This window comes from Vulpes lagopus, chromosome 2, assembly GCF_018345385.1.
Source record: "Vulpes lagopus strain Blue_001 chromosome 2, ASM1834538v1, whole genome shotgun sequence".
Taxonomy (NCBI): Eukaryota; Metazoa; Chordata; class Mammalia; order Carnivora; family Canidae; genus Vulpes; species Vulpes lagopus.
The window spans coordinates 162,390,025-162,457,198 of record NC_054825.1 but is presented as its reverse complement, the minus strand read 5'-3'; the positions used below and the strand labels follow the sequence as shown (position 1 = coordinate 162,457,198).

The window sequence follows — 67,174 nt, the reverse complement described above, 5'->3', positions numbered from 1 at the left end:
GGGATTTAAAGCACAGCGTGATGCCTACAGTCAACACTGCTGTGGGATAACCAGGAGTGTTGTTAAGACAGGATATCCTAAGAGCTTGGGGATCCCTGGGTGACTCAGTGGTTTAGCGCCTGCCTTTGGCTCAGGTCGTGATTCTGGGGTCCTGAGATCAAGCTCCGCATCCGGCTCCCTGTATGGAGCCTGCCTCTCCCTCTGCCTGTATCTCTGCCTCTCTCTCTCTCTCTCTCTCTCTGCCTCTCACGAATAAATAAATAAAATACTTTTTTAAAAAAAGATTTTATTTAAAAAATAAATAAAGGCAGAGACATAGATAAAAAAGGATATCCTAAGGGCTCTTATCGCAAAGGACAAAAATCTTTCTTTTCTGTTTCTTTTAAGATTTTGTTTGTTTATTTATTTATTTATTTATTTATTTATTTATTTATTTATTTAAGAGAGAGTGAGAGAGCATGCACACAAGTAGAGCTAGCAGCAGAGGGAGAAGGAGAAGCAGGCTCCCCACTGAGTAGAGAACCCGACATGGGACCCAATCCCAGGACCCTGGAATCGTGACCTGAGCCAAAGGCAGATGCTTAAACAACTGAGCGATCCAGAAGCACCTTTGCTTTGCTTTGCTTTGCTCTGCATGATGGGTGCTAACTGACCATGGCAATCATTCCACAGGACATGGAACATCACATTGTACACCTGAAACTTCTACACCGATGTATGTATGCTGACTGCATCTCAACAAAACTGGGGAGAGAAAAGACAGCTTAGGTATTGGGGCTTGTCTACTAGCCCTTTTGTCATGTCTGACTTGCTGTGTATCACTGTCCCTAGCTCTGTCTCTTCAGAGACCTCAAAGCCCTGGAGTAAATTTTGGCATAAATAGGAGAGACCCAGTGGATGATGGGGAACAACAACAACAAAAACTTCAAGTTACAGGAGGCATCTGGGAGTGGGGACGGAGCCCTGTCTCTCCCCAGCTGTGATCCACCGGCCTCCAGAGGTTGGCCATGTCCAAACAGGACAGTCCTCTGTTTGAGGAAGGACAGACCCCTCACACCACCTGCTTCCTTACTGCGTCTCTCTGGTTCTTGATCTCTATCTCCATCCTTGTCTCTGTGTTTCCTGTCTCTGCTGGCTGCCTTTATACCTCTGCCTGTTCCTGGCTGTGTCTCTGAGTGTCCAACTGAGACTCTCTCCCTGGAATCCTCTCCCAGCATGTCTCCGAAAAACTCCATTTCGGTCTGTCTCTGTCGGCTCTGTAACTGGAAGGTCCCGGTGACCTGACCTGGCAGGAGTCCTTCCCGTACTTCTCATCTCCCGCACACACCATGTTCTGGGTGATCTGGCTAGGGTAGGCACGCTCACACTCCTCACGGGGCACCAGGTGGATGTATGCACACTGGATGGTGTTAGGGAAATCACCTGCAGAGAGAGATGAGCCAGGCTTACTTCACAGCCTGTCCTCTGCAAGTCCACCCCAGTGAGCTCTCTCCCCTATTGGTCCCTATATCCCATTGGTTTCCTTCTTCCTATTTGTCTTTCATTCATAAAAATCCATTTCCATTGGCCCTGGCTCCCAATTGGTCCCTCTTTACATCATTCTTTCCTCCCATTGGCCTGTCTTCCTCATTAATTGCCCCATTTCCACTAGTCCTCATTTCTTACTGCTTTTCCCTTTCTCTTAGGACCTGCCTCTACTTGTGTCTTTCACTGGTCCCACCTTCTTCAGTACTTCCAGCTCACCTCTAGACTCTCTTCTGTTAGTCCCTCCTCCACCCTTTCATCCATGGTTGGACCCTTCTTTCCCACTGGCTCATCCTGATTGGCTAACACACGACCATTGGTCCTCTCCTAACTGGTCCCTTTTCCCCTTCATTGGCTTTCCCTTCTTACTGGCCCTTAAGCCAGAGGTGCACCCCCCACATTGGTCCTTTCCTAAATGAACTGCCCTCCCCCCTAGGTTCTCTCTTCCTATTGGCCATTCATTCAATGGCCCACCTTCCTTTTTTGGCCCTTCACTCACCGGCCCAATTACCTTCCAGGGTTCCTGCTGACCTATGGGACTCGTTCCTCCCCCAGTCCTTCCTTTAGTGCCTCCCCTTGACCACTGACCCTTCCCTTAGTTGGTTCTTCCCCATTATCACTCTCTACTCCCAATTGCACTTTCATTTCATATCTTTCAGGGGGCTGTCCTGCTTTATTGATCTCTCTTCTTCCATTAGTCCCTCCTCCACTATCTCTTCTTGATCATTTTTGCATCCTGATTGGTCCCTTTCCATCATTGGCCTCCTTCTGGATTAGAATCTCCCCACTGACCCTCCCCCTTCATCAATCCTTCATCTCACAGCCTCTCTCTCCATACCATTCACTCGTGGGTTTATTTTCTCCACTGGCTGTTCACTCATTCACACAACTCCCATACTTGCCTCCCCTCCCCATTGACACACTGCCCCATTGGTCCTCACCATTAGCCCACCTCCTGCATAGCCTATCACCCATTGGCCTGCTTCCTTGTCACCCTCCCACTACTGACCATCTGCTGTCTTGCCCCATCCTAGGATGTGGCAGCTCGAGTGGTTGGCTGAGCAGTCTTGCTCCAGGGAGAGAGGCTGGATGCGTTCAGAGAATTTGGCAGGTCGAGCCAGGCGCAACAGCATGATGTCCTGGTCGTGAGTGGCAGCATTGTAGCCAGGGTGGGCCACAGCCCGGACAACAGAGCTCTGCTCCTGGAAACTCTCCCTTTGCTGAAGGTTGTGCTTCCCCAGGTAGACTTGAAGATTCCTGAGAAAGAGGAAGGCTCGGTCTTACCTGGGGTCCATGGCTGCAGCCAAGACTTCAGAAGGGGCTGTGATGGGAGATGGCAGTGGCCTGGTGCACCATGAACCATCTGGCCTGTCCCCTCACAATCTTCCCAGCTCAGAAAAGGACAATTTCGTCCTTTCAGAATAACCTTGGAGACTATTGTTGACTCTCTTTATTTCATGCCTCACATCCAAGCAGCCCAGAAATCCTTTTAGCTCTCCAAAGTATATCCAGGATATGATCGTTTCTCACCTCCCCCACCGCCATCATCTCTTACTGGAACAATGGCAGTAGCTATCCCACTTGACTTCTTGTTTCTGTGTTTGCCCCTCCACAAAACAGCCAGAGAAATTTTAACAACATAATATATCTCACCTCCTCTTGTCCCTTCTCTGCTCAGAATCCTCCCATGACTCCCATCTCATTCAGAGTAAAGGCTGAAGTTTTCACCCTGGCCCACAGAGTCCTGCATATTCTGCCCCCATCACTTCTCAAATATCACCTCCTCCCACTCTCTCCCTCTCTCCTTCTGCTCCAGCCACACTGGCTTCCCTGCCTTTCTTTGAACACAGCAGTCATCCTCTCACCCCACAGCCTTTGCACTGGCTCTTCCTGCTGCCAGCAACCCTTTCCCCTACATATCCGCATGGCTTCCTCCCTCACCTCCTTCAGATGTCACCTTCTCAGTGAGGCCTTCCCTGATGATCCAATTAAAATGCAAATAGCTATCCTGACAGGCAAGTCCTATCTCTCTTTCCTGCTTTCTTTGCCACCCAGAACCTACCATCACCATCTGATATACTATATATGTATTGTTAAATATTTACTTTATTGTCTCTCCTCCTACCATAGCAGCACTGTCCAGTAGAACTTCTTCAGTCATGCTGCAGTTTGATATGGTGGCCACTAGACATAGGCCTCTACTGAGCACTTGACACGTGCTCCTAGATTTGTCATCTCATTGCATTTTTCTTATTGTGAATTTAATTGGCCATTTGTGGCTATCATATGGGTGGCACAGCTCTAGAATATCAAGATGGGAATTTTGTTTTGTTCAGATACAGCGTCCTCACTGCCTATACCTGTGTCTATCGTATTTATGATAGATATCCAACAAATATTTGTGAAATGGATCAAAAGAGTCACTCTCTCGTTAAAAATTCTCCCATGGCTCCCCATTACTTTTGAATGAAACTCATTCCACCATCTTCTGCCCCACTGTAACTTTCTTAGAACACTCCAGACTATTTCAAACTCAGGGACTTTGTCCTTGCATTTCTTCTGCTCTCAACGCTCATCCCCCTTCTTCATTTGTCTACTCTTTCTCATTTTCAATGCCTCAGCTTGAACTTCATCTCATCAGAAGGTCTTTCCTGATACCCTCTTCCATCTAAAGTAGGTACTTCTCTGTTCTTTTCTCTCAGGGAGCCATCCCTCTTCTTTTCCTTCACTGGACTTAGGGTAATTTGTAATTACGTGATTTTTCAAGGGCTTGTTAGTTAAATAACTATCATTCTGTGCCTTTCTGCTTCTGTGTTCCTAAGGGCATAGACTTTGCATTTCTCTCATCCACTGCTGAATCCCCACTGCCCAGCTCAAATCTGGCACTTAGCTGGTGCTTTGATCAATGTGCGCCAATGGATGAATGAGAATGGTGGGAGCAATGCCGGGTCTCCCTGAGGGTGGGGGAGACCATCCTGAGGGTACTTGTTGAGTCCATAACCTTGTGTGATTAGACCCCTCTCCTCCCCCCACAGTAGGGAGTGGCACCTGTTAGTTTCCAAAGACCTGAGTTGCCACTTACTACTTCTCTGAGCCTCAATGTCCTCATCTGCAAAATGGGGCAAGGAGTCTCTTATTGTGGAGTTTCCAGGAAACATATATAAACTGCTTAACTCAGCACCTGACTGGTAGTTAGTGTTGAATAAAATGGCAACTGTTAATTGAACTAGTGATCATTAGTGCCCTGAGGATTTGTCCTGGTCCCTCTATGCTTTTCTACCTATGCCCACTTTTTGGATGATCTCATCCCGTCCTGTGTTTAAATACCACTTATTTGTGGATGATCCCTTCGTGTTTACCTCCAGGTCTGACTTCTCTCCTGAGCACCAGCAGCCTACCCTCATGCTTCTTGGACACCTCCCTGGTATTTCAGGCTCACCTTGGCTAGAGCAAAATGTCTGACACTCCTCTGCCCATATCCAAACTGGTTCTATTTCCCTCTCCCACCATCTCAGAGAGACACAACAGAACATCCACTTGTTCGAGTCCTATACCTGCAGGTCAGCCCTGCCTCTTCCATCCCATACCATCAAGTCCAGCTGGCCTCAAAATACCTCCAAAAGTTTTCAACTATCCTCTACCCCCTGATCCAAGCCATCATCCCGTCATTCCAGGTCATTCATTCCCCCTTGCCCAGCCCACTTTCCACATGGTGGCCAGGGTGCTCTTAAAAATGTAAATCAGATCTGCTGCTTCCCTGACTGAAATTCTCCAGTGTCTTCCTCCTTCACTTAGAATGAGATCCATTGCTGCATCGCTGCCTGCAGGACCTGCACCATCTGATTCCCCAGTTAGAAGGTCAGTTCATAAAAGCAGCAGCAGTTTTGCTTTTGTTCACTGCTATATCCTCCGGGCCCCAGACAATGCCTGACACTTATTTAGTGTTCATTTAAATACTGCCCAGATGAACCTGGTTATCAGATGGCCTTGTGCTGGGACAGGGGGTTGTATGTATCACTTCCTGCCTGAAATCTGCAAGACGCCCCCCAGGGGTCTCATTGCAACCACTCCTCACTCATGTGGCATGGAGACTCACGGTTTTTTGCAATGGGCAGCGGTAAGGACCCACAGTGGGTGAATGAGGACCCCTCCACAGAGCAAGTGGCCTGACGTGTAGAGGGCAGCTTGGTAGGGGTGAGACGTCTGCTCACAGGGTCCACCATGCAGCACCTTATTCTGCTCCTCCGCCCAGGCTGAGAAAGGAAGGGTCTGAGTCAGGGACGAGCTTTGGAGACACCAGGAGGATTCCCCCACGGTGGACCCCAATGCTGTCCCAGTGGTCCAGGTCATCTCCATCCCACCCTCACCCTCAAATTCTTCCCCACCTTCCAGACCAACTTCTACCTCCTTCCTGTCTGCACCCCCATCGCTAACCCAGCCCCTCACTTTTGCCTCACTCCAAGCACCCCCTGCCTCCATACGTGTGTGAATCCCCATCCCCAATTCCAAACTCTCCCACCAGCAGCGCCCCCCCAAACCACCCAATCCCATCCTCTTTCTTCCCACCTGCAGCCATCAGGATCACTGCCACAATTAGCGTCTTCATGCCCATTCCTGAGAAGGGAAACCAAATGCTCCTCAGTCCCTGTCTCAGACCCCCTCAAGGCCCCTCCTTCATCCCTCCTTCCCCAGCCTCCATGATCTCCTGACCCCTAACCTCTATCTCTCCCCTGGCCTCTTGTCACTCTAACCTTATCTTCCATCCTCAGGTCCCATGAAGGCAGGCTGAGTAAGAACCCAAAACCACATGTGGTGGTCTGCAGCTCACAGTGCAATTCTCAATAAGTCTCTTATTTCTCTGGGCTCTAGTGTGCCTGCCTGCCAGCAGGAGGGGGTGGCCCAGGAGGGACTCTGAGCTTCTTCCCTACCCATGGGGTTTTTCTTCTGCACCTTGGCTCTGAGCTCACTCTGTCACTCACCTCATACCTGGAGGTTCTAGGGTGCAGTGTGATCTTACCTGCTGGGAGCTGGCTGCCTGGGGGCCCAGAGGACTCCTGGACGAGGGGTTCTTGGGTTGAGGCAGGCACAGCACGTGTCACAGGCAGACTGACAGAGAAGCACAGAGTCAGAAATGCAGGGAGTTATGGGGAGAGATGGGACCCAGAAAGCAGAGAGGATGCCCAGGAGCCAGAGCCAGAGACACAGACAGCAGAGGATGTATGGGCTGTGGGGCCCAGGCCAGACCGACACCTGGGCTTCCTGGCCTCCTTGGAAGAGGCTGTTCCTGCCCCCAGACACTCCTGGTGCTTCCTTTTAACCCCTGTCTCCCCAGGTTCCTGAGGCAGGAGGCTGCCCCACCCTTTCCTCCTCACCCAGACCTCCCACACACATTCCTTGCATCCCCATGTCCCCGTGGCTCTGCTCCTGATGACCCCTGACCAGGCTTCCCAGGAGGTGAGCACCAGGCCCTGAGAGCATTGGGGGCCTGGACTCCAAAGTCTGAGGGAGGAGGGGGCTAGGGGGCCTGGACTCCAGGGTCTGAGGCAGGAGGGGAGAGGGCCTAAAATTCTAGACCTTCAGCAAAAGGACCTGGGCATCTGCACTTTCGAGTCTAAATGAGGAAAGATGGGTGCTAGTTCTCAGTCAGTAGGCTTCTCTAGGTCCTTGAGCAAGAAGGTGTCTGAGAACCCAAAAGCCAACACCCAGGCGAGTAAATAGTTCCCCCGGCCTGCAGGAATCCCCCCACCTCTGTCTGTGACCACTCTAGCCCTGCAGACCCTCACTCCTGGGTCTGCTGCCTGCAGGCACTAAGAACCTGGCCGCTTGGGTCAGTGGAGTTGGGGTGATTCACGCACCTGCCCGTAAGTCCCTCTGTGGGCGCTGACGACCTCCGTGTCCCCACTGTAGACAGCAGCCAGTGAGAAAGCATGTGTCACCCAGCTGGCACCCGCCCCTGCCCTGGGCTGGGGCTCTGTGGGGAAAGGGGCCCAAACAATCGGGCTTTGTCCGCCCCCAGCAGCCAGTGCCATGCTCCCAGCAGCTCCATTTCTCAACCTCTCTTCCGGGCAGGCGGGCGCCTGCGTCAATAGCTTTCCTTTGTCCCTGTATGACAGTCCTGCTGCTGTCCTTTGATGGCCCACCCACATCTGCCCGGATATCAGGACGTTTGACCTTCCTGGTTTCCCTGCTCCAAGCCTGCCCACCTCTGCGGTCTCGCTGTCCACCTGTCTTCCGGGCCATGGTGGGGGTATCTCCACGCCCATCTCTCTCTCTCTCTCTCTCTCTCTCTCTCTCTCTCTCTTTCTCATGTTTTCTTGTGTTCTTCTCAGGCTCTACTTGTGTCTCTGTCCCTCTGTCTCTTTCCCTATCTTTTTCTCTGTATCTCTCTCCCTGTCTTTCTCCCAAATCTCTGAATCTCTGTGGACATTCTCTACATTTTGGTCTGCTTATCCTCCCCTGGCCTCCCCTTCATTTTCAGAAGAGGAGCGTGCGTCTGCTCAGAAGTGAATTAGCTCCCTGGGGAGCTGGGGAGGATGATGTGGGGGAGCAGTGGGGAAGCCAGTGGGACATGGACGGGTTTCCGATGAGATTCAGCATGTAGGGAGAGACTTGGAAATAAGCAGGAATGCAAGAAAACTTGAGAGCGATCTAGAAGTGTGAAATGGGGGCTCCAGCAGCTCTGGAGGGACCCAGGGGGATTTGAGAAGGTGCCTGTAAGGTTGGGCCCAGTGTTGGGTGTCAATCAGGAGAAGCAGGGCAAGAAGGTCTGGTGTATGGTGGCCAGGTGTATGGAGGGAGATGAGGATGGATGTGATGGTTGTGGGGCATGAGGAAAATGCAAGGAAGTCACTGGACAGAAGGACAATTGATATTGGTAATGTCCACCTCAGCACCAGCTTGGGCCTGGCACTGGGGGATGCAAATCAGTATTTTGCATTCCACATGCTCTTGGGCTGCTGTCCTGCCCCCAACTCCTCCCAGGCCCTTCACACTCACTGCCCTACTGAACTAGGCACCTTCTTAGAACTCATCATCTTCCCAGACACCAGGCTGGGTCTCTTGCAGCCCGGCCCATGACCTCCTTTCTCTGTAGGTCCCCTCCTCTCTGTCCCCATGACCCTAAACGCGGCTCAGACCCACTCCTCTCCCACATGACCATCATCCTGGGCTCTTCTCCCTCCTCTGTAGCCCTCACCTGACCCCAGAGGGGTCTTCCCGCACCTGGAGCTGCTCTTCTCTTGCTCATAGCCCTGCACTGGCTACCCTCTCACCCCTGAGACAAAGTCCCAGCCCTCAGCCAGCTGTTGGAAGACTTTCAGCATCCGCAGCATCACTGGTCAAAAGAAATATATTGCCAAGTACACATGCACTGTTAAATTTCTAGTAGCCACAATTTTTTTTTTTAATAGTAAAAAGATGGGATGCCCGGGTGGCTCAGTCAGTCAAGCATCTGACTTGTGATCTCAGCTCAGGTCTCGATCTCAGGGTTGTGAGTTCAAGCTCCATGTTGAGCCTCCATGCTGGGTATGGAGCCTACTTAAAAAAAATAATAATAGGGGCACTTGGGTGCCTCAGTGGTTGAGCATCTGCCTTCGGCTCAGGTCGTGATCTTGGGGTCCTGGGATAGAGTCCGCCTCGGGCTCCCGGCAGGGAACCTGCTTCTCCTTCTGCCTGTGTCTCTGCCTCTCTCTCTCTCTCTCTCTGTGTGCCTCTCATGAATAAATAAATAAAATCTTTTAAAAATAACAAAAATAGCAAAAAGAGTTAGGAGTTCATTTTAGTATTTCATGTAGTCCAATATATCCAAAATTGCAATGTGAAATTAAAATAAGAACATTTCATTTACTTTTAAATTATTATTATTATTTAAAGATTTTATTTATTAATCTGAAAGAGAGAAAAACACGAGCAGTTAGAACTGCAGAGGGAGAGGGAGAAGCAGGCTCGCAATGGAGCAGGGAGCCTGATGCAGGGCTCGATCTCAGGACTCTGGACTCATCACCTGAGTCACCCAGGCGCCCTAAGATAAGAACGTTTTAAAGATACTTTGTCTTCTTATTTTTTGCATAGTGTTTAGAGCCCGATGTGTCTTCCACTTACAGCACATCTCACTTGGAACTTGCCACATTTCACAAATCAGGAGCCACCATGGTGAGCGGCTGCCACATTGCATGCCCCGCTCTGCCCATGGGTCTTGTGCTCCAGCCGTGAAGATTCCTCTCTCTCATCTCTAAGCCTCATCCATGCTATTCCCCCTTTTCAAATGCTCTTCTCACCTTCTCCTGACCACAACGTGTCCTTCGAGTCTTTGCTTAGACATTGTCTCCTTCTGGAAGCCTTCCCTTGAACACCATCAAACTTTTTACCCCCTGCAGTTGGGTTAGTCACTCTCTCATCTAGGTTCCCAGAGCAGGTGCATCCCTGAAGTCACCCTGGATCGTGAACATTTGGATCCACATTTGTCTTGGCCGCTGGACCGTGAGCTCCTTGAGGGCAGGCACTGAAGCTGACTCACCCCTGTGTGCCCTCACGGGACCTAACCTAGAGGAAGCCTTAGGAAATGTTGACCAAATGACTAAATGTCTTCATTACACCCACTCCCATTTTACGAAAAAGAAAACTGAGACTCAGAGAAGGAAGTTAATTGCTCAACATCCAACACCCAGGAAATGGTGGGACCTTTTGGATTGGAAGTCAGCTTCCAACATGGAGGTGGACATGGCCCATCTTTCGGTGCTCCCACCAGATGTCCCTTAGCACAACAGATGATTGGAGAGTCTGGGAGGAGTTGAGAACCTGGTAGGAAAAGAAGGATGTGATAGGTGGTGGAGAACTCCACCTCTAAGAACCTCTAAGAGAGAGAATGAAGTCCCCATCTGCAGATATTTGCCAGTGACCTTTATGGTTTTGCCCTCCTATGTGCCACACATTATTATTTCTGAAATATTTTCCCCCAAATTGACATGTTCCACAAAAGTCTTCAATAAAGAAAATGTATCATAAGAAAACTTTGTGAGGGATGCCTGGTTGCTCAGTGGTTGATCATCTGCGTTCGGCTCAGGGAATGATCCCAGGATCCTGGGACTGAGTACCACATAGGGGTCCCTGCAGGGAGCCTGCTTCTCTCTCTGCCTCTCTGTGTCTCTCATAAATAAATAAATAAATGCATAAATAAATAAATAAAATCTTTAGGGACGCGTGGGTGGCTCAGCAGTTGAGCACCTGCCTTTGGCTCAGGGAGTGATCCCAGATTCCCCGGTTCAAGTCCCACATCGGGCTCCTTGCATGGAGCCTGCTTCTCTGCCTGTGTCTCTGCCTCTCTCTGTGTGTCTCTCTCATGAATAAATGAATAAAATCTTTAAAATAAATAAATAATAAATAAAATCTTTAAAAAAGAAAACTTTGTGAGGGGTGCCTGGGTGGCTCAATCAGTAGTGTCTGCTTTCAGCTCAGGTCATGCTTTTGGGGTCTTAGGGTCAAGCCCTGTGTCAGGCTCCCTGCTCAGTGAGGGGAGTCTGGAGTCTGCTTCTCCCTCTCCCTCTGCGCCTCCTCCTGTTCATAATCTCTCTCTCAAGTAAATAAATAAATAAAATCTTAATAAAAAGAAAACATTTTGTGAGAGTGTTAAGTGGGCCAAAGTACCGGAAATCACAGACAATAAAAACATACGCTCACTGAAGGCTTATCCTGTGTCAGGCAATGTTCTAGCACTTTCTGAGTATTAAATTTATTTAATCCTCATAACAGACTTGGGAAGTAGTTGTTATTTCTCTCACTTCAAGGATGGAGGAAGGGAGATGGGGAAGTAATGTGCAAATAGCTTACAAGCACCTGAACTGGGGCAGAAATCTAAAAATAAGTGCCTTTGATACTATGTTGTGTTGTCTGCCCAAAGAGAAAGGAAGTTATTTTTAAAAATCCAACAAAAGTGCTATCTCAGGGCGCCTGGATGGCTCAGTTGGCTGAGCATCCGACTTTTGGTTTTGGCTCAGGTCATGATCTCAGGATCATCAGCCTCTGTGCTCAGTGGGGAGTTTGCCTGAGATTCTCTCTCCTCTCCCTCTGTCCCTCCCCCTCCCTCAAATAAATAAGTAAGTCTTAAAAAATAAAAAAGAGTACTATCTCAAGTCATTGCAAACCAACCCAGCTCCAGACTTTATACAGGAACTGCCAAGAGGCAGGGCCAAGTATCTCCAGACTTAGCATGGCTAAGTCTGACTTAGTACAACTGCAATGTTTCATTCCTTTTTCAAACTTTAGATTGAATATTGAGGGGGAAGATTGGATTTTCCAGGGATTTTCATGGAGATGGGTGGCCAAAAACCCTTAACATACCTGAAGCTTGACACTGATCCAGAGGTACGAGGGGCCAGGGGTCTGGACATCTGAGTCTGAGAGGGGAGGTGCTGGAGGCAGGGGTGGCTTAGGTCTGAGGGAGGAGGAGCTGGGGGTCTAGACCTCTGTGTTTTGTACTAGGAAGAGGCTTAGCCTCCTGTGAGCAGGAAGTTGATGGCTGCATGATTTTTGCAATATGGGGAAGGGTGGAGGTGTAAGGGGGAGGCAGCGGCTAGGAGAGACTTGCTAGGGAGATGAGATGGGGAGAGGAAGGATCTGGAGGACATTAGCTGAGAATTCTAGGGGAGAAACTGGAAAGACAGGCAGGAGGTTGAGCCCTGGGCTGGAGAGGAACCCTCTGTCAGCAGCGTCTGAGGTGTGACTGCCCAGGGAGTCTTTGATGGCAGAAGGCCAAGGGCATGGTCAGACTTTGAGTCACAGGGACTCCTCCCTCCTCCCTTCCAGATGTCCCTTCTCTGCCTTTTTTGAGAATAGGAGCCCACCAACCCAGATTCCCATCTCCCTCTTCCTCTGGCACACAGGATGCTGGTTGCTCACTCTGGGTGGGCTCCCCTGGGACCCTGGTGTCCTATCTACCTGCCAGCCCTATCTTTTCTGAAAACATTCCTCTTTCCTGATTTTCCATCTTTGAAATACTCAGGAATACTTTCACACCCTTTTTCACTGCCAGTGAAGCAGGCTTATTCTCTCCTCCCTCCATCCTTCCTTATTCTTCTTCTATACCTTCTCTTCCTCTCTCCAACTCATTTTACAGATAAAGAAAACTGAAATCTGCGAAATGGATAGAAACAGGTCACTAAGCAGGGGGGCAGGGCCAGGGCTCAAAATCAGATGTCTCTCCCTCTCTTAAGGGTTCCTCCTCTGAAGTCTTAGATCTTCAGAGCTTTTCCACCTTTGTTTTAAAGTTACAAAAGTGCACATCTAAAGAAATATAAATGAAAGAGGTACCCATGACTACCACTGCATGCAGTTATACATGGCTTTTCATACTTTATTCTGCAAATGTTTCATTTTACACAGCTAGAGTCAAACATATGTTTGTATCTTTCTTTTGTCATGTTCCATCATATAGCACATTCTTGCATAACGCTAACAATTCTGCAAGGTTATTATCCTTAATAGCTTCCTAATATCCTTGTCCCCAAACAAGCCTATTGTTATGTAAACAATCCACTAATTTGGGACATGTTCAGTGTTTCCACTGTTTTGCTATGATAAATAATGTGATGAATTCAAACCTTGCTCCGCACTTTGGATTGTGTGTGTGTGTGTGTGTGTGTGTGTGTGAGTAATATCTTCCTCAACTAGAATCACAGAGTCAACAGCAGTAAATAAGGATCTCAATCCACCTTGCCAAACTGCCTTCCATAAAAATGGCATGATTCAGTTCCACTGGTTGAGAGTGCTGGTCTCACTGTGTCTACCAGCACTGAGACTTTTGTGTTTCATGTCAGTTTTAGGTCTTTGCTTACTTGATAGGTTTACACATGTGGCCTATTGTCGAGGCTTTAATATGTCTTTGAGGAAAAGGTAAAGTCAAATTGACTACAGTTCATAACATCCTTATTTCTGTGAATTTCTTGTTGAGGGTGTATGGATGGAAAGATGGGAGGTATGCAGAGATTAGCGATGCTTTCTCATGGTCTCTTTTATCCAGTTGGTGTACTTGCAGACTTGGGTATAGACACCTGGGTCATTGGGTTGGCCACAAGGGAAAGTTCCCCAGGACACCAGGCCTTGCAGGGCACCTTTGCACATCAGTGGTCCCCCTGAGTCACCCTGGAGAAGAAAGAGCAGATTAGCTTTAGTTTCAGAGAAACCACCACTGACATGTCCACGGTTTGCAGTTCCCACATCTTTGTTCTGTCCAACCATGGACTTCAATCCTGGTCAATGTGAAGAGACTCATGGTCTCTGAGGACCAATGGGAGAGCAGGAATTAGTGCTATCATGGAGAGAACAAATCGATTCTCTGAAGGCATTGGCTTGAGCCCCAGCCAGTGGGACCAATCACTGGGAAGGGTTGGAGCTTCCAGGGGGTCCGAGCCCCATTTACTTTCTGCCTTTGAGGACCTGCACCATGCCAGAGGAAGAAGGAGTGTTACCTCCAGAGAATGGGTACATGCCCCTTGAGCAAGAAAGGGGGACAGAGTGGCCCTGGAAAGCAGAGGCAGGACCAGTGACATAATTCAAAGACTTCAGTGCAAAATAAATATGTGGCCTCCTTGTTCAAAACTTATTAAGAGATTCAAGATAGCAAAAGAAGTGTGTTAAACCAAGTGTGAGACTCTCCCGACTGTGTGAAGCCCTGTGCCGTTGCACAGTTTGCATACTCATGAAGCCAGCCCTCACTAGGGAACAAGGGGACCCCCTCCACCCATTCTCTAGGACATACATCTCTGTCCCACCCACCCCATCTCTAACACACACCATCTCACTTCCCCTGAAAGCTGAAGGTGCAGATGTGAGCAAAGAGAGTGGGGTACTGAAAGAAGGATGGAGAGAAGAAGGCAGAAGGAGGAAGGGGACAGAGAAGCAGAAATGTAGAGGATGGGGAAGGAGCAGAGATGGACACAGGTAGAGACAGGGGCAAATAGAGAGAGAGAGAGAGATCCCACAGAGAGAGAGGAAGACCATGTCATTCAGATACAGAGAGGAGGTTAAAGAGATGGGGAAGGGATAATAAAGAGGAAGGGCAGAGATAGTTTCTTCCCAAAATCAGGACTGGGATAAGGTGGAGGGGACATTAGCTCCAGGCACAAAGTCTCAAAAATGGCAATAAATAGTATTCTAATGTAGTGCTTGAAAAAAATAAAATTTAGTACGAAAAAGTTCATGATGAGCATGTATCCCAACTTTAGATAAAGACAGCATCAGTAGAACACTGTGCTGCACCATTACTGTAGCCCAAGGCAAATGAACAATTCAGTAAGGCTGATGGCTCTTTGTTGAAAATTCTGATATTTTGTTCATCATGGACTTTTTGCATGGGCCTTAATTTTTTAAAATGTTGCATTAATAGAATATGATTTATCTTGGCACCCACTTGAAGTTTGGGCTTGAAGCCAGTGCCTTACTCACCTTCTGCCTGTCCCAACCCCATCTTTCCCACTGCCATTCTGCCCCATTGCCAGGGCCGTGCTGCCTCCTGGGCTCCCACTAGTGTCCCAGGCAGAGGACAGGGTAGAGAGAGCTTAGGAGAACAGGACTTGGAGGTGAGATGGGTTACAAGGCAATGCTCAGCAACAGGGTCAGGTGCACAGACACTGGATGGAGGGAAAGACAGGGGTACTCAGTTGGGGATGGGTGGAATCTCACATTGCAGGCGTTGGTCTTGGAGTTGGGGATGCCAGCACACAACATGGATTTTCCCAGAAGGTCCTTGTAAACCTTCTTGCAGTCCTGGGAGGAGATGAGCTTGACATCCGTGCACATGAGCTTTGATGGAAAGGTCACTGGTGGGGAGAAGGGTGGTCAGTCAGAGGCCTGGGCCTGCGGCCCCCTGAGTGCTGATGGAGAGAGGAAAAGCCTTGAACCCCTAAGGAAGAGGGGGCTGGAGGCTCTCAAGTCATGAAATGGGGTCTGACTCCCGGACTCCTGGTTTCCGGGGGCTGAGGGAGGAGTCGGGAGCCAGGGCTCTTGGGTCCTGGAGGCAGCTCACCATCAGGGCTGGTGGTGGTACCCCAGCCAGAAACGGTGCATGTGGTCCCAGGGGGTTCACAGCGGGAGGGCAGGTTGACTTTCTTCACTCTCGATGATAACCTGGCTTGTTTACTTAGCTTCACAAGCATGAGGTCATTAACGTGGGTCTGAGTGGAATAGCCAGGGTGACGGAATGACCTTGTGGCCCGGATCTTCTGGGCTCTCTTATCACTCAACTGATCGCTGCCCATGTGCACATTGTATTCACTGGGGGAAGAGCATGACACTCAGAGAGAAACGCTATGATTGGGAGAAAGGACAGGGACTCCAGGGAGGGGGACAGAGTCCCAGAGAGGGGGGAATAGAGACCAGAGAGAGAGGGGACAGAGACCCCGAAAGAGAGCTGCAGTGTCCCTGCCACATACCTCATCATGCAGTGGGCGGCAGTGAGCACCCACTGCTCATTGAGCAGCACACCTCCACAGTGGAGTTGAGTGCCCTTGAGCAGGGCCACCTGCCAGGGGTGGGAGCCTCTTGTACATGGGACTCCTTCAATAATCTTCTCTCCACTCTTGTCACCTTGGGCTGGATAGAGAGACAGAGAGGAAAACATGGGTAATACGCATTAAGGGATTAAGGGAGCTGAAGAAGAAGTCGATGGATTTAGAGGGAAAGATGGAAAGAGAGAGAGACTGAGAAATGCAGAGGCAGAAACAGGGAACAGTGCAGAGAAAGCAGGACATGGAGGTGAAGAGAGATGGAGGGAGCCTGCTCATAAATCGGGGAAGAACATCTTGTCTGGAGGCAAGCTGATAGGAGCAACACTGAGTGTTGGAGATGGCCCGGAGGGCACAGAGACCCCAGGAGTCAGAAAGAAGCAGGAAGATAGGGAGCAGGAGGTACAAGAGTCTTGTCCTCCATGGGAGGAAGCTGCTGCAGGAGGAAGGTCCTGACCCAGGATGTCCTTGGAGAATGGGGGCTCTGGCAAGGGTCAGTGGAGACAGAAGGCCCCAGGGTGAGGTCAGATCTCCCAGTCCAGCCCTCACCTTCTTGTCCAGCAGATCCCAGGACTAAGGACAGTAGTAGGATCTGCAGGGGCAAGAGAAGGGATCCTGCCATGGTGGCCACTCTGAGCCTCTCCCGGGGCTGCCAGGCAGAGCAAGGGTCTCTTCTGCTGAGCTGAGAAGGACAAAGAGTTCGAGAAACAGGAGTCCAAGCCCCCAGATTCCTCCAGCACACCCAGGGATCTGGGCCCCAGCCCTTCCTACCTCATACCCAAGGAGTCCAAATCCCAGCTCCTCCCCAACTCATACCCAGGAGGCCAAGCCTCCAAACCTCCCTTCCCCTTGGGACTCAGGAATCTAGTTCCCATCCCTCCTCATCAGCAAGTCTAGATCCTCGGTTCCTTTTTTTCCCTAACAGATCCCAAATTCCAGACCTCCAATCCCTTATCTCTCAGAACCAGGATTCTAAGCACCCCCTCCCCTTAGAAGCAGGAGTCAGCTGTCCAGCCAGCCTCATCCCCCTACCCGAAATGAGGCCTCTTCTGACCTCCGGAGGGTCTGATGAGATCTCGGCTTCAGTCTCGGTTGGGATACTAACGTGTCCAGCCCTGTGCAGGGCGGCCCTCTTATACCACCCCCGCCCCCGCGCCCGCCCCCAGGGCCCTGGGGTGCAGGCGGAGCCGGCTCTGGGACGCCCCCATCCTGTGTTCGCACTTATCTCAAGCCCTGAGGCCCCTAAAGCAATTGGCCGCACTCAATTCTTTCTCCACCCTCCCTCTCCAGGCCAGGGTCGGGCGGTACCCAGCTAGTTCGCCCCGCCCATTCTGGCCCTAAGTCCTGGGTGGCTCCTGCAGGAGAGACCAGGTGTTGGCTCTGAGGGGGGCGGCTGGAGCAGGAGTCAAGGAACTGCCCAGCTCAGGGAATGGCCTCCTCTGGGGCAATTTTCTTGTCCTCATTCTAATTCTGACCAGCTTGTGGAAATTTGTCCAGGCTGGATCCTGATGATGTCTTTGAACCTGAACCCACTCCCAGCTCTGATATAGGGATATAAATTAAAAAGAGAGTGCTTTCTCTAATCCCACTCTACTAAATGCTCACTGTTACCAATTCAGCCGGAGTTCTCATATTATACACAGATTTCTATCATATTATGTATTTGTAACAAAATACTCTGTACTTAAGCATTATGTGATATAACTTCTTTTTTCTCTGTAAAATACCTTGAACAATTTTTCCTCTTAGTATATTTAGATAATTTCCTTCTCCTTCCTAAGGGTCGCATAGTACTCTATTCTGTGGTTGAACCATGATTTACATAATGCGTTTCAAATTTGGTGTATATTTGGATAGTTTTCATTGTAATAATGCAGGAATGAACTTCTTTGTACATTCATCTTTGCTCCTGTGTTCGTTCAAATATTCACTGAGCATCTACTCTGCCAGAAACTGTTTTGCTCCTGGGGACACAGTGGTCAACAAAGTAGACAAAAATTCCTTCACAGAGGCTCTCTTAGTGAGTGAAGACAATGAATACAAAAATAAGTACATAAAATATATTGTCTGTTAGGTGGTGGTAAGTGCCATGGAGAATAATAAAAGTGGAAAGAGGGATAGGGAATTATTGGTTCCCTCCACTCTCAGAGATCCCTGGGATTATTATACTCTGGAACGATGATTGGAAAGGCTCCACGTGAAGGTGACATTTGAGCAAAATCTTGAAGGATGTGATGAATGGATCCATGTAGCTACTTGTTGGTTGTGGGTTCCAGGCAGAGCAAATGGGGAGGTGAATTAGGCAAGGGGTGTGACTAGAATTTTCAGGGAAAGACAGGGAAGACATTTTGAGTGGAGCTGAATGAGCAAGAGAGACAAGATTAGATCCATAACAGGACTCAAATGATATAGAATCTTGAAGACCAATGTAGGATTTTGGCTTTCACTTTGAGTAAAATGTGACATTGTCTGATTTTTACTTGAAGGCAAATTCCTAAAAGTGGAATTAACCTAACTTCTAAATCAGACCTCCAAAATGTAATTGGTTCTTCAGCTATCAGCCCAAATCTTATCTCAAAGCTGACCCTAGTCAGTTCTACCTTTGTCCCCTAATATGACCCATAATAGGCATTATTGTTACCTACCCAAGCATTCACTATTTCTGCCTTTCTATGAGAACCCTGATTTCTCTTGGATAATCTTTTGTCCTTATCATGACTATAAGCTTTACTGCACCAAATGTGAAACCTTTATTCTGCTTGCCAGTGACTGGTATAGAAATGGACATGAGGGGCAGCCCAGGTGGCTCAGTGGTTTAGCACCACCTTCACCCCAGGGTGTGATCCTGGAGACCGGGGATGGAGCCCCACGTCGGGCTCCCTGCATGGAGCCTGCTTCTCCCTCTGCCTGTGTCTCTGCTTCTCTCTCTCTCTCTCTCTCTGTGTGTGTGTGTGTGTCTCATGAATAAATAAAAATCTTAAAAAAAAAAAAAAAAGGAAATGGACATGAGAGGCCATCCTGGCCAATAAGGAGAGAGAGATAGATCATTGGGTCACTTCTTTTTTTTTTTTTTAATTTTTATTTATTTATGATAGTCACACACAGAGAGAGAGAGAGAGAGAGAGGCAGAGACACAGGCAGAGGGAGAAGCAGGATCCATGCACCAGGAGCCCAATGTGGGACTCGATCCTGGGTCTCCAGGATCGCGCCCTGGGCCAAAGGCAGGTGCTAAACCACTGCGCCACCCAGGGATCCCCCACTGGGTCACTTCTGGGAAACATTCTTGTCTTGTTTTCAAAAGACACCTGAAGAGTTCTCTTTTATTCTGCCAGATGATGTCCCTGATATAAATTATGGAACTGTGGCAGCCCTCCTGGAACCATGGAGCAAAGTGGCTGATAGGTCACGCCAGAACAGTGAGGAAGGCCAAACAGAGAGATGGAGATAACTGGGGTCTTTGGTAATGTCTTTGAGCCAGTGAATTAACCAACTATGGTGCCTCTTCATCTTGTGACTTCTTCGGGTTTCCTACGTGATTTGGAGTGTTTGGTTCCTAGAGCCAAAATCTTCCTTACTCAGATTTCAACATTAAATTCAAATCTGATCCTAAACCATGAATCCAAACCCAATTCTTTTTTTTTTTTTAAGATTTTACTCATTTGACTGCGAGAGAGACAGAGAGAGAGAGAGAGAGAGAGAGAGAGAGAGAGAGAGAACACAAACAGGGGGAGGGGCAGGCAGAGGGAGAGAGAGAAACTGGCTCCCTGCTCAGCAGAGAGCCTAATGTGGGACTCCATCCCAGGGCTCTGGGACCATGACCCAAGCTGAAGGCAGACACTTAACCCTTTAATCAATTGAGCCACCCACGTGCCCCTCCTAACTTGAATCTGTCTCTTGAAGCCTCAGTAATCAACAAATCACTCCTGCCTCCAATCCAACTAGAGAAGTACTCTTTCCAGCCCTCCTCCCACAGTCTTTCTGATCCAATCCTTTATACACTTAAGAAATACATATTGAACACCAGCTATATACCAAGCTGAGCTAGACGCTGAGAATACAATGGTGCACAGACCTGGACAGAGTCCCTTCTCTCAAAGAGCTGATAGTCTGGTGTAAAAGAAATATAACTAATTCATAAACAAATGTAAAATTACAAGTATAATGTGTGCTCTTAAGGATAGGCACTGGGAATTATGAAAACACTTCCTAGAGATTTTGACCCAGGAAGTGGCAATAAGTTAAGAGTTGAAAAAGCAGTAAACATTAACTAGAATAAAATTGGAGGAGACTGGAGAGCACATCATTTAGAGGAAACTGCATGTGCAAAGATCCTGGAATGGGGATTATGGATGGAGCTCAGGGACCGGGGGTTGGTTGGAACCAGTCATGGTGAGTTTGACTTTATCCCGTGGACGATTGTGAACCACTTAGACTCTAGTCAGAAGAATGACATAACAAGATTTGTATTTGCAAAATATGACTCTAGCTGCTATATGAAGGATGGATTTTAAGGGGATGTGGACCCATAGGAAGACCATTGCTAAGGTCCAGATGAGAGATGATAGTAACTTAGATAAGGTCATTTAGAAGGTGGAAATGGCAGTAAGTGGATGGATTCAATATGTGCTTAGGAAAGAGAATCAACAGAACTTGGGGCTGGATTAAATGGAGGATGTGGTGAGGGAGTTAGATGTTAAGACTTCAGGGTCTCAGAACGCCTGGGTGGCTCAGCAGTTGGGCGCCTGCCTTCAGCTCGGGGCATGATCCCAGGGTCCAGGATTGAGTCCTGCATCGAGCTCCTTGCAAGGATCCTTATTCTCCCTCTGCCTGTGTCTCTGCCTCTCTCTCTCTCTGTCTCTCATGAAAAAATAAATAAAAATCTAAAAAAAAAAAAAAAAAAGACTTCAGCGTCTCTTGCTCAATGGATGGTGGTGCCATTCATTGAGAAGGTCTGGTCTGATATGATCAAGTGCTCATAAGAAGGTGAGAAAGACCTCAGTCTCTGGCTTCAAGCATAATTCTAACTCCAGTTATCACTGTGACACTGTTCTCAACACCAATCTTGACACAAACCTGAATCTTAACCTGAAACCTCAACTCATACCCAAACTCATACCCTCAACTATGCTTTAACCCTTGTCCAATTCTAATTTATACCTCAACTTGGAACCTAGTTCCTGACAAGTCCCTGATTCCAAATGCCAACTTGAAGTATGACTCACACCTCAACCAACCTTAAACTTTGACCCAAACCCTGAATCCCTAACCATAAACCAAACTTAATCTTGACCAAAAGTGAATGTCACCATAGTCTCAGTCCCAAGTCTGAACCATACACAACTCAAACTCTAGTGTTCATCTCAAACTGTAGTAATCTTCTAGGAAGTCCACACTGGCATCCTTCCTATGAACTCATCCCCAACTCGCATCAATCCTAACACTCTTACTCCAATTCTAGCCCTATCTTGCCTCCAACCCAATTTATTTTTTTAAATATTTTATTTATTTATTCATGAGAGACACACACAGAGAGAGAGAGAGAAAGAGAGGCAGAGACACAGGCAGAGGGCGAAGCAGGCTCCATGCAGGGAGCCCGATGTGGGACTCAATCCCAGGACTCCAGGATCACGCCCTGGGCCGAAGGCAGGTGCTAAACCACTGAGCCACCCAGGGATCCCCTCCAACCCAATTTCTACTTGAAATTCCATATTCACTTCCATGTTGGACTCTTTCCCTATCCCATCTTCATTTTCCCAACTCCACACACCACCTTGACCCTTTGTTTCACACAAACTATAAAATAAAAGTCTACCAACTGACACCATACTAACATTAACCCCATACCGACTAAATTCAAGTAAGTCTCCAAAATTTCTGAGACACTCTCATCAAATCCAAAATGAGACCACAGAACTTGGACTTCTGACCCCACCAAGTCCACAGGAGGACTCTGGCCTTGAGAGGTGTCAACTTTCCTGACTTGGGCTCCCAAATCAAGTAGGGGTAGACCCCAGGCCACTTGACTTCATAGCCCTGTGAGTCAGTAATCTGTATCTTTCCCTCCCAGCCTCCTTAGGAGAGGAATTTTGGCAAGACTTCCAATTTATTATCTACTGCCCAAATCTTTATCCCTGGATTCTTTCTTCAGCCCCCTGCCTCATCAGCATTCTGTCAGAAAGAGGAAGGGAACTATGCTCCTCCGGAGCCCTGATGCTCATTCTTACAACCCCAGAACTTCTCCTCTGCTGTGCTCTGCGTATCTGTTTTTCTGTGTTCTTAATTATTTAATCTGATTTTGTTGCTAAACACTGGTCTTCATGAGCAGAAAGAATGAGTCTGGTGTTCATTGGTGTTTTCTTTAACACCCAGCCCAGACCAGGGAACGTAGGGAGGTACTTAAATAAATACTAGTTTGCAAACCACTGTCATTCACAGATTTGCCAACTCTAGACTCAGCCTTTCCTTGATCCCTGCACCAATCAGCCATGGGGTGTGAGAGAAAAAACTTGGCCTCACAAGTCAGACCAATCCAGGTGTGAATCCTAATTGCTTGCCCTGTGATTTCAGGTAATTGACTTAATTTTTCTGAGGCTCACTTTGCCCATCTTTATTTTTTTTTAAAGATTTTATTTATTTATTCATGAGAACACAGAGAGAGAGAGGCAGAGAGAGAAGCAGGCTCCATGCAGGAAGCCCGACGTGGGACTCAACCCTGGGTCTCCAGGATCACGCCCTGGGCTGAAGACGGCGCTAAACTGCTGAGCCACCCAGGCTGCCCTTTGCCCATCTTTAAAGTGGGGGAGTGAAAAATTTACTTCTTGGGCAGCCTGAGTGGTTCAGTGGTTTAGTGCCTACTTCAGCCCAGGGCCTGATCCTGGGGACTCGGGATCGAGTCCCACATCAGGCTCCCTACATGGAGCCTGCTTTTCCCCCTACCTTTCTCTCTCTCTCTGTGTATCTCGTGAATAAATAAAATAAAATCTTAAGAAAATACAAAAATAAAAATTTACTTCTTAAAGTAAATGGGAGAATAAGATAAAATTATGAAAAGAAAGGGGATGTGCACATAATATTAGCTCCCTTACCCCATCATCCAGAATGACACAGCTTCCATTTCTTGTATACGTGCTGTGTGATGTGTCAGGCGTTTCTCAGAACTCATCTCTATTCTTCACATGAGTCTGAGTGAGGACTGTCTTCCCCATTATATAGATGAAGGTTATAAAATGGAGGTTTAAAAGAGGTTAGATTACTGGAGCAAAGTCATATAGCTAAGGAGTCGGAAGAGGCAGAATTCAGATGCTGAGTATTGCCCATGGTATCACGGTTATACAGATTCCCACTCTCAGAAGAAAAGTTTCCTGAGACCCTGTCACACATCCTTGAAGTCTCATATGGCTCAGAATGGACTTGGAACCCTATGGGTCTATTAATGATACACACCCCCACATTGGTGAGACCACCAAATCCCAGCCCTCCTGTTCTCTTTGGGTTATCACTAGCACCTGTTCTGAAGTCCCACACAGATACCCAGCCTCATACCTCCCTCGCCCTCAAACCTGTGTCCTGAACCTTTGCTTGATGACTCATCCTCCAGCTCATGATCACACCTGAGAATTGGCATCTGGTTATCCTGCCAGCTGTGCCTTGCCCTGAGGGATCCTGGACACTGTGACCCTGGAACCTCCTGATTCAGCCCCTTGGGTTCTGAAGGCCCATTGTTTCTGACTTCCCACTTCTTCTGGGAAGCTCCTCTTTCATTTCACACAGTTCTGGTGAAAATGTCAATCATAGTTTTCCAAACCCTCCCATCTGCACACCCAACCACTGGGATGGATACATGACCCAGGTCAAGCCAACAAGAGCTTTCTTTGCTTCCTTCCTAACAACAAGGATTGAGCCAAGGAGTGGGTTCAGTTCAAACTGAACTAATCAAAATTCTTCCCTGGGAGTAATATTAAGATGCCAGGAGAATGGAGATCTTTGTTTCTGCTGTATTTGCTTAATTAGGTGTGTCAGTAGCTGCTATGTTTCCTCCATCTGAAAAAAATCCATCTATAGAGGCTAGAATGAGATCCACAGGATACGGAAAGAAATTAAGCAGAGATGAGAAACAACTCACACACACCAGAAAGAAAAACAGAGGCAGAGAGAAGTAAGCAGAGTGACAGAGAAAGTGTCACACACACACACACACACACACAGAGAGAGAGAGAGAGAGAGAGAGAGAGAGAGACTGAGAGCAAGAGCATGTGTGAGAGAGCTGATTGGCTTAAGTCACCATTTCAAGTACTTGAAACTCTGGTACCTGTGTCACATCCTCTGACATCATGAACCATCCCCATAGCCTTCCTAGCCACCTAAGCCAACCATTCACTCTTGTACATAAGTACTCTTGTACATAAGTTCTAACTGGGACTCTGGCATTGCTATCCAAAATCTCCCTAAGTGGATCTTTCCAGCTTTTGTCCATGCCTGGTATTCCAATTTCCTTCCAGACTCCACAGTCCACCATCCTAATCCTGAATTTCTGGTTGACCCTGGACAAGTCTCTTCCCCTCCTTGATCTCAGCCATACTCCTCCTTAATACTATAAATCAATCTTCAAATCTTCTCTGGTTTTGTTTCATTGAGGACATTTAAATATCACCTGGATATCAGGTCATATTAAGGAATTATTACTATCTCTGTAAGGTGTGATAATGTAAGGTGCTTATGTTTTAAAATAATCTATATTTTATAGCGGGAGTTGGCAAACTTTTCTCAAAAAGAGCCAAATAGTGTTTAGTTTAGGCTTTGCAGATCATGAGATAAAATTGAGGACTTTATGTAGGTACTTATAACAAGAGGGAAAACTGGAAAATAAATTTTCAATTTTAATTGATGAAATCCAAAATATAGTAATAATCATTTGTTACCATTTTTTGTCACACAGGTCTATTAATGAGTAAAATGGAATTCTTTTTGAGGGATAATACTTTCTTAAATAGAGCTTGATGCTCCCTGTCATCAAATCAAGTAATAAAGTCTATTTTTAGCTCTTGGGATTTAGCCAATTGGCTTTAGTTTGCCATACCCTGTTTTATTTTTTTTTAAATTTTTTTGTTAAGATTTTTTATTCATGGGAGACACACACACACACACACACACACACACAGAGAAAGAGAGAGAGAGGCAGACACACAGGCAGAGGGAGAAGCAGGCTCACCACAAGGAGCCGGATGCAGGACTCCATCCCCGACCCCAGGATCATGCCCTGAGCCAAAGGCAGACACTCAACCGCTAAGCCACCCAGGCGTCCTGCCATACCCTGTTTTAGAAACATATAACAAAATATTTAAGAACAATATGATGGTCAGCATTCTTTTCAAAATATTCCGTCATAAAAACAAAACAAAACAAAACAAAATATTCCGTCATTAGGGAAGTGTGTAGTATAGGTGAAAGCAGTGATTCTGACTGAGTTGGATGGTGGTATACCAGCATTCCTATAGCATTTTACAAATGCTTAAAATTGTTCATAATAAAAAAATTCTAAAAGAATCTTTATTTTTAAAAAATATTTTATTTATTCATGAGAGACACAGAGTGAGAGGCAGAGATATAGGCAGAGGGAGAAGCAGGCTCCCTGTGGAGAGCCTAATGCTGGACTGGATCCCAGGACCCCAGGATCACAACCGGAGCCAAAGGCAGATGGTCAACCACTGAGCCACCCGGGTGCCCCTAAAATAATTCTTTAGACTGAGATGATCCTTGAGTATCACCTCCAGAAATGCATCCCTGGCTCCAGGAATTTACTATCAGTCATGAAAGACTTTCTCAGGATTTCTCGTAATCTAGACTTTCACAGAGGAGGGAGGTTGATGCAAGCGAGAAGCATCCCACACACCCACAGGGTTGGTGGAGAACTGCCCCATCCAACCACTGGGACCGAGAGCCATCTCCTGTCAGAATGCCAACTATCCACTGATTGGATGGGACTGGTCACCTGACCAGAATACAGCCAAAACATTGGCCACTCAGTAGCCTATCATGTGGCTGGCTGAAGGAGGAAAGTTGACCTGGACCAATTGGATTCTCTTGCATGAGAATATAATCTGGGAAATTCTGGAACTGTGAAGGTGTTGGTGGTAGATGAAGGTGAAGTTCAGAGGTTGTGAAGTAAGAAGAGAGACTGGAGTAGTGCATGAGGGAGCCAACACTATGAAAATGCAGAAGCAAGGGTGCCTGGGTGGCTGAGTCAATTAACCATCTACCTATAGCTCAGGTCATGATCTCAGGGTCTTGGGATGAGCCCACACATGGCTCCCTGCTCAGGAGGCAATCTGCTTGTTCCTCTCCCTCTGCCCTTCCCTCTACTTGTGTGTGCTCTTTCTCTCTCAGATAAATAAATGAAATCTTTAAAAAGAAAAGAAAAGAAAATTCAGCAGCATGAAGAAGAGAAAGCATCAGAGAGTCAAAGAAATGAGTTAAAATGTTGGTAGCAAGAAAGGAATGAAAAAAAAAAAAGAAAGGAATGAAATATAGGTGAAGAGAGATGAGATAGAGGGGAGCCAGTGCCCATCCTGTTGCAATTTTACGATAACCACCTCCTCCACAAACATCTTTCCCAAGACAACTTACATTGAGCCTCTACTCTAATGAAAACTCTCCCAAATCTCTTTTCCTGTGCACTTAAGTATGGACACCTGCAATGAAGTAACTCATTTCCTTCTATCACAGCAGAAAAGCTCTAAGCTGTGAGAAAGATCTCTGTTTCTCCCAAGGAAAAAGAATCTGTCTCTAAGAGTTTTGGGGGCTGTCTATGTTCTATTTCTTCATCTAGGTGGTGGTTCCATGGGTGCATGTTTAAGCTGTTCAAGTATTTCCTGCACCCTACTTTACATATCTTATAGTGGGGGAGGGGAACTCTCTCAAAGCTTAGGAACACTTTAGCTAGGATGCCTGGCTGGCTCAGTGGTTGAGCATCTACCTTTGGCTCAGGGCGTGATCTTGAGGTCCTGGGTTCGAGTCTTGTATCAGGCTCCCTGCAGGGAGCCTGCTTCTTCCTCTGCCTATGTCTCTGCCTCTGTGTGTGTATGTTTGTTTCTCATGAATAAATAAATGAATTCTTAAAAAAAAAAAAAAAGAAACGTTTGAACTGCTCAGAAAAATTAAACAGAAGTTCTTTCAAATCTGTCTTTTGCAGGCCAGCCCATTGGATATTTGGAAATCCTTGTGCGGGGCAGCCCAGGTGGCTCAGTGGTTTAGCACCTGCCTTCAACCTAGGGTGTGATACTGGAGACCCAGGATCGAGTCCCACGTCGGGCTCCCTGCATGGGGCCTGCTTCTCCCTCTGCCTGTGTCTTTGCCTCTCTCTCTCTGTGTGTGTCTCTCATGAATAAATAAATAAAAATTTTTTAAAAAAGGAAATCCTTGTGCGTCTTCTCCCCTGAAATTAACCTCCCATTCCTCCCAGCCCTTCCAGAAAAAAAGGGGGTCACTCCAAGCAGTGGTGATAGCCAGAGTGGCCATGGGAGTCCTAGTCTCTATAGACCCCATCAAACCTCCCAGAAAGGTGCCGACCCCAGTCCTTCCATCCCTCCCAGCAGGGCCAAAATACAGACAGGCAAGGAGCCAGGCTGAGTTGTGAGTTTATTGAAGGGGGTCCAAAGCTTGTCCTAGCATCAACCCCTGCCACCTATGGTCTTCTTGATCCAGTCCAAGTAGCGGCAAATGTTGGTGTAGACACCAGGTCTCTCAGGCTGCCCACAGGGGTCTGATCCCCAGGATGTGATGCCCTGCAGAACACCACCACACACCAGCGGACCCCCGGAATCTCCCTGGATGGGGAGAGTAGAATACTTTCACCTAAGATGCCTGGCGATACCAGTAGTTAGTATTAGTTCTATAGCATGTTGTTTCCCTCTAACCAATAGGGATAAGAGCATTGTACCCTAGGGCCAGTGGCGAGAGAGAGGGATTGGGCTTCATGTACTGGGACACAGACCAGATGTCCTAGGGAAATGAGTGAAATCCTGACCAAGGAGAGAAGAGAATGGTGTCTCAAAGGTCCAATCCAGAAAGAAGACAGTGAGGATTACATGGAGGGAAGTGAGCTGCTGTTCCTTTCCTAGCTAATGGTGAAAAGATCTTGAATCCAGTTACCAAATATATGAGGAAGCAGCAGAGTTCCTGTGGACACGCACACACACACATGCAAGGGACAATGGCAGGAGTCTTTTGGGAAGATATCATTGTCTCTATGAAACAGGAACCATCCCAAGAGATTAGATTTCATGGGACAACACTGATGGAAATGACTTCACTCCTAGCCAATGGGGAAGAAAGCATTGAAGCATTGTCCTCAGGGACCAATCATTAGCAAAGCAGGTAGTGCTTCCATGAGGAAGGGAAAAGCCAGGGGAACCCTGAGGACCCAAATTTCAGTCAATAAGAAAGAGGATGTTATATCTATGGCAAATCCCAATATTTGTCATCTTGGATATGGGGAGCTCATCAAGGGACCATTAAAGTCAATGGTGCCATTTCCTGGCCAGTTGGCAAGAGAGCATTACTCCCCAAGGGACCAATCATAGGAGAAGGCAGCTGTACTAGGGAACCCAGTCAGGTCCCAAAGAAAAGTGGTTGACTACCTGGTCAGTGATAGAATCAGCACAAATTCCCGAACTAGTGCTGAGGATAGGAGCAGGGAGCTTGCGTACCCTCAGAGTCTCTCCCTCATGGATATCTCCTTTTACCCCCTTACCCCTGCCCCTCTGTGCACCCCATCCTGAAGACAAGGGTTCCCAGGAAAATGATAGCAACAATTCAACGTTCCTGATCCCTGTGCAGTGTGACCTGTAGGGAGAGTGTGACCTTCTCTGAACAGGCTTTCCACTCTAGAGATAGGGGTAACCTCTTTGGATACTAACTTTTTGAGGTCACACTGCTGCCAAATCTTGAGCTGCTATGGAGGGTGAGGGACAAGAGAAGAAGGGAATTTTAGAAGTCACTCACCTGGCATGAGTCGGCCCCATTGCTGTCGCCTGCACAAATCATACCATCTGTAACTTCTCCGGGGTAGACATCCTTACACTTCTTCTGGGGAAAGATTTCTACTTCTGCACAGTTGAGGGTGTCAGGAAAATTCTCTGAGGGGGAAGAGATTGTAAGTTCCCAGAGAGAGCAACCATTTTCCCCTCAGTCCCTGTCTGGATATACCCTCCCTTCTGTGCATCTATGGCTGCACAAAAGAGTTTGCTGACACATTTCACAGGACACATCACTTCTTACCACATTAGGGAAAAAAAGCCATGGCCCCTGCTGTTTCCTTTCCAACATCTAGAGAAGTGCTGTTGGACTCTCTACCTTGTTTCTTGCCCAGTCATTTTCAAATTAAGGATCAGGTGACCGGAAGATGTGGAGGTGCCCCTTTGTGACTCCTCTGATCCTGTCTCTCCAATCTTCCCAACCCCAGACCACCAGGTCCCCAATTTCAGCTAAATCCTACTTCTTCCAAAAGTCACCGCATCTTAGACATCTTAGACACCACCATCTTAGAAACCTTCCCTGACCATTCTAATGAAGATACCATGCCTCCAACAGTCCTTATCCTCTTATTCTCCATGATATTTCATTATAGCACTTAACCTTACCTAATAATTCATTTTATATGTGTTTATTTATTGTCTACTTTCCCCACCTAGCATGCAACTCCAGAGGACAGAGACTTCACAGTACAGCAGCTGGGGCATACCAGATGCTCACAAATAAATGTTGAATTAATTACTAAAACCAGAATTTATCATGTAATGTACACTACAGTGAATAAAGTCAGTTATATTGTTACAACCTTGTATGGTGACAGATGGTAACAAGACTTATTGTGGTGATCAGTTTGCAGTGTATGCATATTGGACAAATGTCTGATCATTATATTTACACACAAAACTAAGAGAATGTTGTGGCCAGTTACACTTCAATAAAAAAGAAAGAAAATAGAATTAATCTTTCTTATTAACCTTTGAGCAATAGACTTGAGGGGAAAAAACTTCTATCTGGCACCTCTGTGTACCAGAAGCTGTATACTCACAATCTCATTGATTGTGAGAAGTCTGAACTCACAATAGCTATTTGAAAGAGAGATACAGGGACACCTGGGTGGCTCAGTTCCTTAAACATCTGACCGTTGATTTGGGCTCAGGTCGTGGTTTCGGATCATGGGATCGAGCCCCAAGTGGGTCTCTGAGCTGAGTGTGGAGCCTGCTCGAGATTCTCTCTCTCCCTCTCCCTTTGCCCCTCCTCTTACTCTATCTGTATCTCTCAAATAAATAGATAAATCTTTTTATAAAAAAAAAAGAAGGGTATGTTCATTCATTCCATCATTCATGCATCCATGCATTCATTCCACAAATATTCATCAAACACCTACTGTATACCAGGAACCACCCTGAGCCCTTATGGAGCTTAAAAATCTATTACCTATTACCTAAAATCTATTATCTAATCTTAAAAATCTATCATTTTGCAGATGAGGAAAATGAGGCCAAGAGATGTGAAGGGACTTGCACAGAGGAGAGGGCAGAGCCATGGTTTGAACTGACCAGACTGAATCATGAGCAGGTGGATTTCCACTGCATGCCATTGTCCCCTTAGAAGTAGGAGTCAGACAGAAAGGGGTCCGAATCCTCCTTTTCTTGGAATATCCTGGATTTTTTTTGGTAAATCACGTCTCTCTCTGAGCTGAGCCTCAATTCTCTCACTGTGAACTAAGGTGAGGGGCTGCCTAGACTCTAAAGTCCTAAAAGGGGGACTTCAATGACTTCAATGGAGGTCCAGAGTGAGGAGGGAGCTGGAGACCTACACTGTGGGTCTTGGGGGAGGAAGAAACTGGACTCCTGGTGTGAAGGAAGAGAGTCCCTGGCACCAGGAATGATGGTTCAAGAGGGAGAAGATGCTTAGGAACTTATTTTCTGGGGCCACTTGGAGCCTATATATCCTAAGTCTGTTAAGAAGATTATAGGAAATCCTGTACAACGAAAGATCTCATAACATGGTGTTCTCCATGGGGTGCCTGGGTGGCTCAGTCCTTTAAGCGTCTGCCTTTGGCTCAGGTCATGATCCCAGGGTCCTGTAATCGAGGCTCAAGTCAGGCTCCCTGCTCAGCAGGGAGTTTGCTTCTCTCTCCCTCTGGCCCTGTCCACCTCATGCTCTCCCTCTCATGCTCTTAAATAAATAAATAAATAAATAAATAAATAAATAAATAAATAAAATCTTAAAGCAACAAAACAAAACAGTGTTCTCCACCGTGAAGGAGGCATGCATTCTTCTCTCTCTCTCTCTCTCCCTTTTTAAGCTGGGTGTGGAGCCCAACATGTGGCCTGAACTCACGACCCTGAGATCAAGACCCTGTGATCAAAACCTGAACTAAGATCAAGAGTTGGAGGGATCCCTGGGTGGCGCAGTGGTTTGGCGCCTGCCTTTGGCCCAGGGCGCGATCCTGGAGACCCGGGATCGAATCCCACGTCGGGCTCCTGGTGCATGGAGCCTGTTTCTCTCCCTCTGCCTATGTCTCTGTGTCTCTCTCTCTCTGTGACTATAATAAATAAATAAAAATTAAAAAAAAAAAAAAGAGTTGGACACTCAACCGATGGAGCCACCCAGGTGCCCCAAGGAAGCATGCATTCTTTCATCCACTCATTCAGCCATCCATTTTTTGGGAACCTGGTTTAACAATCTGCTATTTTGGGGTGTCCTGGGTGGCGCAGCAGTTTAGCGCTGCCTGCAGCCCAGGGCCTGATCTTGGGGAACCGGGATCGAGTCCCACGTCGGGCTCCCTGCATGGAGCCTGCTTGTCCCTCTGCCTGTGTCTCTACCTCTCTCTCTCTCTCTCTGTGTCTCTCATGAATAAATAAATAAAATCTTAAAAAAAAAACCAATCTGCTATTTTGCTTTCTATCTCCCACCACTCCTGTTAATATTCTGGCCTTCAGATTTTCCAATATGGGCCACCTGTGAATCTCAACTTCACAATCACTGTCCTTTCTCTATCTTCTTCTTCTGAAGGCGAAGCTTTGCCAATGGCTTGAGGTCCACTGGGCCAGCCAGCTCCTCCTCTCCGTCCTACTACCTCGGGGACTGGTGACGGTGCCCCAGCCTGAGATGGTGCACTTCTGGCCAACTTCAGGGCAGTGATCCGCCAGGTTGATGGGCTTCACTTGGGGCCCCAGGGATGCCCGACCACGTAGTCGGATGAGCATGAGATCATGACTGTGGTCCTCATTGCTCCCATTGTAGCAGGGGTGTGGGATGGACTGAGCCACAGCCATTTCTTGTTCTGAACTGTCTTTATTCTTCAGGCTGTGATCCCCCAGGCGTACTGTGTACTTCCTGCAATGGTGGAGAGTAGTTTGGGATCCAGGTAGGAGTCTGGGACCCCAGTCCCCACCTCCCTCAACCCTCTTCTTTCAGAGGGTCAATCTTTAGCTCTCTCCTTCCCCCCTATCCCCAGGCCCCAGTCCACCTCTGCCTCAGACGTCCACTCACCGTTTTTTACAGTGGGCTGCTGTGAGGACCCAGTTGTCATCAATGAGGACCCCCCCACAGAGCAGCTGGACGCCCTGGAACAAGGCTGTCTGCCAAGGCTGCGAATGGGCCTCACACTCCTGGCCGCCGAGCACCTTGGACTCCTGTGCCCTCAAGTGTCCTGCAGCAGGAGGGAGAGAGTTTGGATTGCCACCCCCCTGGGGCAGTGCAGAGGCCAGGAAGACCCACTGTGGGTTCAGACACACAGCCTGCCTCTGCACATCTCCATACTGGGATTGTGAGGCTCCCAGCTTGCACAGGCTGCCACACAGGTGCACACATATCCACTCATTGAAGCCTGTGAGTCACACAGAATCACACACCCGAGCATGCTTCCATATGCTCCCACATGCGTCCACATGCTCTGTATACTGTGCATATCGGCACCCCTCAGCAAGCAGCCCTGCCGGCTTGGTGTGCTCGTGCAATATGCAGCATAACCTGACACACTCCTACCGACTGCCATGTGTGCATGCCTCCATCCACCCCCAGCAAAGTCCAAAGAAGTTCTCACATGTGTTCGCATGTTTCATATCCTCCCGCATGCCATCACAAGCACCTGACACAGCATTCCCGCAGGCTCCTGCCAGGCCCCCCTTACCTGCCCAGGCTTCCAACAGCAAGAGCAGGAACATCCAGGTCCAGACTACAGCAGATGGGGGATGTCCCATGGTGGGGTCTGGGAGAGGGAGAAGGCAGGGCTGAGAAATGAAAAGGGAGGAGCCCTAAATCCTAGGAGAAACTTGAAGGAAGGGAGCAGAGCATTTGGAGCCATTCTTCTGGGTCCTGCAGGAGGAAGGACCTGGGAAACCAGCTTCTTAGGTCTGAGGAAGAAAGGGAGCACAACCCAGATTTCTCAATCTGAGGAGAGGAGGTGGGGACTGGATTCCTACATTCCCAGGAATGGGAGAATTAGGATTCCAGATTCCTGGGGATCTGAAGGAAGAGGGAACTGGGAGGTGAGATTCCTAAGTTTTGGGGAGGAGGGGCCCCGGAGCTAGATGCTTGGATCTGAGAACTTTGGCATCTCACCTTGCAGAATCCGGGGGGCGGGGTCACAGACTGATTCAGACCCAGAAGAAGAGGCCCCAGTGCTTCAGCTCTGCCTGCCTGGTACTAGGTTCTGGACGCTTTTAACTGGGAATCCCCGCCTCCCGCTCCGCCTCCTCTGGTGCCGGCAGAGCATCTGGGAACTGGAGCCCTGTGCATGAGTGAGGAGGGCCTGAGGAGCTGAGGGAAATCTTGAGGGAGGGGTGGCTGGGACCTGGAACTCCTCATGCTTGGGTCTGAAACAGAAAGAGCCAGGCTCCAGACAACTGGCTCCGAGGGAAAAGAGGGCTAAGGACCTGGACTCAGGATCCAGGGATGGTAGGGACTGGGGGGTCTGAACTCCCGGGTTTGTGGGAGAAGGAAACTGGAACCCCGAATCCTGGATCTGAGACTGGAGGGGGCTGGGGACCTGGACTCTAGGTCTGGAGGAAGGGTCTGGGATCCTAGACTGTAAGTCTGAGGGAAGAGGGACTGGGGGCCCAGACCCCTGAATTGAGGGAAGGGAGGTTAAAGTCTGGACTCCTGGACCTGGGAGGGGAAGGAATGAGGTTCTGGACTCCTGAGTCTGACCGCATAGGGGGCTGGTGACCCGCATTTCTGGGTCTGAGAGGGGAGGGGGAACAGGCCTGAAGTTTTGGCCTGGATTCTTAAGCCTTTTTAGGAGTGACTGGAGCCTGGGTTCTTGTGGGAGCAGGGGGCTGCTGCCACTAACTGGGAATGGAAGAAAGGTGAGTCTTCCGAGGGCGGATCGGGCCCGCCCGCTGCCCCCTGAGAGGCCTGGGATCTGGGAAGGCAGGTTTGGGAGGCACCGTGACCTGATTTCCCCTTTCCCTGGGGGCAACGGGACCAGCCCGAGCAGAACCCAGCAGCCTTGCTGCAATAGGACTGATGGAAACAGACTTTAGGCAGGACCCAGTAGGGGTTTAAGGGAAATTGCTGTCCGGTGGCGGTTTCCTGTATGCCCCACCGCCGCCCACGCGTTGCCCTTCCTTCACCCCACAACACAGGCAGAAGGAAAGCGCGGCTCCGCTCGTTTATTGTAAAATCATTCATTGAATCTAAATGAATTGAGACCCTTCTCCAGCTTGTCTCAGTTGGGTCCCCTCCAGGATTCAAACGCCCAGGGGCGCGGGCACGAGGGGGGGAGCCCGACGGTGCATCGGTGGCTCACATGGCAAGCTGCAGGGCCCCTGATGTCATGGGGGTGAGATTGCCCATGGAGGGGGCGTGGCCACGGGGGTGGGGCCCGGAGGGGAAGCCTCATTGGGCGAAGTTCCGAGGGGCGGGGCTGTCTGGGGGAGATGCTCCTGGAGCGGAGCTGCAGGTGAAGCTGCTCGGCTGGGATGGTACCAGCTGCGATGACGTCACAGAGGCGGGGCTACAGGAGCGAGGAGGTGTCTCCCCGCTGCTTTCCCACCCGGACGGCCCTCAGGACGGCCTCAGGGCGCGGAGCCTGAATATTCAGAGCGCGTCTCCGGGCCGCTGAGGCCACGCGCCGAGACCTCTGAGGCCGGAGCCCTGCAGTACCCCGCTACCCTGCGCCCACCCTCCTCTCTTGGTCGCCCAAGGCACGAGGGCTCAGTTGTCCTCCATGGTCTTTCGGATCCAGTCCACGTAGTGGCACACGCTGGTATACACGGCTGGGCGCCGGGGTCTGGAGCAGGGCTCGGCACCCCCAGACACCACACCAGCCAGGGTCCCGTTGCAAACCAGGGGGCCCCCAGAGTCACCCTGTGCGCAGCAGAAGAGCAAAGAAACTATTAAGCAAGTGTACTCGTCATATGACACTGGCCACTTCCTCCCAGGAAGCGCCCAGTTTCCTCCTCTCCAGACACTTTGGCGTCCAGGTAGTCAGTCCCTCCTCCCTCAGACCCAGGAGTAAGAGCTCATAGCCCTCACCTCACCCCTGTACTTAGCACTCTGGGATCCTAGTCCCCTCTTCCCCCAGGATTTATTTATTTGTTTGTTTGTTTGTTTGTTTGTTTATTTATTTATATATTTTTTCCCATTTTGACCCAACGTTTATTGTCCTTTTACAACATGTCATTTTTGGTTTAGAAACTGCTTGTGATTAGTTTTCCAACATTAACACAAAAGCATGTAAAATAAAACCAACCTACTCTCTATATAAACACCCAGCAACTGTGGCCCTTCGTCCTACTGCCCAGGTTGGGTAGAGGGAAGAAGGGAGGTCTTGGGTAGCACTGAGTGAAGTGCAGATGCTTTATTGTGTTCCCCCAGGATTTAACGTCTGTACTCCCAGTACTCTCCTCCTTTAGAACCTAGAGTCTGGGCCTCCAGTCGCCTTTAAATTCAGGAATCTGACTGAGGCCCCATCCTCTCCCAGAACCTAAGTGTCCCAGGTCCCTCCTTGCTTTCATCCAGGAATCCTGGGTCCCCAACTCCCTAATTCCCTAGGACCCAGGAATCCAGCAGGATACCCATTCCCCTCCTCCCCAGAGTAGGTCTCACCTGGCAGGAGCCTCGGCCCCCCTCCCAGAGGCCAGCACAGAGCATCCCATCTGAGATGTGGCCCGGATAAGCCCGATGGCAGAGTTTGTGTTCCAGGATGCTGATGTTGGCACACTGTAGCGTGAGTGGGTACTGCACTGTTGGCAAAAGGGGCCCACCCATAGAAGATCAACAGCTGTGCCCATCACACTCAGCAGCCCCTCCACCCAGACCCTTCCCTAAGGAGGACCCACGAAGACACAGCAGAAGACTCTCAAAGATAGAAATGAGAGACAGTGACAAAGAGAATTATAGGGTGAAAGAGAAATAGATGTTTGAGGAGGGAGAGAGACCCACAGAGAGAGAGAGAGAGAGAGAGAGAGAAACAGAAAGACGCAGAGAGCCAAGAACCAACAAGAGATATATTCATGATGCACAGAGAAAAATAGAGCCCATGACAGGAGATAGACCCCTAAAGAGGAAAGAGATTCTTACGTGCAGGAATGAAGAGAGAGGAACAGGCTCAGATATGCCAAGGGAGAAGGCAGTGAGAAAGGGAGGAGGCATTTGTGGTCATTGACAGAGACAGAGATAAAGACTTAAGAGATAGTAGCTACAGACAGGGAGACACAGCATGTAAAATATAGATATGGATATAGATATGCATATGCCCACTTATATAATCTAGGGGCGCAGATTCAGATGGGCTTGACAGGCAAATAGAAGTGGGTGGAAGGGACCTGTGCAGACACAGCAGCCAGTGGGGGGGGGGGGGGGCACTGTAGGGGCCCAGAGAACCCACGTCTGATCTGAAGGCAGCAGCCTCCACTGATCCTGCCCAATGGTAGCTATTTGGGGAATGTGGGTCTGGCGTTGCCAGTTCTTTTTCCCAGCAAACTAAGAAATTTGGCTTTTCTGTAAAATCTCCCAAGCTCAGACTATTTTTTCAAGGCATTTTGAAAATGAAGACGGATGTGGGAGGCTAAATATGGCTAATGGGTTGCTGATTTGTGACTCTGAGAGAGAGGCCTCATTTCAACTCCATGATGTGTATATTTTCATATTTAAACATCTCTGAAATCAGGGAGTGTCTTCCAGCAAATGGTGTCATACAAGGATTAATGGGAACTTTTCCCCCCTGTTCTTATTGGTTGTAAATAATGATGCATCTTAAAATTTATAGCATCTTCATTTTTTCTCTTTCTATCATCTATCTATCTATCTATCTATCTATCATCTATCTATCATCTATCATTTATTTATCTATCTACCTCAGAGATGAAAAGGCAGAGACAGAGAAATGGGGGGATTCAGACTCTCAGCCTGAGACACAAGGGATTGAGTTGTGGGCAAGGCTGTACCCTTAGGACTGGACACGGCCCCCCAGCCTGAGATGAGACATTGGGTGCCTGGGGAGACGCAGGTCTGGCTGAGGTTGAGGGGCTGCACAGCAGGTCCCAGGTATGCCTTCCTGGGCAGACGGATCAGCATGATGTCATCACTATGGTCATGAGCCCTGAGATCCTTGTTGAACCCAGGGTGGGGGAAGAAATCCGTGGCCCGGAACAGTTGCTCTGGACCCTCCCATTGCCAGAGGTGGTGCTCCCCGAGGCGGACCCACAGATACCTGTTGGGACAGGCTTCAGAGGTCAATCAGGCTGTCCAACAAGGTGATACGTGCTTCAGAGGCCACACACTATCTCTGGGCCCCCATCATTTCTGTATGACCCAGAGTGCTGTGTGATTTTAAGCAAGGCACACATCCTCTCTGGGCCCCAGTTTCTCACTCCTTCCATTTGTCTGCCTCTACCTTTGTAGCTCTCCCCTAAAAGCTTACACCCCTTCCTAGTCCCATACCAAGTAAGCCACCTTCCTTCCTGCCCCACCTGGAGCCTTGGTGGTGACCTAGGTCCCCTGGAACTGTGTAGGCACACAGGGGCTCCACCCACCACACAACAACAGCCCCACCCCCTGTCCCCACAGGTCTGGTGGCTTCTGTGGGGAGTGGCTCTGTGTGTGGGGTGTGTGTGTGTGTGTGTGTGTGCGTGTGTGTATGCATGGAGGGAGATGGGAAATGGAAAATCCTCAAGGTGGGGGTCATCCATGGCCTCAGGCTTTTCTTGTCAGCCTATCCCTCACCCTCAGTGCATGTCTTCCTGAGGCCTGACCTCAATCTTTCAGTCTATTTGTTCTGCTCTGGGTCCCTGCCCTGGACAGCTGCAGACTCTCTGGGGGGTGTACATGCCCATGCCTTGGTCTCTAACCTCTGATCTTAGGGAGCAGGATTATGACTGCAAATTCAGGATTTGAGGAGTATGAGACGTTACTTCCATCTCTGTCACCTCATTGCCTGACTCTGTGTCTGGGAAACCAGTCTCCCCTAACTCAACTCATCCCCAAGCCTGAATCTTTTCTACTTCCGCATCTCTGCTTCTCTCCTTAGCCTTTGGGGCTGAGATCTGAACATCGTTCTCCTGAGCTGAAAGAGGCACTATCATAGAGCAGTGCATGATGGGAAATTCCCACACAGCATTGTGTACTTCATTCAGCACCTGTACTTCATTCCTGGAAGGAAGAATATCAGAACAGGATGGACTGCCCCTTTCTTGAGGTAATATAGAAAGGATTTCTGCATCAGCTAGATTTGATTTCTGCATCAGCTAGATTCTAATATTCTATGAGAATGTCCAGTATCTAAGATTCTAGAAATCTAAGATACTAACACTCTAGGAACCCACAATTCTAGAATTCTATGTTCTAGAATGTCATGAAACCAATATTCTAACATTCTAGATTTCTCTAGATCAAAGGTCTGGGGTTTTTAAATTATCTGAATGAGACAAGGATTTAAAGAGCCTAGATTTCAAGTATTCTGGGACTATAAAATGAATTTCATCAATCTATAATTCTATAATTTTATGATTTTAGAAATTTAAGAATCTAGGGTTCAAATAATTTGAGGCTCCAGGACTCTCTCAAAATTCTCTCAATTAAAACTTTGGGTATTTTAAGAGTCTGGAATGATAGCATTCTAGACTAGGATGTTTAATTCACCAGATTCTAGACTTTTATGAATCTAAGCTTTTAGAATTCTATTGATGTAAGATTCTAGAATTCTGCAAGTCACAGTATTCTAGGATACTGTGAATCAAAGATTCTAGGACCATGAGCTTTTATATTCAATGAACCTAGCTAGAATATTGAATCTGGGGTTGTGCTATCCCATACGACTGAGCCCTTGAAATGTGACTAGTCCAAGTGGAGACATGTCATTTTGTGTAAAATGCATATCTAATTTCAAAAGTGTAGTATTTTTAAGAAGACTAAACTATACCATTCGTAAGTATTGAAAAATGCATTGGATATTGATACACTATTTTGACCATGTCAAGTTAAGTCTATTATTAAAATTAACGTTAATCATTTCTTTTTCACCATTTGTAATATGTCTACTAGGAAATCTAAGCCTAGCTATGTGGCTGGAGCTACATACCCACATACAGCCACAGGGCAGTGCTGCGCTAGACTCCTCAGATTCTACCAGAACCTGAGTCTCCGATTCTAGAATTCACTGAAACTAATGTAAAATCTCATGGATCTGAGATTTTAGGAGTCCATGACTCTGGATTTTTCTGGGTCATAGGCTTTTAAGAGCTTTTAATTGTAGGTCCTAATAATTAGATTATTCGGGACCCTAGAATTTGGAGAGTCAACTCTAATTCTAATAGTTGAACTTTTGGGAACAAAAATGAAGGCTAAATCCTTCCCAACTGCAGCTCCCTCCCTCTTCTACCAAAAGCCCCTCAGCCCTCTCACCTCCAGCCCCACCCCAATGGTGCCCGGTCACTTACGGCTTGTGGCAGTGGGCAGCTGTGAGCAGCCAGCGGTCACTGATGAGGGAAGCCCCACAGAAGAGACGGGTGAAGTAGAAGAGCCCGGCCTGCCAGGGCTGCGAGTTGGGGCGGCATTCCTCGGCCCCAATGGCTCGGGTGTCTGCCCAGCCATGCCCTGGGGTTGGGTGGAGGCAGAGGGGTCAATGGTGAGCACGGTGGGAGGGCTGGGGGAGAGGTACTGAGATGTCTAGTAAGAAGGAGTGGAAGCCTGCGAGCTTCCTTCAAGGGCAAGCTGCCTGGTGGGGCTCCTGGGACCATGGAGGGGCAGAAGGATGGACTACAGGAGCCTCACCTGCCAGGAGAGAAAGCAGAGCACAAACGAATCCCAGCCTCATGACCTTGGGGTGCCTGGGTCTTGAGCATACGTTCAGGCCAGCAGTCCCTCTTGAAGGTAAGCCATGCCAGCTCCTTCCTCCTCTCTGGGGCCGCCCCTGTGATTAATCTGGGTTGGGAAATGTCCCAGGGGGAGGGGGAAGCCCTGGGGCCTTGACTGGGGGCCTTGGGAATGGAGGCATGCCGAGGGACCCCCCTGCAGGATGAGCTGGTGGCCTGCTGGGCGAGGGTTGGGCTGAATGGGGAGGAGCCCTAGGATGTGGAGTGTTCCTGGGATCTCCAGAGAAGGGAACCCTCATTCCCATGATCTTGGGAGGCAGGACCTGGATACAGGATATTCTGTGGCCTGGAGGAGGAAGAGAGAGAGAAAAATGATCCCTGAGGCTGGCTCCTGAGGTGGAAGCAAATTTATCTTGAATGAAGTTGTGGTGAGCTGGGACCAGTGTCCCAGGCAGGCTAGAGGGAGATGCAGGAGGACTCCCCAGAAAGCAGGTGAGGGTTGGGAGAAAGAACAGAGACTCAGTAGAAAGAAGGCAGGCAGGATGGGGCAAGGCAGAGAGAGAGAGAAAATTTAAAAAGAGAGGACAGAGATACAGAAGGATCCAGGGTGAGAGAAAGAAAGAGAGAGTCAGACTGAGCAAGGCAGAGACCACAGAGGGCCATACACGTGCACACACCCTACAGAGCCCTCCTTGCTCTGGGCATCTGGGCCCCTTCTCACAGGGACAAAGGCTTCTCCTAGAAGATTGAGGAAATATGGTCCCAACTGGATTAACTCACTCTCATCATAAACTACCCTACCCCCTTCTTCATATTCCTACCACCTAAGACTCACATGCCCAACTGCCTGGAACGAAACACTTTGCTTTTCTCTTAATACCACCAGATCTTGGCTAAGTCCTGAGAACGTTGCCCATTTTTTCATCTCCCCCCCTCCCACTATCCTTCCTACCTGCCTCTCTCCCTATCTCTCCTCCTTATCAGGTGGGCAGCCCCTGCAGGGCCAAACCCCAAGTCTGATTCATCTCTGTGCCCCCAGAATCATCTATTCAGGGCTGAGCTCTTGGGAGGCCTCAGGAGATGTTAATTAAATGAGTGAATGCCTTTCTCCATAGTCTTCTTTTCCTGGTAAACTCCTACTCATCCTTCAAGAGTCAACCTAAATGTCCCCCACCCCCAAGTCTCTGATTTCTTTTTTTTTTAAGATTTTATTTATTTATTCATGAGAGAGAGAGAGAGAGAGAGGCAGAGACACAGGCAGAGGGAGAAGCAGGCTCCATGCAGGGAGCCCAACGTGGGACTCGATCCTGGGTCTCCAGGATCACGCCTTGGGATGAAGGCAGACGCCAAACCGCTGAGCCACCCAGGCTGCCCATCTTCTCTGATTTCTTAAGGAACAGTACATCTTTTCTTCCCTGAGCTCTCGCAGACTCCCCCACTTTCTGTTGTAGTAAGCCTGATTATCACTTTGGATCTGGGCTCCCCTTGGATGCATCACTTGGTGTAGTGGTTTAGAGCATAGATTCTGGAACTGGACCACCTAGATCCAAATCTCAATGCTGGCAATTATTAGGTGTGTTACCTTGGGCGAGTCACTGCACTTCTCTCAGTTGGCCCATCTATTAAGTAATAATAATCCAGGTTGAGGGGTGATTGAGTGAACTAACCCAGGTGAAGCACTTACAACAGCACCTGGCACATGGTAAGCATTCAACAAATGTAATAAGTCTCCATCTCCTATAGAGTCCTGCACTGCTCCCATTATAATACACATCACTTGTGGTTGTAGGGTGTCTTACTCTCTCTCCAGTCAGGGAGGTCCATCCTTGAAACCAGAGACTGAAGAGCCACTATGTGTTAAGCACCATACTAACTGTTTTTGGTAACACCTTGATAGCTACCTTTTTAAATTTTTTTACTTATTTTTTTTAAGTAGGCTCTACACCTAGCATGGCACTTTACACAGGGCTTGCACTCATGGCCATGAGATCAAGACCTGAGCTGAGACCAAAAGTCTGATGCCCAACCAACTGAGCCATCCAGGTGCCCTATGATAGCTACCTCTATTGGCCATACTCTGTGCCTGGCAGGTAAGCATTTCATATATATTATCTCATTTAATCCTTGAAAGGGTCTATTCAATCTCTATTCCACAGAGGGGAAAACTGAAAGAGAGCATTCCAGTAATTTTCTCAAGGTCACAAAGTAAGTGACAGAAATACATTTCCTTCTCTACCTATTACACTCCTACTTACCCTTTTAACCCCCATGCAAATGTCCCCTGATCTGAGAAGACTTCCCTGACTCTGGAAAGAATGCATGGCCTCTCCTGAGGGCACCCTGTGCCTCTTTCTGGTACAGCGCTGATCAATTTGTGTTGTTTATCCAACGATGCATTGAGTGGCTTCTGTGTGCCAGGCACTATGCCAGGTGCTTAAAATCACAGTGAATAAATCAAAGCCTCTGCTTCCATGGACTGAGTCCGGAGAGAGAGAGGGGACAGATCATTATGCAGTAAACAAATAAATGTGGTCATTTCAGCTCTAACAAATGCTGCAAAAGAAATAAACTGAGCGATGGATTGTTGTCCAGGTGAGGGCAGGGGACCCCTTTAGCTAGGGCAAACCTGGAAGACCTCTTTGAGAAGGTGACCTTTGAGTAGAAACCTGAATGAGTAGAAACCTGAATGACAAGAATGGAAAGCTTGCCTGTCCCCCTGACCTGACTAGCAGCTCCTTGAGGGTAGAGTTCGAGCTGATTCATCTCCAGGACCCAGAGTAGAACATGACTCAGTAAACATTTGTAGCGTGATGACTAAAGGAACGGGTGATTTGCCTTTAAAAACGAATCGAGTTCCCACCTTCTTCACTCTGAGTCTTCCATGACAAACTCAGCTGATATGCCTGATTGGCGCTTCCTGGGTGTGCTAATGGGGGCAGAGGAAGGGAGCTGGAGAGGCTCTGTGCTGGAAGCTGTGTGCCAGTCTTCTGTGGGCTTCGTGAGGGCAGGGACCTTGTTGTGGTCACCACAAGGGTCCCAGTGCCCAGCATCAGGCCTGTAATCTAATAGGGGCTCAGTAAATTGGCGTTTGAAAGGGGAAACAAGGACAACCAGTGCTGGATAGAACATTTCTGTTGTGCATAGGTTCACCTGATGTTAAATCTCCACAGAGTCCAGGCTAAGTGGAGACACCCAAACATCTGTTAGCTCCGCCTGGATTCTGTGTAGAATACTACCAGGGTAGGAATATTTACATGGAGACACTTTCAGGGTGAAGAAAAGAACCCTTCTCCTTCCAAATTTTCAGAGCGAAATTTCCAAGCCAGTTTGGGATAGGGTGGGGATGGCAATGGATTGGGAGTTGTGGACATTGAGTCAGAGGAAGACAATGACGATACAATGGAGCTGGGACAGGAGCTTGTGATTGGTGAGGGGATGGAGAGGGATCTAATAAAAAATTTTCCCCTAAATCTCAAAGGACTTCTTTACATGTACTTAGCAACTAAAGCAGGAGGAGTCCCTCTGGTCTTAGAGGCTGAGATGGATCCGGGGTGAGGTCGCTTAGGGTCCAGTGGCCCCAGGAAGGCAAAGAAGGTACCAGATGACTCAAGAGTAGCCCAGCTCCTGCTGGGACAGGAGGAACTGGTGTTGGGTGGACACAGATGTGGGAAACAGTGGGAGGGAGGAAGGAAGTGGTTAAGGGGCACTTCATGGAACGTGAGAGGAGGGAGAGGAATGTGATTCTCCCATCAGCCCTGAGATGGGCATTGCAGATGATTAGAGCAAGGGGGCTTGGGATTTGAGGCTACCCCTGTGCTTTTCTCCCCAGGACACAGGGTCACATATGTTCGCTCTCACCAGGACCTGTTCACAGATCATGACCACAGGTAAGATTTAGTCAGGGCTCACCAACCCCTGCATTAATGCTTTACTGATAATTACCATAGCAACCTACACACTCGTTTCATATGATCATCTCCGCATAATGCATCTATGAGGTAGGCACTTCATTGTCCCCATTTTCCAGGTGAGGAAATAGAGGCCCAGAGAGGGTACTTAGCTTACAGGAGGTCACACAGCAGGGAGTGGTAGAGGGAGGCAGGTTGAGTGCGTGACAACTTCTCTGAGAGACTGGGTGACCACCAGCTTCCTTGCTTCTTTTGAATAAAACTTTGTCCCACTTATGGCTTCAAAGTGTGCAGAGAGCAGCAATAGGCAGGGGGAGGTGAGGGAAGAGGAGAGATGTTTGAGGGTGTGGATGGGCAGCAAAGGTTCAAACAGGGCAGGGGGAGAGTCCAGCCCCTGCAACTTCAGAGGAAGTAGCAAGAGGGCAGCTGGTGGTGTTGCACGGCCTCTGGGTCAGTTGGAGCGTATGGTTTTTTCTATCCAGGAGTTGTATTTGCAGATCTGAGTGTAGACAGCTGGATGCTGAGCAGAGCCGCAGGGGTAAACACCCCATGACAGGATGCCCTGTAGGGTGTCATCACAGACCAGAGGGCCGCCAGAGTCACTCTGGGGGGAAGAAGGAGATCAGGTAAATACAACAATCCAAAGAAAAATTAAAAAATACACCAATCCAATGGCTGCCACTTGGGGGTCTGGGATAGTGATAAGGAAGGGATTTGGGTGGGATTTGGAAGGGATTTGGCTAAAGATGAGGTTGGGGTGGGGTTGGGATTAAGTATGAGCTTGGGTTGGGATTGGGCTAGTTTGGGGGTTGTGGACATCAGATAGGGGGATGCAAACGAGGATGTGCTGGAGCTGATACTATAGCTTGTGGCAGATGAGGGGATGGAGACAAATGGAGAGATAGGGATGGGGTGGGGGCTTAGGAATGGCCTAAAGATGGGAATGCAGTTGAGGAGAGGGTGGGAAGTGGGTAAGACCTGGCACAAACAGGTGGAGCCGAGGACCTAGAGTCAAACATGGGGATGACGTTGGGGTAGGGATGGGATAGTGTTGGACATGGGGTGATGCTGGGCTGTGGTTGGGGACAGGGATGGGGCCTTCTGATTTCTCATAACTTCCCTATCCTGGCTCCCATGAGTCAGACACCCTCCCTGGCCAGTCCCTACCTGGCAGGGGTCCTGACCCTGGTCCAGTCCTGCACACATCATGTTGTTGGTGACCACACCAGGGTAGAAGACCTCGCACTCTTTAGGGCTCAAGACAGTGACCCTGGAGCAACTCAGGCCCTTGTTGTATTTCACTAATGGGAGGAAACAGTAGATAAACCCATTGCCAGCCTCCAATCTTCCAGGACCTGGGAGTCCATGTCCCCAATTCCCTCCTCCCTCAGACCCAGAAGTCCTGGCCCTCCAGGTATTCCCCAGGATACAGGCCTCAGGGCCCCAGCTCTTGCCTCTCCGGGTAGCTGTGGTGCCCCAGCCAGCAACCTGGCACTCATCTCCAGGCTGGGCACAGCGGTAGGGCAGGCGCAGGGTCTGGATGCGAGGCCCCAGCACAGCAGGCCTGGCCAGCTTTAGCAGCATGAGGTCATGCTCGTCTGTCCGCCTCGGCAGGATGGGGCCCGAGCCATGGTGGTACTTGGGGTGTATAATGGGGCGAATAGTCCGGCGGAGCTGCTCGCCCTGGAGAAGGAGCAGGTGGTCGTCCCCTATGCGAGCCCACAGAGGCCTAGGGAGGGAAGAGATATATGGGGGTAAAGCCTTCTTACGGATTGGGACCAGACTCTGAGTCGCTGGGTGGGAGGGTACTGGTAGCAGGGTAGGAGCTTGGACTCCTGGGTCTGAGGGAGGAGTGGAGGAGGATCTGAGTTCTTCAGGGAAGTATGATTAGGGGTTTGGGTCTCTGAGTTTTGCAAGAATTGAGGGCTGGGGGCCCATCTGGGTAAGCTGCCGCTTCCCTCCTGCCTCAGTGGGGAATCGAGGTGGGCAGTTTCCTTACTTCTAAATGCCTAACCACAGAGGACCTTGGCTTCTGTCTGTTGCATACAACTATCTACACTTCAATGGAGCCCAAGGAGTATCAGGGTGGTGGAAGGGCCCAGAAACGCTTAGAAGGACCACACCGCCCCCTGGCGGCCACAGCGCAACCCCACCTCTCCTCCTACGGAAAGTCGTCCAGAACAGACTCCCACCCACTTGGGGTCAAGTGCCCCAGCCCTTCCCGCCCCCTCCCCCGGGCCTGCCTGCACAGCCCCTCCGTGGCTGCCCCGAGGAGTTCCCCCTACTTGCTGTTCCCGCAGTGCGCGGCTGTGAGCACCCAACTCTTGTCCACCAGGACACCCGCGCAGTGGAACGATAAGCCATTGAAGAGGGACACCTGCCAGGGCTGCGAACCGCGCGCGCACGGAGCGCCGGAGACCACAAGGTCCAAGCCCGTGTCGTTTCTGGGGAGCAGCACCGCCTCTGCGGCTGGAGACAGCAAAGGGGCGGCGATCAGAGCACGCAGGGCAAGGGCTGGGATTAGGGCTGGAGCTGGGGGGGGGGGGGGGAGCCAGAACCAGAGAAGCAGGGGGAGGGGTTGGGGGAAATTGGGGATCCTGCAGGAACCGAATGGAAGTGGGAGGAGAAGGACGGTGGTAAAGGGGAAGGAGGCAGGAACTGAGCGGTCTAGAGCGAGGAGCGCGAACTGGGTGGATCTGGGGGACCGGGACAGAGCGCAGCAGGAATGGAGCGCGGCGGGGCCACCAGGGGGCGATAGAAGGCGGCGGAGCCTGGGGAGCAGGGCCGGGAGCCGGGCGGCCGGCGCGGAGAGGGCCGAGGGGCGGGGGCCCCAAGCTGTAAGGCAGGCTCGGGGAGAACTGGAAGGAGCAAGAAGGGGGCGAGAACAGGATGGGGCAGAGAGAGGGGACGGGGTTAGGAAGGGGCTGGGAAAGGAAGCCGGGAGGAGGAAAGAGTGCGGACCCAGGCGGGGGGCGAGGGCAGGACCCCCTGGAGCGGAGCTCGGGGAGGGGCGCGTCTGACTTAGGGGCGAGCCTCCTCCGGCTGGGCGGGTGGGTCCGCGGCCCCCAGAGGAGGAGTGGTGCGCGGGGGTTCGTGCTAAGAGCACAGTCTCCCAGGGACCTCCCGCCAAGCCCTGTCCCCCGCCTCACCCCAGAGTTGCGTCACGAGCAGCGGCAGCAGCAGCCTCGCCAAAGCCCGCGCGCCGGAGGCGGTGCACAGGTGTAGGTGCGGGGGTCTCATGGCCTGGACCGGGGCTGCGGGGCGAGGGCGGGTTAAAGAGAAGCCGGGTCAGAGACACCCCCACCCCCACCCCACCGCGCCCGTCCGCCCGGCCTGAGCCAACCCAGCCCGCGGGGACCCGCTTAACCCGAGACGCTCAGCTGCAGGGGCGGACGGGCGATTCGGGCCGAATACCAGAGATGGGCACAGTTACCCTAACGACGCCCCTCGTGGCCTCCTCCTGACCTCCCTACACCCGGGCTTTCCCCGGCTGCCCACTGCCCAGCAGGATTTGGGGTTCGCCCTCTTCCCCAGATGGGGCGGGGGTCTGAGGCTCAGAGGCGCTTGTCATAGATGGGGAAACTGAGGCTCAAACAGAGCTGCCCGCCACCCAAAGGTCCCCACCCATGCTCTCGCGACCCTCCCCTACTAGGGTGAGGTGCATCCCACCTCACCTGGGAGTCGCTGCTGGGAAAGAGGGAGAAGAAGACCCAGAAGTGCCTCTGCCCCACCGAGTGGGCTGCCCGACTCCTCTGCCCCGGGACCCCTGGCCTGGCCTTCCCTTTTAACCTCAAAGAGCCCGGAAATTCCCCCACCCTTGCCTCCAGGGATTCACTCCCTCCCTTTCCCTCTCCCTAATTATGCCGTGGGTGAGGCTGGCACCCAACCTGGGCCCCAGATTCCTGCTCTGGGAGGGGCCCCGGGAATACAGGCTTCTTCTGGAGCCCCAAACACCCTTTTTGGAGCTGGATTCCATGGGGATTCCCCAGGTCTCCTGTTCCAAGAAGTCTTCTCAGGTGTGGAGAGACGATGCCATGTCCCCGGGGAAGCTTCAGGGTCTCAGATAGTGTTGGAGGGAGGTGATTGTGACCAAGAGAGAGAGGAAGATAAACACGAAATCAGACCTAGTGCCTGAGAAAAGCCAGAAGGCTGGCTCAGAGAGAAAAAAGCAGAAAGATAAGATGGCTGTATGGAAGGAGAGGGTCGTAGGCACATACTGAGGCACACGGAGACAGAAAGGGAGCAGAGAACGAGGCAGAGTCCCAGAGCCAGCGCAAAGCTCTGTGCGGGGCCCACTCCCTCAGCCGGAGAAGTGGGTTCACTGTGTGTTCCAGGGACTTGTGCCCTTCTTCCTCCTGCTGGGGGGTAGAGGGGTACTGCCCCTTACATCCATGTGTGGTCACATCACATCCTCCCTGCCACCTGTGTGTCTTCAGATGACACACAGGCCCATGAGTCACGGGAGGCCAAGGCCACAGAGGAGCGTCAATATCACCTGGACCAACTCCCTCCTTCCAGGTGAGGAATCCAGGCTCAGAGAAGGCCGTGACTCACAGAAGGCCACACAGCAAGTCTACCTAACAACCAGGATGCCTCAGTTCCAGCTCCGGGCTTTTAACTCCTCATGCCAATGACCTCCACTGAAAGGTGAGCAGAACGTCAAAAAAGATCCTGAGTTCTGGACCGTTTGTCAGGCATTTTCTCCAGTGGGAACTGAGTCAACTCCAGAGGTTGTCCAGCTCGGCGCTACCCAACTGAACTCTCTCCAACGGTGGCAATGCCCTCTATGCGCTGGTCAGTACAGCAGCCATATGTGGCTACAGAGCATCTGATAACGTGGCGACTGTGACTGAAAAATTACTTTTCTGATTTCGGGTCATTTCCATTTAAACGGCCCTGGGTGGCCAGTAGCTGTCCTCCTGGCCAGGACAGATCTGGAGGAAGTACTTGGCATGGACATTGGAAAGAAAAACAGCGATAGCTCCTTTTCATATGTCTTAATTATGTACACGCTGACTTACCTATTGTGCTATCATTCTTTTACCTGCATGATTTTACAGATAAGAAAACTGAGTTTCCATCAAGGCGGTTTCGCTCGGTAGTTAGGAAAGCACCTTGCTTTAAAGAAAAGAAAAAGAAAAGAAAAGAAAAGACCCTGCTTTAGATTCTTTGCTCTCCTCCTTACTGGCTGTGTGACTGTGAGCAAGCGACTTGTTTCTCTTGCCCAGTTTCCTCATCTGCAAAATGGGCATAATAATGCCACTTAATCCTTGTGACAATTAAGTTAGTTGATATGTTTAAAAGCCCTTGGACCAGGGCTTGGCATATAGTAAGCATTCCAAAGATTCATTCGTTCAGTAAGTATTTATTGAAACCTTGGGGTGAGTGCCAGGAGCTGTCTCTGGGGCTGGGGATACAAAAGGGAACCAAACAACTATTATCTCTCCCAGAATCACAAGTCAGTACAACAAGGAAGGATTTGACCCCCAAGCCTCACTAATTCCAAACCCTAGGTTGATTATTAAGCTGCACCGTCTCTCATGGTCAAGGAGGCTGAAAAGAAAATACATAAAGGCGACTTCGCTCAGGCTTGACTATTAGAATGAACAAGAGCCATGTTGCCAAGTAGGGATTAGGGGGGTGTTGGGCTGGTCCCGGCTAATTATTTTCCATAGTCTTCCGGATCCAGTCTACGTATTTGCAGACCTTGGTATAGACACCAGGCTTTCTGGTGACAGCACATGGATCCTGGCCCCAGGAGATAATTCCTTGAAGAGACCCGTCACAGACCAGAGGGCCCCCAGAGTCACCCTGGGCATGGAGAGAGAGACAACCAGTCAGAAAGGAGCAGTAGCCATGGGAGAGGGGCAGGGTTGGGCACTGTGTCGGGTAGGAGAGGGGGATTGGGTTAGGAGTAGGGTGAAGATTAAGGATGGGGTTGGTGAGATGATTAGGGGTGAAGTTGGAGCTATGGGTGGCAGTAAAGATGGGGTCAGGGTTGATTGGAGGATGATTGGGGCTGGAAATAGGGATGGGAATGTGGATGGAGCTGGAGATCCCATGGAGGTTAAAAACGGGAACCAGGGGTGGACATGGAGTTGGGATTGCAGGGGGAGACAGAGTTAGGGTTGGGAATGAGACTGTGGACATTGATAAAGAGACGGTTGAGGTGAGAGATGGGAGTGAGGCTGTGGCAGGAGACCCAGGCCCTGCCCCCTGACCTGGCAGGAGTCCTTGCCCGATTCCAGAACACTGGCACACACCATGGTGTTTGTGATGTTGCCAGGGTAGGCCTTCTCACACTCCTCGTGGTTAATGATGGTGATGTTGGCACATCGCAAGGTGTGGGGCAGCTGCACTGTGGAAACGGCACAAAGGGTTATGGAAAATGAAGAGCCCCTGGTCCCCTTCCCCACCTGCAGTGCCTCCTCTGTACCCACACTGTGGCCAGTCCCTGTCCTTCTTGCTTGACACCAACTCATCTCTCTCCTTGTAGCCATAGCACCAGGAATGCTAGCGAGTAAATTTATTATGCCAGCTGTTCTATATATACTATCTCTGATGCAGCCCTGGTAGGTGGGTGTGATTAGCCTCATTTTATAGAGAAGAAAACCTAGGTTCAGAGAGGTGAAGCCAGGTGCCTGCAGTCCTACAATTAGTAGGCTATGGATCTGGCACATTGTGTCTGACTCTGACACCCAGACTTTTGTCTCTACCCTCCCCAGCTCTTTTCCCCTCTTCTCTTTGATTAATCCCACCCCTGACATGCCCCAGGGAGCTTCCTCTCCTACTCTTGTGCTCTGGGACTCTCCCCTTTGAAGATCCTCTGGTTCCCTCTGTTCTTCCACAACCGTGATCACCCGCCCCTCCTCCTCCGCGCCCCCCTCTGGAGCCCCTACACTGGGGGCTGGATGTGGAGCCCCAGCCCGAAACGAGGCAGCGGGTGCCAGCGGTGACACAGTGTGATGACAGGGTGAGTGGTCGCACAGCCCAGGTGATGAAGGCTGCTCTGGTCATCTTCACCAGCATGATGTCATTGCGGTGGTCTTTGTTGGGGAGGCTGTTGTTGAAGTCTGGGTGGGGGAAGGACTCGGTGGCTGATAGGGTCTGCTCACAGCCATCCCGCCGCTGGAGGTTGTGCTCCCCCAGATGAACTACATATCGGCTGAGGTGGGAGAGATGGCGGTCAGAGATGGAAGGTGGGGGAGAGGCAGGAGAGGGGAGGGATAGGGAGAGACATGGGGAAGGGGTGAGTGCACCTGAGAGGACAGAGGAATATAGCTCCACTTCTGACCTCATCCTCATTTCCCACCGGAGCCTCCTTTCCAACTATATCCCCATCCCAGCACCCAACCCCCTTCCCAGCGCCATCCCAGTTCCCACACCTTCTGTCCATCCTTCCATCCTGGCTCCTTGTCCATCATCCATGCTACCCGGCCCATGCCCATCTCAGACCCTGTCATATTCTCCCCATCCCCAAGCCCCTCTCCATCCATCTCTCCATCTCCAGCCCCCTGCTGGCCCGCCCCAGCCCCCGCACCCACGGCTTGCGGCAGTGAGCTGCTGTCAGGAGCCATTTGGGAGCGATGAGGGTTGCCCCACAGAGCAGCCGTGTCTTCTGGAACAGAGCCACCTGCCAGGGCTGGGAATGAGGAGAGCACTCATACCCCTTGATGATCCTGGTCTCTGCTCTTACATGCCCTGGAGGGAAGTGAGGGCAAAAGAGGGGGCTCAGGCATAAGAGGCCTCCCAGATGTGGGGGTAGGGAGAACAGAGGAGTGGGTGGCCCAGGCCCTAGCCTGGTGTCCCACTGGGATGCACTGTCTGGATGGACCGGATATTAAATTATTGAAATCCTTCTGTACTGGTTGCTCAGTAGCTACTGTGCTGTGCTGTTTGTGTCTTCTGCCCCACTGGAGCCGCCCTGGCCCCTCCCCTGGGACCCTCCTTGACCTCTCCCCTTTGTAACATCTAAAGGGATTATGCTTGGCCCAGCAAGGGGCATTCAGGACTTCATTATGGCTCATATATCCATTTAGATGCTAGGGCATCTATATTTTCTATATTTTCTATATATTCTATATTTTCAGCATTGGCCCAGTCAATATCTAGGCATAGAGGGTTGAGGGATCATAGAGATTGAAGAGGGAGGCTCCTGCCCCCCCCCCCCCCCCCCCCCCCCCCCCCCCCCCCCCCCCCGCCATCCCCCACCATACCTGTCACCAGGGCAAACATGATTAATCGAAGAATCATCATGGCCTGGAGAGGGGAGGGGCAGGCTCCAGGTTCTTCTGGAAACAAGAAGGGACAAGGGGTCTTGATCACTTAATGGGGCGACTAGGGAGGCACTGGTTCATGCCCTCTCCTCCCTTCCTGGCCTGCTCCCGCTCCCCCGCAGAGAGAAACAACAGGGTTTTCACAACGTCCCAGGCTCCAAACCTTTAAAATAAATCTATGGTATCAAGGTGGCCTTGGAGGGGGCTGATCTTGGCTAAAAGCTTCCTGTAAGTAGCCAAGGAGGATGTGGCAGATGCTGGGAGGGGCTTTGACTGGGGCAAGTCATTGGCTGGCCCTGTTTCAAGTCAGCCAGGGTACCTGCACCTGCGAGATGCATTTGGGAGCATATTTTCCCTCTTGCCCGCCTGAGACCCAGCCAGGCCCCAGCAGCTTGGGGCAGGAGAGCAAAGGGAACCAGTGCCATCCAGCATCCACCCCAGGGTGATATGGGCCCTATGAGGGCTGCCTGGGGTGTGGTAGGGGGTTCAGCCTGGGACGGTGCTCAGACCCTGTCCTTCTGAATTCCTGCCCCTTTGAAGGACAGCCAAATATAACTGGGTGGAGCTGACCAGGAGAAGGGTCTATGCCCTCAGCTGCCCTGGCCAGCAGTGGGGGAGGGGGTGGGGGTAGGGGTGGAGGGCTGGATTCAGCTATCAGAGCAGGGATCAGAGGTCACTGAAGTTGGGGACAGCCAGTCAGAGAGACAGAGAGACAAAGAAGCAGAGGGCACCTACCCCAGCTGAGAAGGATAGAGCAGAGGGTACAGAGATAGAGGAGGCCTGGCTCACTCCAGGAGTGCAGGCTCCTGCAAGAGGGTCTTCCCTTCCCTCCCCGACTCATGCACCTATGGGCTTTGGGACGGGGACTCTGGGTGCCCACTGGTGGCGCTGGCAGCTGCCGTGGTGTGGCTCAGAGGCAGATTGGGTCAGAGCATCAGGCACCAGGCAGGTGCGGGATGGCCTGGATGACTGGGCCTCCTGGCCCTGCCTTACTGCCCTGGGGGTGGGGTGTGTGTGCTTGCCCACCGCCTGCCTGCTTCTGTCACCTCCCCAAGCCCCTCTTCTCTCTGTTTCTCCCTCTAGGCCCTGCATCCTTCCCCGTCAGGCTGTCTGTCAGTCTGTGAGTCTGTCTCTTCATCTCTGCCGGTTGCTGCCTCTCTTTAATGCTGCGTGTCATGTTTCTCTTTGCCTCCCTATGCCTGTGCCTCTCTCTCTCTCTCTCTCTCTCTCTCTCTCTTCCCCTCCCTCCCTCCCTCCCTCCCTCCCTCCCTCTCTCTCTCCCTCTCCCTTCTCCTCCATCTCTCTCTGCAGGACTGCTTTAAAACTTTATCTTTCTTTGTGTCTCTCTGTCTCTGCCTCCGTCTACCTCTCTCTCTCTCTCTCTCTCTCTCTCTCTCTCTCTCCCCACCTGGATCTCCCAGCCTCTGTGTCTCTCCTGTCCCTGCTCCTCCCTCCCCACAGCCCAAGCCCAGGTGGGCCTCTGACCTTCTCTGGGCCCTCCCTTCTCCATTCCAAGGAGGGGGGAAACTGGGGCGTCACAGAGGTGGGGCTGCTGCCAGCCGAAGGGGCAGGACGGGAGGGTGGGGGAGGCAGGTTGGGGCCTGTGGGAGTCAAGGCTCAGGAGAGGGAGTCAGCCCTCTTGCAAGGCCTCAACCCCTTGTGCTCCTCTGGGGCTTCCCTTCTGCCACACTTCCCTCCGCCCCCCTCTCCTGCCTCTGCCTCCCAGGAACCCTGGGGCCCCCCAAATCCAGCTGTGGCACTTACTCGCTGCGAGACTTAGGTCCGATGACTTCCGAGTCTGAGCCACCTCAATTTCCTGTCTGCCGATCCCTCTATCTCCGGGCCTGCTTGTTATCAGTGAGATCTTCCTGCCTCCCTGTCTTGCCCTCCTCTCTCCCCTAACCAGAAGTGGGGCAAGATGACTGGGTATGGGCTCCTAAGGCAGCCAGCCCTGGCCTCAAACCCCGGCTCTGCCTCTTCCTACCACAGTGACGTGAGCCAAGGAACTCCACCCCGGCGAGGCTCAGTTTCTTCATCTGCGAGATGGGGGGACAGCCCTGCCTTGGGGTGGTTGGGATGAGGACTCCACGGGAGCTGAATGTAGCAGACTCCCAGCAGGAATTCCCACGCCATCACCATCACCCCTCACTCTCACACCCCCTAGCTCCCCTTCCATTCGCTGGGGAGAAGCTCCCTTTGCACCTCCTGGATGGCAGTGAAGACAGAACCCAAGGGATGGGCAGGACTATTTTAAGACCTAGGCTGTGTCTTCCTGCTTTCCAAGGCTACACCCCACCTTCTATCATTACAAACGTATTAAAATGAACCCACATCCCACATTAAATATAATGTGTGCTCCACAACTCCAGCAAAGTGAAGTCAGAATTGGCTAGGTGGAAGAGTGTTACATTTTATAGATATTTAATTCGATGGTCATGAATTTTGATTTTTTCAATTTTCATTTGGTATTTTGGGGCCAGTAATATTTTCCCCCTCAGGTCTTTCATGAGTATGGTTCCTAGAGTGCTGGATGGAGGGGGAAGAAATGGCCCTCATTTTTATTGTTATGAGTAACTTTCTCCACCCCATTGCTGTGTGACCCCCTAAGGGAAAACCCTCGCCCTCTGTGATCTCTATTTCTACACCTGTGAGTAGGAGAACTGACGAGCTTCCCTCCTGCGTCCACCAGCACTAGGATATCAAATAGACAAACATCGTTCCTCTTCCAGTTATATTTATTCGGATAGTCAGACATTCCTCCCTCCCCCGACCACAGGACCTAGAAGCGCTGGCTGGAGGGGGAGTTCTGGGAGGAAGATCCCCAGCCCAAGAAGAGTGGGAGCCAGGGGTGATAACGGAAGAGGTGTTGGTGCTCGGAGGGTTCAGTCAGTGTAGCCCCCAAGCTGAGGGGTGGAGGTGGAGGGAGCACGTTAGTTGTTCCTCATGACCATCCGGATCCAGTCCACATATTTGCAAATATTGGTGTAGACTCCCGGGATGCCTTTTTGACCACAAGGCTCCACAGTCCCCCAGGACACCAGACCCTGAAGGACGTTTCCGCACACCAGGGGCCCCCCAGAGTCGCCCTGGAATACAGAAGGAGAAGGAGCACCGAATGAATACGGGAGAAATCCTGTTCTCATTTTCCTTTCCCCGACCCCCAAGCCCATCCCCAGGCCTCGAAGACGGTGGCTCCGACCAAGCCTGGTCATCAAGAGAGTAGAGCATTGCTGAGTTCCCACGTTCCTGGCACAGCGATGACTGACCAATAGAGAAGAACACACTGTTCCTAGGGGGCCAATCCCAGGGAAGGCCGGGCCCCATAAAGGGGCAGGGAAGTGGGCTCTCAAGGACATTGGCTAGAGCTCTGGCCAATGAGCGAAGAGAGTGAGTGTCTTCAATGACCAATCTCGGGGAAGGAGGTGGGGACCCGTGAGAGTTCTGTAGAGGATGACTGGCTGGGGCCCTGACCAATGAGGGAAAGAGCACAACCACTAGTGGCCAATCCCAGCAAAGGAAGGCGGGATCTATAAACCTTCTCTCAGGCCCAGAGGCTGGAGCCTTGGCCAGTCAGGTGGGGCAGCCTCCAACCCGGAGGACCTAAGAGAGCAAGGTAGCAGAATTCAAGGGCAGGAGAGTCCACCAGCCTCCTTTCCTGCCTCCATCCTAGATCCTCTCACTCTTGCCTGGGCCGGCATCAATTGGAGGACACAGGGAGAGAGACAACCGGTTACACGCCTCAATTCCAAATCCTTGCCAGCTCTTTACCTTCCCCCATCTTCTCTTCGTCTCTTCCTCTTCCTCTCCTGTGCCCCTCCCATCTTTCCTTCTCTGTTCTCTCCCTCCCTCCCTCTATTCTCTCCACCCACCCCTCCTTCTCTCTGCCCTCCCTCCATCACCTGGGTCTCCCTGCCTTATCCTGCGCCTCCCCTTCTTTCTGACCACATCTCTCTCTCCCTCATCCTCCCTGCTCTGTCTCCTACTTCCAGCCTGGGTGACCAGGCACTGACTGCGTCCACTCACCTGGCAGGCATCCGCCCCTTCGGTGCCGCTGGCACACACCATGTTGTCCGTGATTCTCCCTGGGAACACAGCCCGGCAGTCAGCACTGGAAACAATGGAGACATTGAGGCACTGGAGCAGGTCTGGGAATGGATCTGGAATGGAAGATAGAAGCCACAGCGTTCCCCAAAGCTCCCTATTTGGGAGCCACCACCCCCCACTCAAGGAAGCAAGTATAAGTCTATACCCTGCCCTTTTCCTGTGACCCCCCACTACAATCTGCAAACTTCTAAATTTCAGATTTATGACCTCATTTCATAGTGACCCTTGCCCCAGTTCATTGACCTAGTCTCCTGACCTTTAACCTATGACTCTGAGTGCCATAACTCGAGACATTCTTTGTCTCTCCAACCTCAGAAGCAATGAATCTGGACCCACTTTTATTCTTAAATTCCAGATGCTCTGACCTTTAACCTTCAGTCTTATACTTAGATTGCAACTTGACTTCAAGTTAAGGTCCCTCTCTGTTTCCAGACCCCACATTTCTTGTCTTCTCTTAAACTTTCAAACTCAGCTATAAACCATTGGTCCCAACTCCAAAGTGACTTATAATCCCTGTTTATTTGACCCCGGACTCCATGACCCCTAACCTCTAGGGCTTCAAATCCCAGGCCAGTGATCCCTGATTGAATCCTAGTTTCCACCCTCAGATTATGGCCAGCTTGTGCAACATCTGGATCCCATGTCCTCAACTCTACAATGACCTCTAACACCAGAGTCCATGACCCCTGACTCCAAGATCCTATCTCTATATGCCCTTTGCTACAGTTTGATGGCCCCTGCCATTGCTCTAGCTTCTAACCACATCCCTGACCCATGACTTCTGACTTTATACCCAACCCCTTAACTACTTTGAATCCCAAGACCCCTGGTCCACCATGATCTCTGACCCCAAACCACAATCCTCATGTTTGACTCTTGATCCATCCTTCTGCTGAAATGGCATGACTCCTGATCTCTCACCCTACACCCCAGACTTTGCCCATCCTGAGCCCTGACCCCGATGCCCCCTTACTCCAGAGTCGATTGGTGATGCCCCAGCCTGAAATCTGGCATTTGGTGCCAGCCGCTGCACAGGTGGTGGGCAGGGGAAGGGGCTGTATGCTGTGAGTCAAGGGGACGGGGGTGCCCAGTCGCAGGAGCCGGATGTCATTGTCATGGCTGTGCTGGGCTCCCTGGTAACTGGGGTGGGTCATGGAGAAGCCACTTCGCCGAATCTTCTCCGTCCAGTCCAGCCTGCTGAGGCTATGCTCCCCCAGGCGCACCCAGTACCTGCTGGGGGTCAAGGTGGCTCAGCGAGGGTGGGGTGGGCCCCTGGCTCCCAGGCCCTGCAGCCTCTCTCTGCTGCTCTGCACCTCCATGACCGTCCTCACTTTCTGACAAGCTTGCTCTATCTCTATCCGTCTCTCATCTCTTTCACCATCTTTCCACTTCCCGTGTTTGCCTCCTTCTCCTCCTGAACCCCTGCATCCCTGTCCCTCTCTGATTCTCTTCACTGAGGCAGGGACATCCATCTGTCATGCTCCCTGCTCTGTTCCCACCACCTAGAAGCTGCCTGGGCTGTCAGTGGAAGCAAAGAGTGAGTCATGAGACAACTCTCTCTGTTCTTTCCCTGAATCAATCCATTCTTTGTGCCTGAAATTCCTTTTGAAAAAAAGCTCAGAGTTTCAGACCTAGAAATCCCGGTCTCCTCATTTTATAGATGGGATAGCTGAGGCCCAGAGAGATTGCCCAGGTTGGGTCAGGGAAAGCCTGGGTGGTGACTGAGGTCATATGGGAAGGAAGGGGAACATGAGGGAATGGGAACAAGTAGGTGGGCGGGTGCCAGGACCCTTCCCGCCCTCCACTCCACCCACCCCACCTAGCCCCAGCCCAGGCCCATTGTTGAGGAAGTCCTATTTCTTGTCTAACCTTTTGCTGCAGGACCATCTCCTCACTCCTTGGCACCTCCCTCTTCTGAACCTCTACCCTGAGGGATCCTCTCCCCATCACCCTTCCTTTGCCTACCCCTGGAAGGAACCACCCAGACAGGGACTTACCTGCCACTGCAGTGAGCAGCTGTGAGGACCCACCTGCGGTCAATGAGGACCCCCCCACAGCGCAGGTTGGCGCCCTCAAACAGCCCCACCTGCCAAGGCTGTGAGTGACGGGCACACTCCTTGCCTTTGACAATCTTCTCTGTGGCCGGTTGGCTGAGCCCTGAGGACAGGGGTGTGGGCCAGAGGGATGGGGTCAGAGATCTAGAGATTGGGGATCAGAGATAGGAAGAGAGATGCAGAGATGAAGACAGAGAGAGGAAGAGAAAGGTTAAAAAACAGAGAGATGCTTAAAGAAAGGAGGGAGACAGAGACAGAGATTCACAGATAGAGAGAAGAGACAGAGCATAGTGACAGGAAGAAACAGAGTAGAGATTGATCAGGATTCAGGGGGACAGAGGTGGCAGGGCCCCGAGACCCAGAGGTGAGTGGAGGCACAGAGGCAGCCTCCTACCCTCTTCAGTGCCAGGCTGGGGACCAGACCTGGAAGGAAGTTAGGGCCTCCTGTTGGGTTTAAAGGGACCCCCACTACCCTGGGGAACTCACCAGTAACACAGAAGAGTAACAGGATGCTGGAACCCAGGGTGACCCACCTCCAGGTCCTGGGAAAAGTGGGGGAATCTCAGATATGGCCCTTTTCCTGCCAACCTACCCCTCCTGCCAGCAACTCCAAGAGGACGACAGGATGCCTGCCCATTCCCCTCTGTCCACCTTGGGTGTCACCCCATTGGTGACCATCTGCCCCCTCCTCACCTTGTCCCTCTGCCTGCTGGGTCCTCCATGTGGTTGTCACAATTTCAGACTGTCTGTCTCTGCTGTCTCTCTGTCCACTACCTGCCTTCCTGTCATCCACCCACCACTCTGCTAGTCAGCTCTCCCACTGTCCACCTGGCTTCTCAGCCACCTGTCATGCTGCCCCACCTGTCCCCCTCCTTCTGTCTGTCTGCCCCAGACCGGCAGCTGACACAGCTTTTAACTCTCTTTGTCCCAGCCCATGTAATTTCCGGGTTGAGGGAAGGGGACCAGGAAGACATGGGGTGGGGCACCCTCTAATCCTGTAGAAACTCTTCTCAGCTAATGGCACCTAATTGAGCTTTACAATGAAAGGGAGGGAGGGGGCGGGGGAGAGCCCTGGATGGTTGTGGGGGAAAGACTCAACCCCACTCCTTCTCCCTTCCTCTCCAAGCCAGCACCCGAGACCCGTGACAATGTGATCTGGGAACTGGGTTCTAATCCCGTTTCCCGATGAAGAAGGCTCAGGGAGGGTGGGGCACCAACACTGGGCCCCTCCCCACCCTGTGCAGAAAGTGGGCAGGAGGGTGAGTGGCTAAGAGCTCAGAACAGCGCAAGAAAGAGGCTGAGAAAGCCAGAGCAGAGAGAGCCCAGACAGAGAAAAGAAGGAAGAGATTTCAAAATAGGGCATCAGGAAGAGACTGAAGCCATTTCCAAACGAGTTCCCCTGGAGTTGATCCTAACTGACTCTTCTAAAGGCACAGTCCACCTTGTTCTCCACCAAGAAGCCCACTCTTCCTATCTGCACATGGTCGATTTATCTAATTCCATGAAACTTTGTGGGGCTCTTTTCCTTACATGAAGGCCTCCACTGAGAAAGGGACAGGCTACTGAGAGAGAACCAGGGACAAGACAGTCTGTGCTTTCTTCAGCTTTTGATTCATTTTGAGATACCAGCTAACTCAACACCTCTCTATTTCTGGATAGCTGGGGGCTCTGCTTTATTGAGGTGCAATTTGCATGTCATAAAATTCACCCTCAGCTCCATTCCAGAGCTGCCATCTGGAACACACACCAGCACTGCCGGTTCCCATGGCTTTTCAGGAGAAGATGGAAATTCAGATTTATGGTAGGACATTTCCTGATTTTAAAATATTGGCAAGGCACCTGACTGGCTCAGTCAATAGAGCATGTGACTCTTGATCTCAGGGGTTGTAAGTTCAAACCTTACATTGGGTGTAGAGATTACTTAAAAACAATAAGAAAACTTTAAAATAAAATCAAATATTGGTAAACAACAACAAACAACTATGGGCCCCACCTCTCTCTCTCACTCTCTCTCTCGACTTCTTTCTGACTCTGCTTTTTAAAAATGCTTTATTTTTTATTTATTTTATTTATTTATTTATTTATTTTTAAAGATCTTTTATTTATTTATTTTATTTATGATAGTCACACACAGAGAGAGAGAGAGGCAGAGACATAGGCAAAGGGAGAAGCAGGCTCCATGCACCGGGAGCCCGATGTGGGATTCGATCCCGGGTCTCCAGGATCGCGCCCTGGGCCAAAGGCAGGCGCTAAACCGCTGCGCCACCCAGGGATCCCAAAAATGCTTTATTTTTTAATGATTTCATTTATTTATTTGAGAGACAGAGATAGTGAGTGAAAGAGCGCATGAGTATGGGGGGAGGGAGAAGCAGATTCCCCACTGAGCAGGGAGCCTGACCTGAGCCGAAGGCTGACACAACCAACTGAGCCACCTAGGCGCCCCTACTTTTTTTTTTTTTAAGATTTTATTTATTTATTTATTTGAGAGATTGCTCAAGCAGAGGGAGTGGCAGGCAGAGGGAGAGGGAGAGGGAGAAGCTGTCTCTCCACTGAGCAGGGAGCCCGATGAGGGCCTTGATTCCAGGACTATGGAATCACAACCTGAGCCGAAGGTAGATGCTTAATCTACTGAGCTACCCAGGTGCGCCTCTGCCTCTACTTTTTAAAAGTAAAACTCATATAACATCAAATTTAGCACTTGAACCATTTTCAAGTCCACAATTCAGTGAATTCCACCACACTCAAAATACTCTGCAACCATCACCACAATCTAATTCCAGGACATTTTCTTCACCTCCCAGAAGAGACTCTATACCCATTTGACTGAGGTCCATCACATGATGAATGGTAAATAAAATATGGTCTATCCACACTACAGAGTATTTATTCAGCCAGAAAAAGGAGTGTAGCACAGACACCTACAGTATAGATGAATTTTGCAAACAATATGTTAGGTGAAAGAAGGCAGTCACAAAGGCCACATGTTGTATGGTCCCACATACGTGCAAACATGCAAAACAGGCATCTCCATAGGGACAAAAGCAGATTGGTGGTGCTGGGGCTGCAGAAGTGGGGAGTGGCTACCTAGTGGTTCTCTTTTGACATACAGACTGGCAGCTTGTGGCTTCTGGAAAAAGCAAATCCCTTCTTTTGTAGCTGGAGGCTTAAAAACGGCACGGATTGGCTCACAGCCTCCCTCACTCAGGGAAAGCTCTGAGCACTTTTGCCACCCTCCCTGCCTGCCCCCCCCCAACCCCCCACCCCTGCCGGGAGCTCCCTGAGCTCTCAAGTCTCAAGCTCCTGTGCTCTACTCATAGGCATCATTGCAAGCTCAATATGCAGTCTGTTCCCTAGAGAGAACCCAGCCACCCCAACACCCGGGACAAGGGGCCCCAGCATGGAGACCATCACAGATGTGGAAACTGAAGCAGGACTAGATTAAAGTCACTCGCCCACAACCAGGCAGCTGGCAAGTGGCAGAACCAGAGTTTGAACCCAAGCAGGGTGGCGAACCCTGATGGTTGGTGAACCCAACCAGCCAAGCAGGCTGGCTCCAGAGCCTATATCATTAATCATCATCCAGAGATATGAATGAACAAATGAATGGCTAACTGAATGAGTGCAGGGGTGAACGGAGGAGGACATGAATGTCCCTACAGGTTTCAAAGAAGAAGGCTAGCTTTTGGAATCCTAAGCCAAAACCTCAGCTCATGCCAGGACTCACTGGGGACCATCAGGCTTTGGATCAACCTTAGTTTGTTCATCCGAACAGTGGGGTTGGGAGGCAGCTCCCTGTCTGCACACCACTTCCTCTTGGGATCATCAAACGAGGCAACAAAAGATGGGTACATGGAGACACTCTCAAAATTGCCCTTCCCAGTTTCTTTCTGAAGAAGAAATTTTCAAAGCTGAAATCTTTAAATCTTTTTTTTTCTCAGGTGTAAAGAACTATCTGCTATAGGGGAATCCCTGGGTGGCGCAGCGGTTTGGCGCCTGCCTTTGGCCCAGGGCGCGATCCTGGAGACCCGGGATCGAATCCCACATCAGGCTCCCGGTGCATGGAGCCTGCTTCTCCCTCTGCCTGTGTCTCTGCCTCTCTCTCTTTCTCTCTGTATGACTATCATAAATAATAAATAAAAAATTAAAAAAAATTAAAAAAAAAAAAGAACTATCTGCTATAAGTTGGGGCTGTTCTTTGTCTTTTGTCTCTCTCTCTCTACACCTCTCCCCCCCCCTTACTCTCCTATTTCTCTGTCCCATTCATTCACTCATGCATTCACTCAACAAACATTTTTGAGATGTCCTGTGTGCCTGACCCTCTGTCAGATGACACTGCGACCACAGAGCTACACCAGAACCAGCACCCCCCACCCCGAGCCTGCCCTGTTTCTTTTCCATGCTTCCCAACTAGACTTATCCATGGAGATCTACTCACCGCTTGGCCCCCACAGCTGTGGTCTTTGGGGTCTCCAGAGACTTCCATGTTGAGCAACCCCGTGGTCTCCTGGTCCTCCCTTTCCTCAGCCTTCAGGCAGCCTTCCACGTGGACTGCCGCTCCCTCCTTCATGCATTTCTGGTTTCTCTCCCACTTTCTGTCTCTCTTACTTATAAATAGGACTTTTTTTTCCTCCCCTGGTGCCTTTACAAACAAGGGTGTTCCCAGGGCCAGTTCTAAGCCTTGTCCTCTGCACTGACTGCATACACAGGACAGTTTCACTTGTCATCTGGGGCAGGATGGCTCTTAAGAGTTCCTCCCTGACTTCAGGTCTCTCTGTTGTACAGCCTCCTGGATGATCCAAACCCAGCTCCCTGACTGTCCCACCAATCTGCTCTTAGACCCTACTTGCTCCATCTTATGGCTCCACAACTCAACTGGTCCTCTGGTCTGGACCCTTGGGACACTGATTCTCCCTAGGACCCAGTGTCCCTTCCTTCCTCCTGATCCATCCTGTCCCAAGACTGCTGCCAACCCCAGCTGCTCCTTTGCCCAGAAATGCTACTCTGCAGCCATTGGTGTCTTGCATGCCCCTGGGCCCCCATCACTGTGACCCCTAGGAGCTCGGCATCTCCCCCTTCCTCCTGCCCCAGCTTTCCATCTCAGGGGGGCTCACCACCAGCCCATTCACTAAGCTGAACTCATACTCTCCTCCTTCCCCTTCCTCAGCCCTCCCTCATCCCACTCTCTCCAACCCCAGCTCAGGCCCCAACCCCTCCTCTCTGGACCATCACTCTAGCCTCCTACCTGGATTCCCTATCTCCAGGCTCACCAAGCCCTCCTCTCCAGACAGACCCCACAGGGGTCTTTCTACATCTAACCTGTTCATTCTTTTCTGCCACAGCCCTCCCATGGCTCCCTGGATTATATATGGCTTCCATCCATGGTTCCCAGCACAGAGCTTTAACATCCCTTGGAACTTCCTGAGTGGTGGAGGTGAGGAGCACCTTGTGTTATTCATAATAAGCTGCTTTAAAACAAATAATAGGGCAGCCCTGGTGGCTTAGCGGTTTAGCACCGCCTTTGGCCCAGGGGGTGATCCTGGAGACCCAGGATGGAGTCCCACATCGAGCTCCCTGAATGGAGCCTGCTTTTCTCTCTGCCTCTCTCTCTCTCTCTTTCTCTAATAAATAAATAAAATCTTTTAAAAAAAATTCTTTAAAAATAATAAAGGTTTTATCTTTTTTTTTTAGATTTTATTTATTTGAGATTGAGAGAGAGAGATAGCAAGAGAAAGTGTGAGAAGAGGGGAGAGGGAGAAGCAGACTCCCCACCGAGCAGGGAGCCAGATGCAGGGCTCCATCCCAGGATCCTGAGATCATGACCTGTGCGGAAGGCAGATGCTTAACCCACTGAGCCACCCAGGTGCCCTAAGGTTTGTTTTATTTATTTGTTTGTTTGTTTGAGAGAGAGACAGAGAGAGACAGAGTGTGTGTGTGTGCACGTAGGGGTGCAGAAACACAAGCCAGGGAAGGGAGAGGGACAAGAGCCTGCCCAGCGCATGACCTTAAGACTCTGAGATCATGACTTGAGCAGAAATTTGCTTTTAATACTACCAGGATTGGTGCTACTGAGGCAACTCTTGAAGGGAAATGGAGTCTGGTAGCCAGGAGAACTAACAGCAGGAGCGTGATTAGAGGGTTGGAACTTTCAACCCCACCCTGGGCTGGGGAGAGGCACACAGATAGATCTGGGCACAGACATGCTACCTGAGGCCACTTGATGGAAGCCCCCAACCCCACACCCCTCAATGCCAACTATGGAAGCTTCTGACTTGGGTCATTTAAGTCTACAACAGATACAACAGATCAAGGGATCCCTGGGTGGCTGGGTGGCTCAGCGGTTCAGTGCCTGCCTTCGGCCCAGGGCGAGATCCTAGAGTGCCAGGATCGAGTCCCACATCAGGCTCCCTGCATGGAGCCTGCTTCTGCTTCTCTCTGTCTCTGTTTCTGTCTCTCTCTCTCTCTCGTGAATAAATAAATAAAATCTTAAAATATATATATACAACAGATCTGTACAGCAGATACAGATCTCAGCAAATGCAGTGCCAAGCAGCACAGCTCAAAATGCATGTTTGCCTGCAGGCAGCAGGGCCAGTGAACAGAACAGCATGATGAGAAAGACCACGTGGTGGTGGTTATCTAGACTCCCATTCACAGTAACAATTGTGGTCACCCCACAGAGGCAGGAGGGACCCTTTTGTGTGTGTGTGGCATGACACGTGGGCCAATTTTCAGATACAGGAATCTATCCTGTTTCTCTGGGGTGGCCACAACATTATCCTTCCTTATCTCTCCTCCTAATCTGGGCCACCCCCACCCCTACCCTCCCACAACCTCTCTGCTTCTCTTATCATTGAACCCATTGGGATGGAAGCTTGGGTTTATATGCCCATTGTCACTGTGATACTGTGACTTATGATAAGAAGTATGTTTTGGCAGCCTGGGTGGCTCAGCGGTTTAGCGCCACCTTCAGCCCAGGGCCTGATCCTGGAGACCCAGGATCGAGTCCCACGTTGGGTTCCTGGCATGGAGCCTGCTTCTCCCTCTGCCTGTGTCTCTGCCTCTCTCTCTCTCTCTCTCTTTCTCTCATGAATAAATAAATAAAATCTTTTTTAAAAAGTATGTTTTTGGTCTTAATTCCATTCTTAGAACAGAGCTCCTAAAACTCCTGGAATTTCCTAAGAAAGCAATCAAGGTGGGGATCCCTGGGTGGCACAGCGGCGCCTGCCTTTGGCCCAGGGCGCGATCCTGGAGACCCGGGATCGAATCCCACGTCGGGCTCCCGGTGCATGGAGCCTGCTTCTCCCTCTGCCTATGTCTCTGCCTCTCTCTCTCTCTCTCTCTCTCTGTGACTATCATAAATAAACAATAAAAAAAAAATTAAAAAAAAAGAGAAAGCAATCAAGGTGTGTTTTGTCATGTGAATGAGTGATTTTCTTGGAAATCATCTAAGAATGGGAGGGGAAAGTCACTAGAGGTGGAATCAATCACATTGACTCATTGTCAAGCAGTTGAGCCACAGCACCCAAAAGGATGGGAGCTCAGAGTTTTCAGGTTGGTGAGTGAGTGTGGAGAGAATGGTGCACCCAGACAGGGCAGGGCAAGGAAGCTCTGTACCCCTTCCCACATATCTTGCCCTACGCATCTCTTCCACCTGGCTGTTCCTTTTACAGTAAACCAGTAATCAAATAAGTAAAATGTTTCTTTGAGTTCTGTGCACCGCTCTGACAAATTAATCAAACCCAAGGAGACAGTTGTGGAACCCTCAAATCTTTTGTTTTTTTTGGAACCCTCAAATCTATATAGGACTTGGCTAGAAGCAGAGGTCAACACTTGAACTTGAGATTGTCATCAGAAGAGGGGGGCAGCGTTGCAGGATGGAGCCCTTAACCTGCTCAATCTGACACTACTTCCAGGTAGACAGTGTAGTTAACCTGAATTGTGGGAGAATTGCCTGATGGTGTTGGGGAACCCCACCCCCACACATTGGGACTGGGTGCGGAGACCAATACCTCTATTAGGCTAGGAAGTCCAGCCTAGTCCCTCATAAAAGGTCTCCCAGTAGGGGAAGTGGCTGAGCTTGGCATGGACCCTTCAGATTAAAGGGGAGACTAGCCTAAGTCTACGACCTGGCATCTCACCACCCGGGGCCTTGGGAGGGTAAAAAGAAAGGCTTGATGTGCCAGGCCAATGCTGGGAAGCATGGACATCCCTTTGACATCCCTTCTGAATACTTTAGGTATCTAAACCAGTCTTTTCCAAGCCCCTCCCTCACAACCACCAGCTTTCCAAATCCCTGCAGCACGAGATCCCATTGTTATTAAAATCGCCCTGAGCAAAAACAGGAAGAAGAGGGCAAGTGGCTGCAAAATCCCTGGAGAGGGAGGGAGGGTGGAGGGATGCCTGGGAAGCCTGGCCACCTGGCTGGCCTGCCTGAATTAAGGTGTTGTTGGCACCAGAATCTCCAACTCAGGTATGTCATTATTTTTTGTTCCACAGGAAGGGTTTGGGCAGCCACCTCCC

General features: G+C 50.2%; 7 protein-coding genes across 10 annotated transcripts in view; all 7 read right to left on the bottom strand.

Annotated features, from left to right (window-relative positions):
* Positions 1-7,469, bottom strand: part of KLK6 (kallikrein related peptidase 6) — an 8,979-nt gene extending 1,510 nt beyond the window's left edge. The window contains exons 1-6 of the mRNA XM_041744718.1: positions 7,380-7,469; positions 6,542-6,630; positions 6,091-6,138; positions 5,621-5,777; positions 2,534-2,781; positions 1,286-1,422 (exon numbers count right to left, since the gene is read on the bottom strand). Coding sequence (XP_041600652.1) covers positions 1,286-1,422; positions 2,534-2,781; positions 5,621-5,777; positions 6,091-6,138; positions 6,542-6,630; positions 7,380-7,453 — 753 coding nt within the window. The 5' untranslated portion in view covers positions 7,454-7,469. The remainder of the gene's footprint in view (positions 1-1,285; positions 1,423-2,533; positions 2,782-5,620; positions 5,778-6,090; positions 6,139-6,541; positions 6,631-7,379) is intronic.
* A 5,376-nt stretch (positions 7,470-12,845) lies between these two features.
* On the bottom strand, positions 12,846-17,104 carry KLK7 (kallikrein related peptidase 7). Of its 2 annotated transcripts, none has more exons than XM_041744924.1 (6): positions 17,052-17,104; positions 16,569-16,701; positions 15,948-16,107; positions 15,542-15,789; positions 15,199-15,335; positions 12,846-13,659 (listed from the first exon to the last, which is right to left on the bottom strand). In XM_041744924.1, the coding sequence occupies exons 2-6, from the start codon at positions 16,639-16,641 to the stop codon at positions 13,504-13,506; spliced, it is 774 nt and encodes a 257-aa protein (XP_041600858.1). In that variant the 5' UTR covers positions 16,642-16,701; positions 17,052-17,104; the 3' UTR covers positions 12,846-13,503. The 2 variants fall into 2 exon arrangements, with proteins under 2 accessions (XP_041600858.1, XP_041600859.1); XM_041744925.1 differs by having other exon boundaries at positions 16,569-16,696; positions 17,052-17,091.
* Positions 17,105-27,634: 10,530 nt separating this feature from the next.
* LOC121484998 (kallikrein-8-like) lies at positions 27,635-33,672 on the bottom strand. The gene is made up of 6 exons (XM_041744923.1): positions 33,618-33,672; positions 33,187-33,264; positions 32,547-32,706; positions 32,131-32,390; positions 29,019-29,152; positions 27,635-27,841 (listed from the first exon to the last, which is right to left on the bottom strand). Exons 2-6 carry the CDS (start codon positions 33,254-33,256, stop codon positions 27,686-27,688), a joined length of 780 nt encoding a protein of 259 aa, XP_041600857.1. The 5' UTR covers positions 33,257-33,264; positions 33,618-33,672; the 3' UTR covers positions 27,635-27,685.
* Positions 33,673-35,213: 1,541 nt separating this feature from the next.
* On the bottom strand, positions 35,214-40,314 carry KLK9 (kallikrein related peptidase 9). Its single transcript, XM_041745715.1, has 5 exons — positions 40,272-40,314; positions 39,938-40,094; positions 37,448-37,713; positions 36,108-36,244; positions 35,214-35,366 (listed from the first exon to the last, which is right to left on the bottom strand). Exons 1-5 carry the CDS (start codon positions 40,312-40,314, stop codon positions 35,214-35,216), a joined length of 756 nt encoding a protein of 251 aa, XP_041601649.1.
* Positions 40,315-44,200: 3,886 nt separating this feature from the next.
* KLK10 (kallikrein related peptidase 10) lies at positions 44,201-48,163 on the bottom strand. Its single transcript, XM_041745180.1, has 6 exons — positions 47,895-48,163; positions 47,370-47,474; positions 46,506-46,689; positions 45,675-45,949; positions 45,388-45,521; positions 44,201-44,824 (listed from the first exon to the last, which is right to left on the bottom strand). The coding sequence occupies exons 2-6, from the start codon at positions 47,458-47,460 to the stop codon at positions 44,672-44,674; spliced, it is 837 nt and encodes a 278-aa protein (XP_041601114.1). The 5' UTR covers positions 47,461-47,474; positions 47,895-48,163; the 3' UTR covers positions 44,201-44,671.
* Positions 48,164-49,786: 1,623 nt separating this feature from the next.
* LOC121485216 (kallikrein-11-like) lies at positions 49,787-54,359 on the bottom strand. Of its 3 annotated transcripts, XM_041745317.1 has the most exons (6): positions 54,261-54,359; positions 52,422-52,511; positions 51,765-51,906; positions 51,120-51,385; positions 50,442-50,578; positions 49,787-50,031 (listed from the first exon to the last, which is right to left on the bottom strand). In XM_041745317.1, exons 2-6 carry the CDS (start codon positions 52,474-52,476, stop codon positions 49,879-49,881), a joined length of 753 nt encoding a protein of 250 aa, XP_041601251.1. In that variant the 5' UTR covers positions 52,477-52,511; positions 54,261-54,359; the 3' UTR covers positions 49,787-49,878. The 3 variants fall into 3 exon arrangements, with proteins under 3 accessions (XP_041601251.1, XP_041601249.1, XP_041601250.1); XM_041745315.1 differs by lacking the exon at positions 54,261-54,359 and having other exon boundaries at positions 51,120-51,455; positions 51,760-51,906; positions 52,422-52,476; XM_041745316.1 differs by lacking the exons at positions 51,765-51,906; positions 52,422-52,511; positions 54,261-54,359 and having other exon boundaries at positions 50,484-50,578; positions 51,120-51,731.
* A 955-nt stretch (positions 54,360-55,314) lies between these two features.
* LOC121485378 (kallikrein-12-like) lies at positions 55,315-59,423 on the bottom strand. Its single transcript, XM_041745635.1, has 6 exons — positions 59,348-59,423; positions 59,141-59,196; positions 58,598-58,757; positions 57,574-57,833; positions 56,520-56,653; positions 55,315-55,582 (listed from the first exon to the last, which is right to left on the bottom strand). Exons 1-6 carry the CDS (start codon positions 59,374-59,376, stop codon positions 55,427-55,429), a joined length of 795 nt encoding a protein of 264 aa, XP_041601569.1. The 5' UTR covers positions 59,377-59,423; the 3' UTR covers positions 55,315-55,426.
* Between the last annotated feature and the right edge of the window lie 7,751 nt (positions 59,424-67,174).

Bases quoted from the DNA above. Each gene is read 5' to 3' on its own strand.
- KLK10 (XM_041745180.1), bottom strand. From the start codon at position 47,460: ATGAGACCCCCGCACCTACACCTGTGCACCGCCTCCGGCGCGCGGGCT. The intron at 45,522-45,674 runs GCAAGAGCTGGG...TCCTCCCATTAG, and splicing joins CACCACAGCTACCCGGAGAG to TGAAATACAACAAGGGCCTG. The intron at 44,825-45,387 runs GTAGGGACTGGC...TCTTCCCCCCAG, and splicing joins AGGGTCAGGACCCCTGCCAG to AGTGACTCTGGCGGCCCTCT.
- LOC121485216 (XM_041745315.1), bottom strand. From the start codon at position 52,476: ATGATGATTCTTCGATTAATCATGTTTGCCCTGGTGACAGGTATGGTG. The intron at 51,907-52,421 runs GCGGGGGGGGGG...ATGTAAGAGCAG, and splicing joins GACAGGTATGGTGGGGGATG to AGACCAGGATCATCAAGGGG. The intron at 51,456-51,759 runs TGCGGGGGCTGG...CTTCCCCATGTC, and splicing joins TCACTGCCGCAAGCCGTGGG to TCTCCCTATCCCTCCCCTCT.
- LOC121485378 (XM_041745635.1), bottom strand. From the start codon at position 59,376: ATGGAGGACCCAGCAGGCAGAGGGACAAG. The intron at 56,654-57,573 runs GTAAGGGGGCAT...CTTCCATTCCAG, and splicing joins CATCACCAATCGACTCTGGA to ATCCATTCCCAGACCTGCTC. The intron at 55,583-56,519 runs GTGAGTGGACGC...TCTGTATTCCAG, and splicing joins AAGGGGCGGATGCCTGCCAG to GGCGACTCTGGGGGGCCCCT.
- KLK7 (XM_041744924.1), bottom strand. From the start codon at position 16,641: ATGGCAGGATCCCTTCTCTTGCCCCTGCAGATCCTACTACTGTCCTTA. The intron at 16,108-16,568 runs GTGAGGGCTGGA...CTCTCTATCCAG, and splicing joins GGGATCTGCTGGACAAGAAG to CCCAAGGTGACAAGAGTGGA. The intron at 13,660-15,198 runs GTGAGATTCCAC...TTTCTTCTCCAG, and splicing joins CCAAGACCAACGCCTGCAAT to GGTGACTCAGGGGGACCACT.
- KLK9 (XM_041745715.1), bottom strand. From the start codon at position 40,314: ATGAGGCTGGGATTCGTTTGTGCTCTGCTTTCTCTCCTGGCAG. The intron at 40,095-40,271 runs GTGAGGCTCCTG...ACCCAACCCCAG, and splicing joins TCTGCTTTCTCTCCTGGCAG to GGCATGGCTGGGCAGACACC. The intron at 37,714-39,937 runs GTAAGTGACCGG...CTGTCCCAACAG, and splicing joins GCTGCCCACTGCCACAAGCC to GTATCTGTGGGTCCGCCTCG.
- LOC121484998 (XM_041744923.1), bottom strand. From the start codon at position 33,256: ATGGGACATCCCCCATCTGCTGTAGTCTGGACCTGGATGTTCCTGCTC. The intron at 32,707-33,186 runs GTAAGGGGGGCC...CTCCTGCTGCAG, and splicing joins GCTGTTGGAAGCCTGGGCAG to GACACTTGAGGGCACAGGAG. The intron at 32,391-32,546 runs GTGAGTGGACGT...CCACCATTGCAG, and splicing joins GCAGCCCACTGTAAAAAACG to GAAGTACACAGTACGCCTGG.